Source organism: Pinus tabuliformis, chromosome 1_2, assembly GCF_031772625.1.
Source record: "Pinus tabuliformis cultivar Carrire ecotype Pingquan chromosome 1_2, CPIR1, whole genome shotgun sequence".
In the NCBI taxonomy this organism is placed as follows: Eukaryota; Viridiplantae; Streptophyta; class Pinopsida; order Pinales; family Pinaceae; genus Pinus; species Pinus tabuliformis.
In genome coordinates, this window is record NC_142298.1 from 579,267,186 (window position 1) to 579,339,274 (window position 72,089).

Here is a 72,089-nt window from a genome sequence, read left to right on the forward strand (position 1 = left end):
AGAAACATTGATGATGGTATCACATTAACGATTCTCCATGTTAAAAGTATGAAACATTGCACCATTAGTTATATTGGATGAATCTCTAATGTCTAGATCCCCTATTTTTATTTTGTCATTAAGATTAAACTTGGATGAAACAAAATCATCGAAACCATTTTCCAAATCTGAATCTTTTGATTCCTTATATTGAAGTTCCAAATATGACATGACTAACCCATATGAACCTGGACCAATAGGAGCTATAATTTCATTTGGATATGCCTTTTATTGAAGCTGAAAATACAGATAAATCATCTGAAGGAGTAGTCGGTAGGGAAGTTCTTTGTCGAGATGGATATGTATCCCATTGTACCCTTGTAACTTGAGCACATGTATCTCCTATGGAGGATTTCCTTAAAAAAAATTATGTTTGAACAAGGCTGGTTCCATTAGGACTATATTTACTAGTAACATGTGACATAGGTGGCCCCATCCCTTCACTAATAAGAGGTGGTTTAGATTCTCCCTTATTTTTATCAATCATAGGGTCATGTTCTAAGGAAAAGATAGTTGGCATTGCCTTGTACATTTTCTTCGACTCGTTTTGTTCCAGAATAGGAACAAAAAAATTATGTATCATAGAAATAGATATATGTAAACTTAATTGTTTGTCTGGACTTGTAACAATTATTTGTGATTTCAAGGGAAATTCAACCAAGGTGGCACCTTCATCTACATGGTAACACGTCCAAAGGGATAAATGGTAAGCTACAAACGCTACATATTGAACATGTTTAACTTTGTTCAATTGATTACAACTTACACCCATAAGCAGAATATGTAAATACAAGAGAAAATCAAGTCCTATAAATTATGACTTCAAGAAAAGAGCATATATAACTTAAGATCAATATGTCACCTAGTTTGGAGATAGTCAACCATTTGAGATACTTTCAAAATGAAATTTCTATAACCTCATTACTTTGTTGGTAATATTTCACAGAGAATATTAAATTTATTTCGAGGCTCCAACCTCCATCTGTGAATTATATTATCATAGAATAGATAATAGAAGTACCACTTCTACTAGACATATTAGAATTTCAAGGCATATTAAGCATAAATATAATATTTATTTTAATGAGAATGAAATATTAACAATACAAAATGAATCCTAGACAGTTTGCCACCCTTAGAATCACCAAACTAGGCTGGCAAACAAGTTTCCAACTTGTATTAGAAATGTAGATTTATTGTTTCACATCACAATTCATAGGATAGAGCACTAATCAACATGAGAAACATTTCCTACATAAAATAAAAAATAAAGTTGTAAAATACCTAGTTGAATAGGTAGAGAGGGTCCACATGGCCTCCTCATACCAACAGGCATTTGAGGAGGGTTGGGCCCCCTATTTATCAAAATTTTTCCACCCATATCTCTACAAAAGTACTTGAAACCCCAATTCATCTCACTTTTCAGTTTCATATTTTGGAGAGTAGATTTTGACATCAAAAATGAGAAGAACTCAGGGTGGACAAGTTTGGTAGAACAACACTGAAAAACAACTTTGGCAAGTAGATTTCAAGGGAAGAACTCAGAACAAAGTTTTTTCCAGAATAACAACACCCAAAACTCTTATTTGTTCTTCTATTTCTTAATCTCCTATACTCATTCAATGGAATCTCATTCATCATCTTGGGGAGGCTATGATCATAGAAATCATGGTGGAAGAAGTGGTGAAGCGAGAGGAGTTGGTGAGAAAAGAAACAAAAATTTCCCATTGATTCCCCTTTATGGAAGTGTGTCACAGAAAGATATAGAAAAAAAGAGAAATAAGGTGGAAACTACTTATGGAATTGCATAAGTGCAAGAAAAAGTTTGGATTCATATTCAAGGGTTATATCCCTTATGCTTTGAATTCCTAACAATGTGGTTTTGTAATCTATCACCCCAAATATTGAGCCACAATTTCAAAAGAAGCATGATGACGCACAGTTAGCTAGGGAAGAAAGGAGGAGAAACATGCATATTTTTGTATGTTAAATAAAGGGGAAGCACATTACCTCAACTGTTGAGGAAGCCTAGAACAGATCAGACACCAAACTCTTGGAAATAATGTTTGATTGTGGTAGGATGGAAGAAACATATAGTCGAGTTGCCCTTGCCATACATGCATGTAGTATTCCATTTATAGATTATTTTGTCTCTATATTGGAAATTCATGTTTAGAGTGGTGAATGAAGCACCCATCGGTTACAAGAAAAAAAATTGAAAAAGTATGCACCACCGTTCTATAGAAGGAGAAGTTGTTGTGGACTAATACAACAAACCAACCATCAATAAATTTGATAGTATGTCTCCTTTAGATCCATACTTCTTCAGAGAAATAAATGCTTCAAATGGGGAGAAATGCATTGAATGCATGGCTGAGATTTAAAAAAGTGATTGATATTTCAAATCATGGCTACAATATTTGAATATGGATATTGATGCTATACAACAAAAATGTGTACCCAAACAAATCCCATACAACTAGATGTAGGTGTCTACATCTCACAAAATGAAAAACATGTGATTTTTCCAAAATGATAAAAAAATTAAAAGTAACTAGACAAAAATAAATATGTGTGATAAACTTGTACAAAGTTTATGCCATAAAGACCTATTAAATCAAGATTTTTGAGGCCTTTTGAAAAAAAATTAACAATTACTTTGGGGGAGATTTTCCCTGAATTTGTATAGGGCATATTTTTAATTATACCTTACAATGCAAATACAAATACAAATACAATACAATCAATCATATTTCGTGTGTACAATACAAAAAATGTGTGAAAAATTATATACCCCAAGCCCAACAAGGTTGTATGGTGACTATGCTTCAAATGTCATGAAAGTTATCACAGACACTGCAAGTTCATGTAAAGAAATTTATACAATCATTGAGTAGGTATGACCATATGTTTGGGACACAATGTGCAGTTCATAGTTTGAATTTTGCTTTCAAAGCTATTATTGTTAAATTTACAGAAATGAAAAAACATTGTGATAAAGAAAAATAAATATATTTTTTTTATTAGAAAGGACCAACATTCATAAACACTGTGTACACAATTTCCCAAGCTCCAACTTTGTAATATTGGAGAAAATATATTTGCATCACACCACGTCTTGATTTTCTTATGTGGCAATGGGGTTGCTTTGTCCTTTATGGCAGTTTGTCCCAAGTGGCAAACATTGAGATCACCCAACACTCAAAAATAAATGCACATTGGAACTATCATTCTTGATAAGGTTTGTTGGGGTTAAATTGAGTAGTTTATTTCCATATTGAATCCATAGTTGATCTATTACAAACTTTGTGATATGGATATTCCTACGTTGGGAGACATTTATGAGCATATTGATTGTATGTTGGAAATAATTCACTAGATTCTTGAAGAGTGGGACCCTTTTTTGTATGCCACCCATTAAGGGGTTAATTATCAATAGATAGGACATATAAAATATCCCTTTTCATTAATTAGCCTATTCATTGAATCCAAAGTATACAACAAGGCTTAATTGGATAAATTTGGGAATGAAAGGAAAGCTCCAAACAACGAAGTTGTCGATGGATTCAAAGCAACAATTTCTATCATTTGTCTTTAACCAAGGGATCTCTAAAGAATTAATTTACTACATTTATCACAACGAGTAATGAATTTGAAAATGCAAATGTACTCGTTGATATGATTACTATGAATCTTATTGCATGTTGATCATATTCTAGTTCTGAAACTTTGAAATTGCAGATGCTTGCACCTCAAGTTTTTTCACAAGTTCCCAACTTCTTAGTAGAAAAATGACTATGGAGCACTTATGGGTTCATCCATTCAGTGAGGAGCAAACAAATTGCATCAACTAAGGTAGGGGATCTTGTTTACAATCAATCAAATCTTCACTTGATATCTCAATATAGAGGTAGGGCTTCAAAGTTGTGGGATGTGATTCCCGAAAATGTACTCGTCGATATGAGTACTATGAAACTTATTACAAACTTATCATATTCTACTTTTGAAACTATGAATTGCAGACACTTTCATATCATGCTTTTTCACAAGTTACCAACTTCTGAGTAGCAAAACTACCATGGACCACTTGTGGGTTCATCCATTCAATGAAGAGAAATAAACTTTCATGAACAAATTCAAGGGATATTGTTTACAATCAATAAAATCTTCACATGGTATCTCAATCAGTGTTACAGGAACTGATCCCCCCAGGTTCAGAATCTGAAACCATGCACTATGTGGATCCCTACCCAAACTACCCTAAAAAATCACGTCCCTGATTTTTTAGAACTGTAATTCCTCAAATTTTTCATGCTTCCTTGACAATGTCTTTAAGGGCTGGATTCATTCTCCTCTGAGGTTGCCTAACCGGTTTACAGTCCTCTTTGATGTATATATGATGAGTACAGACCGAGGGATGGACTCCTTTCATCTCCTTATAGCTCCAAGCAAAAGCATCTAGGTGGCTGGCTAACAGGTTGCACAGCTCCTTTTCCTGAGAAGGAGATAGGGAGGAGCTGATTTTCAATGCTCTCTCAGGGCCGAACTCCACACTCTTAACTCTGGGAGTGACAGGGTTGGTTGTACAAAGTTCCACTAAGGTGCTAGCTTGGGCATCCTCCACCAATTTTTCTAAAGGTAGTGCACTGGTAGGTGGGTTTTGGATCAAGTTCTCGATCAAATCATCCTCGGTTGGGGGATTTCTTCTATTGGTTTCTATGGTACACAGAGGTGCTGAATACACCTCGTCTTCTTCTCCTTCTTCCAACCAGAGTGGTAAGTCATGTTCCAAAGAGGGTTGGGCAGGAGGGTACAGGACAAGTTGCTTGGACATAGGACCATTTTTGATGGTCATATTTCCAGCACGACAACTGATATAGGCATCTGCAGTGGCTAACCAAGGCCTTCCCAAAATGAGGGGATATCCAGTAAGCTTTGCCTTTGGTTGCAGAACCAGGAAGTCTGCAGGATACTCCCAAGAGTCAATAGAGACCAAGACATCCTCCACAATCCCCTCGGGAGTCACAGTGGAGCGATCTGCTAATTGCAGTATTGTCGAGGTCTTCCTCAAGGAACCTTGAAGATTGAGCTTGAGCATGGTATCCCTGGTCATTACATTAATGGCAGCCCCCAGATCAATCAGGGTGTGGGGTATGATGGTGCCATTGATGTGGACATCTACTACAGGACTTCCAGGATCTAAGTACTTTGGGCAGATGACTTGTCCTAGCATAAGGTCAGACAGTTGTCCTATGACATTGATAGTTGAAGCATCTTTCTTCCGTCTGCCTGGATGCTTGAAACACTTTTCCTTAACCAGCTTGTTATAGATTGGCACATCCTTGATGGCCTGGAGAAGGGGTATCTTCACACACAACTGCTTGAGCTCTCCCAGAAGCTCATCTTCTTCCGGGTTGGGTTGTGTGGTGGCTGTAAGTCTCTCAGGAAAGGGTGGAATAGGCTTTGGTTCACTTTCCTGATGGTCTTCCTCATCCTCTGGGGGAGGAGGTTGGCGATCTGGAAGAGTCTTTCCAAATCTAAGATTGATCTCCTGGATCTCCACAGCATAGGTAGGGCATGAGGTCTCCCCAGTATATACCTGCTGAGCCTGTCTATTGTTGGGGTTCGGGTTCGGTTGAGCAGGCATTTGAGGTTGCCTTGGAGGAGCAGGAGGTAATGGTTGTGGCTGAACTGGAGGTGGAGGCAGAATGGCGGGAGGAGTGTTGTACTGGGGCCTCCACCCCGACTGAGGTGCACTCCATTGAGGCTGTGACTGGGCATGTGAGTGATATGAGTGAGTAGTGGGTTGAGTAGGATACTGAGGTGGATAAGACCATGGAGGAGGCATGGACCAAGAAGGATGAGCAGGGGGACCCCAGGAAGGCATAGGAGTCGATTGGTTGGGGTTGTAATAGGCTTGTGGTGCCCCTTGCATTCCCTGCTGATAGGGTCTAGATCCTTGTGGTCTCCTTTGGTTGATGAAGTAGAGAGGTTCAGTGGGGGCTTCAGTCCCTTGGTACATGGCTTTAAACCCAGGTAAGGTGGGACACTGATAGGTAGGATGGTCCTCCTCACAAACAAAACACACTTCAACCGAATGCAATGGGCATTCGTTCTTAGGATGTCTTCTTGTGCACCTAGGGCAGAAGACAGCCAGGGCTCTCTCAGCTTCTTCTTTCTTCTGCTGGATCCTGAATGTGTCCAGCTGCATGGCAATGGTCTGTCTCACCTCACTCTTAAGATCTTCTAATTGGTTTGTAAACTCATGTTTGGAGAAAGGGACACCAGTGGAGAGGAGATTTCCTCTACCCCGTTTCCTAGCTGCCCTAGAATGATTTCTAAACACAGTTTTGATGTCCTCATAAGGCAGTTGGTAAATGTCCCCCCCAGCTAACATGTGAAGGGTATCTATGAGTTCTTCAGGTACTCCTCGGAGCAGAACCAACTTAAGGGATTCAGGGTCAAGTGTGCACCTGGCCCGCTTGTAACTAAGTTGGAACCTTTCCTCATAATCCTCTAAAGACTCATCGTTTCCCATGGTCATCCGAAAGATTTCCCCTTTCGTTTCCTTGGACCTACAATAATCCCGGTACTTGGTGTTGAAGGCTTGCTGCATCTGGGCCCATGTGGTGATACTATTCCCAGGCAAACCCATGAACCAGCGTAATGCTGCATCCTTGAGAGTGGAAGGGAAAAGTTTTAGCTTTTGTTCATCTTCAGTATAGTCATAGGTTCTACAGAGGACAGCAAACTCAAATAGGAAGGTATCAGGATCCTCAGTGGTCAGTCCATGGAAGTGAGGCAAAGCAGAGGGGCTAATGTTTTTCATTTTCATCTCTCCATTGGTCTCTCGGATGGGGAAAGCTCCTTCTATTCTCTCATCTTCTCTATTGTCAGCCATAGCTTCGGATGGAGTGGTCTCTAACTCTTCTTCTTCTATAGGGTCTTGGTATATCTCAGGATGTTCACCTATAGTTTCCTCTGGATCACTGTCGCCACCGAAGAGTGAAGGGTGACTAAGTGATGTGGTGGGGGTGTTAGGTAGGAATTTGCCTGATCTATCTCGGTTCCTACGAGGCATGAAATGGAAAGGACTTTTCTTTTTTGAGTGCTTTTGCTTTTTCTTTGGTACCTGCAAAACTGAAACAAAGTGATCTACAACTAACTATATTTCTCAAATGAAATTGCAGAATTAGAAAGCTAATCTAGGAAAGCGAGAAATACTAGTCTATGAAAGCAGGAAATGCTAATCTATGAAAGCGAGAAATACTAGGCTATGAAAGCAGGAAATACTAAGCTATGAAATCAGGAAATGCTAATCTATGAAAGCGAGAAATACTAAGATACTTTTGCAGAATGGAAATGAAATAAACTACTGAGCAGAAGTAAGAGTACGAAAGTAGAAGAAAAGCAACAATTACTAATACTCTGACGCTTCCCCGGCAACGGCGCCAAAAATATGGTGAGCTCCAGTATTGTAGCAATAATGCTACAACTCCTGGGGCTTCCTGTCTCTCATTTTATCAACCCGGTAGTTCGTACAAACTTGGAAGCGACGGTGCTGTATGCACAAGTACTAGCTCTTGTCGCAGCTGTCACTTGGTCAGCTGGCACAAGTCCGCTAGGGCTCAAGCCAACTTCTATAGGCTCTCAGAAGAAGCTTGCTAATTGATGGACGAAAGCTAATCTCAAAGGAAAGCTACTTTACTTGACAAAAATGAACTGAAAGCAAATCAAAGCATGTAAACCTAGGAAACCCTAATTTAACTAGTCTAACCTCTATAATGCAAAGAATGTGAAGGAAACTTCTACCAATGCTGTTGTTACCTCTAATAAGTGAAAATGCATGGATCTAAGCTGCTTGCATCACAAAAGACATGTTTTTGTATTTTTCCTTTAAGTGTGTGGAATGATTGTGATTGTGTGCTAATTAGGGTTTGGTTGTGCAGATGGGATGGAGAAGGAAGGAGAACGTGGGACAGGTTGGGAAGGCTAGGAGAGGTCCCTAGGGATCCTTAGCATCCATCCACAGAGGTTCCTCACATTCAGAAGCTCAGCAACCGAGCGAGTGGCCTCCTACAGGATGTCTGCAGGGGATCCTACAGGATACTTAGAGGTTTCTACAGGATGTCTATAAACTACTACAGGATGACCTACCGTGAGTGTTTGAAGAGATGGAGGAGTGATGGAATGGTAGGGGGAGATGTGCAAGGTGGGAATGAGGCTGGTGATGGCTCTAGAAGTGGAGGAATGAGATGAGAAATGAGTGTAGGGGGTAGGTTGGAAGATAGAGGGCTAGGTCAACAAAAGGCTAGGAAATGAAGTTACGTGAGGAGTGGAAGGCTTTGGGAGATAACAGAGCGGGGTAAAGGTCGAGGAGATGTGATGCATGCGTGATCAAGATGGAGAATGAAGTAATGGACGAGAGAGGGCAGTGCAAGTGAAACGAATGCTTTTGACTGTTACCAAACTGAAAATGCATTAACCTAAACTACCTGTGCTTGTAAATTCAATGAACAGCAATCCAAAACATGAAGGAGAACGTGCATGAAGCTGTGGTGAAGGAGTGTGGTGCAGGTGTGAATGACAAGGAAGCATCTAACGTAATGTGACTGTGTTTGTAGTAATCATGAGATAAAGGAATGCGTGTTTTTGGTGGTTAGTCATGGACTGCACCCCAATCCCAAATGAGACGGCAGTGAGCCTTAACAACCCTTTTTGTTGGAGCTCCAATGGACTATATCTATCCTCTGCTACACTAAACAACTGTGAACAAACTCACCATAAGCAAATCCTATCTAACTCGTGAAAAAGACCAACTTAACAACCTGTAATTCGAATTGCATGTGCAAATGAAAAGCTCAAAGTGCTGAAATGAAATGGAAACAACAATACAGCAGAGGGGATCTATGGCTCTTAGGTTGGGCCCTAACCTGAGAGCTATAGTCTCCTTAAGAAACTCAGAACTAGATCACAAACTGCCTTCTTTATTCATAATCTGATGTTATGCCAAATTGGCTTACAAAAAGGAATGAAAACTGAACTGTGCTCCAAAATTACAATAGCAATACGAGAGTTTCAACAACCTATCCAAGGCTAAGGCCTCTATACTTATACAAAAACGATGATCCAACAAGTGTCCTTGATTTTAGGAGCTCGGTTGTCCAACTAGAGTTTAACTGCTGATCCTGTAGGACGGTCATAACTGTTGTTCCTGTAGAGCAGTTTATAACTGCTGTTCCTGTAGAACAACTGGCTGCTTCTTAAGCTCGGAGGGAGATGGATTGGAGCTCGGAGTTCTTGGTGGGAATCACGAGGAATGTCCCAAGACCGTGGACATCCTCTCCTAAAAACCAGCAGTGCCACCTCATTGTCTCTTTATCTCCTTTTTCGTTGTCTCTTGCTCCCTTTTAATGCCAAAACCTGGAATCATAATGCATTAGTCACGTAGATAAAGTGCCTACCCTTCTTCCTACAAACAACATGAATAAACTAAGAAATGCATGCATAAGCAATAAAAAATGAATGGTTTGAGCAAGTAGAATAGGCCAAAATGAGCCCAAATTGTACCAAAATTGGGGCTCATCAACATCTCCATGAAACTCAACTATAGAAAAGATCATTTAAAAAAGAAAATAAATTTTAACAGATCTCTGATACACAACTTATATCTCAATTCCATATATATAATCTCTCTTTCTATTCAATTACCCACTTAGACAGAATATCCACAAACGAATAAAATGGTTTATAAATATAATTTTATATAATCAACATTTACACCGATAACCTCTTTGAAGTTGAAAATGGGTAATGATTCTAACTTCTTCGTACTCTATATATATTTAAAAGTATGGGTGCCAATGCAACAATCTAAAGTAGTCGGATTAACTAAGTTTTGCATGTATATATCATCTTTCCTTTAACGTACTACTCAACTTATTCATTTACTATGTGCCCTTAATACTTTGCTATATAGTTTTATTATTTTCCTTTGTCAATGTAATAAATGGATCTGAGTACATAGTTCTCATTCACCGCACTATATAGTGCATATGTGATTTTATTATTCATTTTTATTAATGGTATCATGGGGATTTTTAATGCACCTTTCGATCACCATACATACATATGTTACCTATATGGCACTGGTGTTTGCAATTATGTATTGAAATTCGAATTATCTAGAGCTTTGTATGTTGCCTTCATTGGTAACTTTGAGGGTAACAACATAGAAATTAATTATACAATTACGGATCTTCAAATCTTTATCATGCATCTGTCATCTTGAAAATTGAATGGTCAGCCTTCCTCCTCCTTGGTTCTAGGGTAACCACCTCGGGAGCTGCCTTGGGCTCAGTTCATTGTAACATCTGTGTTCGAAGAAAAACCAGTGCTCTTCTTATGTTCATGCTAGGGTTTCTTGATTATGCCTTATCATGGAAAAAAACCACAGTGACTATAATATTGTGTCTGGCTGCCCCAAGTTCAAAGTTTTCAAAGTTCACCCCCCTTAAAGGATATTCACAAAGGTAACTTATTTTTTCGCTTGCAAAGTTCTTTTCTTGCTTTTCTTTCTTTCAACGGTTTACCTTGTAAATCGATATCTAACCTTGGTTTTATTTCAGTGATTAACGGGTGATGCCAATCATATGAAGAGAATTCCTCTCGGGTGCATTCTACTCAAACACTGTATCCCAACAATCATGTCTCACTCTAGGTTGTGTCTAACTTCTTCCAAGTTTCTCTTTCTTTTTATTTCATGGTTATAAGGTTGAGAATTCTTGTTACATTTTACCGTAAGGGGTATTTTTAATAAATAGGTGGTTCTTCCTGGTGCGATAGTCATAGAATAAATTACGAGGAAAGGGGCTATGCACCACTATAGGGAATCTACATTCTATAGGCTCTAGGTTTTTAACTCATGAATTCTTTTATTTTTTTTCATGATTTTATTATCGATAATGCCCATTCTTCTTAGGGTTTATACGAAGAATAAAGGCATGTGTGGAATTTGTGTGGAATGAGGGAAGTGTAGAGGGGTCTTTTAATTGTAATCTGTTTTGATATTGTTTTTATTATTAAAAGATTTCACAGGATGCGAAAGTGAATATAATAAAAGCTTGAAAGGGTAGTGCACACAATGGACTATGTTGCTTAGAGGTAGCATGTGCGGAGAACAAATGCCTCCTACGCATGATATTTGGGACCCATGTTTATCAATATTAGTTTCGAATGTCAATGGTTGATGGAAGGGAATTTTTGAGTCCAGAGATGGTTGTGCGTGAGATTTTTTACACAAAAATGCTTTTTCTTTGAGGTTTTTGTGCATATGCGTTTGTGTTATGTTGAAAGTGTATGAAAATCATGTTTTTAGAGTTGATGTTTTGTTGCTTATGTGGTTTTCTGAATGCGCAAAAAGGTGTGTAGTGAGTGAATTGAATATTGAGATGAATTGTATTTACTTGCAACGCAAAATAGTGGCAGGTGGTGGCTAATTATGGTGTTTCACCTACGTTTGAGGCAATCCTCCAAAGGAAAGACTAGTGCAAGACTAGTGATAATGAAAATCTTGATGGTGCCATTTGTTCAAGAATTCTTGTTCCCTCAAAGCACATTGGTTGCCTACTTGGTAAAGGTGGCAACATCATCAGTGAGATGCGGAAGCACACTAGAGAAAATATTTGCATATTTCACAAAGAGGAGTCACCAAAATGTGCCTCCCAAAATGAGGAGCTCATTCCGACTACTAGAGATACACTCATCCAAATTACAAAAGGCTACAGATGCACTCATCCAACACCCAATCCCACATAGTGTCTCCTTTGTCTAATCTATATGTGCCTAGTGAAATCCCTCTTTCATCATCAAGTTATGGCACCAAGCAATATGATATAGGATTTCCAAGGAGCTCCATTGTAAAATGTTTCTTATATATTTTCAACTAATTTTCTCATTACATATTATATTATAAATATATGATGTGTTATATGATTATCAAATTTGAGTTTTCTTAATTTATTTCATTTAAATTCATTGGGATAATGAAGTAAATTGACAAAATTCAAGATATACTTTTATATTTGTAATTAAAAAATTGTCAAGTAATTTGTCTTGTATTTTATTTATAAATGTTATATAAAATTATATAGTATAATTAAGTTTAAACCAATCAGTATAATGTAATTTGTCTCAATCAGTGTTACGGGAACTGATCCCCCCAGGTTCAGAATCTGAAACCATGCACTATGTGGATCCCTACCCAAACTACCCTAAAAAATCACGTCCTTGATTTTTTAGAACTGTAATTCCTCAAATTTTTCATGCTTCCTCAAATTTCACCCAAATATGAAAGTTGATAACTAAAAAAAACCTCAAAAATGTAGAAATGATGAATTTCTCCACCATTTCACAAATCTAGAAGTTGGTATGGAGTTGGTGTTTGCCTTCCTCTTAGTATACATAGATTGAAATCAAATTCTACATTAGTGGTAAGTGGGCTTAATCTTCAGCCATCATTGATTCTCATATGTCTCAATAGTTTGTGATTAATCAAATGGTTGGTGAGGTATATTGTGCTGCACTGACCATGTTGGTTATATTCAGTTGACATTTTTGTTCATTTGGTAAAACCCTTAGAAGCTACGTTTTAGAGTGAATTTCATAGTCATGCTACAAACATCTTTGACATGTTTGGTTAAGACGAGTTTTTATTCTGCGGCAAATGACATTCTCCAGATCACCATTAAGGGAGGGAGTTATAGTTATATTTTGATTATGTCATATATTAAAGTTATAATATATTCTAAGTTAGTAACTAAATGACTTAATTTGCATGTCATAAATAGAGTTTTGTTTGATTATACTAGCAATTAACTAATAAAGTAATTGTACATGATTTTGATATAGGACATTGTCTTCTTATATATGCATTGACATCAACATGAATTGGATATGAATGAAACATATCACTCTCTCTTTCAATATATTTTGGCTTGCATTCTTTGTAAACATTCTTGATTTAATTTCTTCATACTTCATGTTTTTTTCGAATTTAGGATTAAAATAGAACAATTATCAGGAGACAGGAAAGTCCCTAAATCCATAAAACAAAAAATAAACATAGCTAATGTTTCAAACTCATTCTTGGCATTTAAGGCTTACCTCAAGAGCTTTTTTAGCATTTGTTTATGTAATAACTCCAACATATGCATTCGTTGTCAGGACCAATAATAGAACCTGTAATATGTAATGCACATACAACTTAGAGGACACATTAAACAATTTTAAGAAAAATCACACTAGATATATATAATAGATTGAACGCATAATTTTGAATACCCATCTTATGAAAAGCAGGATGACACAAGGAACTTGGAAAATAATATTGAAATAAAAGCACTAGTAAAAACCAAATTGACCTAAAGGAAGCATCGTCAAAAGAGGATATGTGGAATTAAAAGTCTATTATAATCCACCCAGCCAATGCTTCTACTTGATTTTCATTAACTCTATGCATACTTATATTATCAAGGTTGCATGAACTATATACTCTCCAACTGGTTTCCTCAATTTTATCCTCAGCATAAAGAATGTTTGAGATGATGTTGCAAAGGCGCTACTTTCATGGAAACTATAATATTAAATGTGAGTCAATTTCTAACCCCTCTCCTTAATGGCCATTTTTCATACAAGTTGCCATGTTAGCTTAAGGAGATATTATATAGACTACATGACACACAAAAATGAGTGGTTTTCTTAATTGAATGATAATGAATGTCACCAAGGGACAAATTCTTTAAGAGATGAGAAGGTATACATATTGAAAGCCCAAGGAACAAACCCAATGAACATGCCTAATAGAAACTAAAGATGTGCAAGATATATTATATGTAATGGGCCTAAAGAAGAAACTGTAGACAATAAATCAAATACTAAAGCATCGCTCCAAGATTGAATCTAAAGTCAAAATGATTCCATAAAAGACAAGAGGGACAAATAGAAAGTGGTTGCAAAAATTGTTTAAATTGATCTTCACGAGTATACATATACGACAATAGGGAAAAAAGCATTGGTGGCTGAAAACATTTTTTAAAATCAGCTATGGCATAAAAGGTATGGATATCTTAAGTCCCAAATTTCGACCTTTTAATGAAATTTAATAGGGTTCATGGCTTTCCTCCAATTCAACATGAGTTATTGTGAATCTTACATTTTAGACAAGCAACATAGAGAAAAATTGAGAAAAAATATTGCATTTGGAAATTGTGGATAGTGACCTTCATGATCCCATGAGATTTTAGTCATTGGTAAGTGCAAAGTATTTTATGCCATCCATCGATTCCCTTCCAAGAAAAATTTGGTTGTGCTTTCTCAAGTACAAGTTATTACCTTTCATAACACTAAAGAAAATCAGAGCAATTGATGAAACTTGAAACATAAATTGAAAAGGAGATTAAGGTTCTCAGAAAATAGAGTTTGAGAAAATAAATTCTAGTTACTTCTACTGTTATTACAATATTCAAGGTATTTTCACAATGGAACTATAATGTATAGAGGAAACGACGACCATCATGGAGATGGCCAATAGCATCGTTATCCCAGACAACTCTCAAACAACTTTTGGGTTAGAGAAATATACACTACATACAACAATGTAATCATTCAAAAGAAGCCCCACAAAGGCTGTGAGAAACATCTCACCTAAAAATTCATAAGTGGTAGGAAACCATAAGTAAATTGTTAAGTTTCAAGTTTACAAATACATGTGTGGATACAAGTATGATATCTGGTAAAGATATGGAAAGTTTTTAGAACAACCTATATATTTTATGGCTAGGAAACAAATTTTCTTATATAAACAAATGTATGTGAACATGCAAACAAAAGAGAAAATTTCCAAAATGTCATTCATGAATTTGGAAGTAGAACCAAAAATATAGTTCTCATTAATATTAGCAAACTTGATTCGCAAGCATTACATACAAAATGAGTTTTTTTCCACTATACTTATAACGCTCTAGATTATATACATTACATTTAATACAAATAAGAAATTATATGTCATCAAAAATATCTTCATTAGACTTTACTTCCCCCTCGGTCTCCAAGTACTTATACTTTGCAAAAATTAGGTTTTTGGTGAGTTCCCTTTGCTTCTTTCAAAATTTTACTTCAACTATTGATTTAAAGCACATGAAGTGTCTTCACATTTGGAATTGGTCTCAACGACTTTGCTTCTTCTCCACCCAGTGGTTTGTTTAGTTTTGGATGGGGGATTATACCATCGAGTCTTACCCATACATAAAATCACTTGCCCTATTAGAACTGGGTTTTTGTTAATCCTCCCCTATTTAACTAAAATTATTAGCCCATCAATGAGTTGTGAACTTTTCCTGAGCATTCACATTAGGGGTTCTAGCATAGTAGTTTTCTTTCTCTTCTAACCTAGGTCCATTTTTAGGAAGAGAGGTGCACAAGCTACTAAGATTTGCACATACTTGGCCCTCCTCTCATTTCTTGTTCATTGTTCATTCGTGATGTCATCAACCTTAAAAAAAAACAGTGTTATTTGTAGAGTCATATAACTCTAGTGATCATGATAATTATCATCTCAATGCTTGAAACATGCCTTCCACATCTCAAAACAAGAGAAACACCTAACCTTCCCTACCCCATCATTCTATAGAAGAGAATAATAATTGGCATATTCATAGACTCAAAAGTAGGTGTTCAGTCACTCAAAATTATAACTCTAGAGGTTTAAAATACTATAACAGAATACATTAATTGACTAAAACATATTGTGATGAGCTGTCCCCTGAAATTCAAAAGATTTTCTCCGAAATTGAGTCACTGGGATAAGAAGGAAGTGACCATTCAAGTCACCTGGAACCAAACGATTCCCTCTTTTTCGCCCCTATAGATCCTTGCCAACCAATGCAATAAAAAAAAGTTTCTTATTTGTAATTACAATTTACAGATGAGTGGAACATGTGAGATATGGTTGTGGGAATTATTAAGAGAGCACAATTTCCAGATTCATGGAGATATGATTGATGAACTGGTTCAAACTGTTCATACATCTATATAGATCATTAGACGAGGCCTTGATGTAGATGATGCTAACTATCTATCCAGGTATTATCCATACACAAATAATAAAGTAGAATAACTCAATTTTGCCAAGGAAAAGCGTGCTAACGCAACATGCCAACAAGTGGTTGTAATCATAATTAGTCAAGATGGATGAAAAAGGGTTTTGGTAATCTTCTTTTCAATTGCTATTTCCAAACCCTTCCATTGAGCCATATATTCTACTTGATTATTGGTTGCTACTCCGAGAACCCATGTATATTGATACTCTATTTTATCGTCGAGTCAAAAAATAACCCCTCTCGCTCCTACCAACCCTAAATGGTTTAATGATTAATAAGAATTATCATTATTATTATTTTTTTAATTTAATATTTTTTAACTAACTAAATAATTAATATTTTATATAAATATATATAATCAAAGCATAAGTAATACAAAATCGACAATAAAAAAATTTAACTAACAAGTTTAAGAATATTCAATTTCTACCCTTCCCCACGAAATTTGAACCTTGTCACCTTGTGAAGACTAAACGCCACACAAACCAATTGGTTTAAATCTCATGGGTAATTATAAGATTTAGCCTGATTACATTATCATTTACAAATTCATTAAAGTTGTTTAAACTAATTAACTAATGCAACCATATAAATTAAATGGTTGGTAGATGCTTATATACATCCTCTCTTCCTCTCTCTAATAATATATATATTAACTAACTTTTAACATCACCATCATCATTATTATAATTATTATTAAAAGAATTAATATATAAGTTAAAACAAGGTAACTTTTAACATCATCATTACAATTATTATTAAAGAATTAATATATGAGCTAAACATGTACAAATTTAAAAATGCATATAACAAGATTCTTAACTATGGAGATTCTTAAGCTATAAGTAGATTTTGTTGCAATATCATGACTCAATATTATAACTTACTAATACCAATTGTCCAAACAACCATAAGTTATGTTCATATAACATTTTCTTAATTCCCTTATGGTAACCCATTCCTGAAATCTTCTTTCATTCCTTAACTCTTCCTTCCCTTCCCTTATATTAAGATAAACTCTTATTTCCCTTACATTGATATAATAACATGAAAATATGATATTAATATTGATATAAGAACATGAAAATATGATACTATTATTGAAGTGGAAACCTAACCCACACACGTGGGTCTTAACGCTAGGGTACCGGTTGAACAAGTTGTCGGCCTTAATAAGCCCTAACGCATGTCATATAAAAGGGGGCAATCCAGTGGCGTTGACGGGAGGGTGTGGGAGACTCAAGAAGACAGGTAGCATTCAAATACACGAAACTTCTTTTCGTGGCTCAGCGTCTTTCCTTAAAAGAGGGAGAGTTTTTATTTGTGAAAGTGAAAGGATTGCCTGCAATGGACGGGTTTTACTCTGCCATTGGAAAGCGAGCACGCAGGGAAAATGAGGTTCCAGAGAACATTGACTCTGGAAATAAGAGGCGGAACTCTGGAACTGGTAGAGAGCGAACTCTGCCTGGCGCTGACAGTACTGTGTATCGCATACTATGCCCTGTTAATGTGGTAGGAAGTGTTATAGGAAAGGCGGGTAAAGTTATAAAATCTGTGAGTCGAGAGACGCGTTCGAAGATCAAAGTTATAGATGCTGTTCCAGGCGTTGATGATCGCGTGATAGTAATCTTCAGCTCACCGTCAGGCAACGACAAGGAGAAGGATTGCAATGAGAATGAAGTTGAAGTTGAACCTGTACTGTGTCCTGCTCAGGATGCTCTTCTTAGAGTGCATTCTGTTATTGTTCAACAATCTTCTTCTGCTAGAGATAATGACGCCGACGACAAAAAGAGACAACACAATGCTCGGTTGCTGGTTGCTAACAGCCAGATTGGAGGTTTGATTGGAAAAGGTGGAAATAACATTCAAAAATTGAGGAGCGAATCCGGGGCACAAATTCAGATACGGCCAAAAGATGAGTTGCCAGGCTGTGCGTTTAGTTTTGGTGAAGTCGTTGTCATATCTGGAGATGCAACCGCTGTCAAGAAAGCACTGTATAAAGTTTCAGCTTTTCTGTATAAACACCCACCTAAGGAGCAAATTCCTTGGACTGATATTTTATCTGCAACGAACCCAACTTCACTCCTTCCTTCTGGTGTGCCCGCATTATTTACTCCGCCAAATTATGTTCCACAACGAGATTCACTGTTTGCTCATCACAGTTCAGGTGCTCCAAGAGTAAATGGTACTTATGCCTCCGGTCATTTACCAGCACTGGGAGGATATGGAAGTGAAGCTCGAAGTTCAATATGGCCTCTTACTTATAACCCTGCTCTTCCCATTGCTCCAAAATCTGGGAATTCTGCTGTTGAGAAAAGTCCGGAGGAGTTTTGTATTCGAATAGTATGCCCAAATGATAAAATTGGAGGTGTGATTGGTAAGGGCGGCAATATCATCAAAAGCATGAGGAAAGATACAGGAGCAAGTATTAAAGTTGAAGACGCACAATCAGATTCAGATGAACGTGTAATTGTGGTGTCTTCAACAGAGTTGGCTAATGATGGTGTTTCACCTACGCTCGAGGCAGTCCTCCAATTGCAAGGAAAGACTAGTGGAAGCACTAGTGACAATGACAATGATGAAGGTGGCATTTGTACAAGGCTTCTTGTTCCGTCAAAGCACATTGGTTGCCTTCTTGGTAAAGGTGGCAACATCATCAGTGAGATGCGGCAGCACACTGGAGCAAATATTCGCATATTTCGCAAAGAGGAGCGACCAAAATGTGCCTCCCAAAATGAGGAGCTCGTTCAGGTTTCTGGAGACCCCAGTGTTGCTAGAGATGCACTCATCCAAATTACAAAAAGATTGAGGGCAAATATTTTCAAAGATATGGATGGTGCTACCAACTCCCACACCTACACAGTGCCTCCTTTGTCTAATCTATCTGTGCCCAGTGCGAACCCTCTTTCATCATCAAATTATGGCACTAGGCAATATGATCTAGGATTTCCAAGGTAGATCAGGTGCTCCATTATAAAATGTTTCTTAATTTTTTTTAATCATATACACTGATTATCAAATTTGAGTTTGCTTAATTTATTTCATTTAAATTCATTGGGTTAATGAAATAAATTGAGGAAATTGTTTGTTTGTTTTTTTTTTTTTTTTTTAACATTTGAATTATATTGGCCTAAACAAAAACTAGTATGTAATAAAAATATGATGTGAAGAAAAAATTTAAGTGGTAAGCATACATTATAACAAAGAAGATCAAATCATTCAATAAAATGATTAAAGGATTAACAAGATTTAGATGGCAAGTATTGGTCCGTGTCTTGAAGATTCTACTCATGATCTATGTCCTAAGGGCAAGTGTTAGTCCATGTCCACACATTGGTATACATGCTTGTAAAAAATGTTTGTCCATGTCCATGCATTAATCTACATTCTCTCATCAAATGTTGCTCCATCTCCATGTATTGTTGGGAAAAAGAAACTTGACAACACTATATACTAATAAAGCACCATGTTAGTGAAAAATGGAAAGACAAAAAAATTGTATTTATAGCTAAATACTTCTTGGAGGAGGAAATTATAGAAGATAAAACCATTGAAGATAATGTTCATTTGCAAGTTGTAGAAAATAGAGGCCCGTAAGAAGTGGAGATTATGATGCATCTCTTGGATATGGAAGAAGGTGATATAATTTACAAGTATGGTGACATTTGAATTCTTAAGAAGGAGTTTGGTTGTTGAGGTGAACAAAATTTTAAAGGCAAAGATTAAGGGAAATTGGGTTGGCACTTCATGTACTCAAAAAATTATCCCCAATGGATCTAAATAATTTATGGAGAGTGAAAAATTAGATGCAAATGTCTAAAGTGTATTAACTAGACATTATCAGAAGTGACTCACGGTTCAATAGGTGGAGAAGTAGAAGAAAATAGAACACAATGTATCTAAACATGGAGGAATTTTAAAAAACATAGGGAGAATGATGTGGAGCATCCATCAAACCCTCTGTAACCTAGAAATTCAACTCATGATCTCTTCTCATCAATTGTAGTTTTACTAGAAATTCTCCTTATTTCCTTTTCTAATTTCAAATTTTATTGCATTTTTCAAATAGTATGTTCGTTCTATCTCTTTAAAAAAAATAACAATGGAAGATGGTAAAGCATTTGCAAAAAATTCTATTAACACATTAGTTATAGGTCTGCAATAAAAAGTAATATTGTTTCGTGACATCTCCATGAAACTCAACTATAGAAAAGATAATTTAAAAAAGAAAATAAATTTTAACAGATCTTTGATACACAACTTATATCTCAATTCCATATATATAATCTCTCTTTCTATTCAATTACCCACTTAGACAGAATATCCACAAACGAATAAAATGGTTTATAAATATAATTTTATATAATCAACATTTACACCGATAACCTCTTTGAAGTTGAAAATGGGTAATGATTCTAACTTCTTCGTACTCTATATATATTTAAAAGTATGGGTGCCAATGCAACAATCTAAAGTAGTCGGATTAACTAAGTTTTGCATGTATATATCATCTTTCCTTTAACGTACTACTCAACTTATTCATTTACTATGTGCCCTTAATACTTTGCTATATAGTTTTATTATTTTCCTTTGTCAATGTAATAAATGGATCTGAGTACATAGTTCTCATTCACCGCACTATATAGTGCATATGTGATTTTATTATTCATTTTTATTAATGGTATCATGGGGATTTTTAATGCACCTTTCGATCACCATACATACATATGTTACCTATATGGCACTGGTGTTTGCAATTATGTATTGAAATTCGAATTATCTAGAGCTTTGTATGTTGCCTTCATTGGTAACTTTGAGGGTAACAACATAGAAATTAATTATACAATTACGGATCTTCGAATCTTTATCATGCATCTGTCATCTTGAAAATTGAATGGTCAGCCTTCCTCCTCCTTGGTTCTAGGGTAACCACCTCGGGAGCTGCCTTGGGCTCAGTTCATTGTAACATCTGTGTTCGAAGAAAAACCAATGCTCTTCTTATGTTCATGCTAGGGTTTCTTGATTATGCCTTATCATGGAAAAAAACCACAGTGACTATAATATTGTGTCTGGCTGCCCCAAGTTCAAAGTTTTCAAAGTTCACCCCCCTCAAAGGATATTCACAAAGGTAACTTATTTTTTCGCTTGCAAAGTTCTTTTCTTGCTTTTCTTTCTTTCAACGGTTTACCTTGTAAATCCATATCTAACCTTGGTTTTATTTCAGTGATTAACGGGTGATGCCAATCATATGAAGAGAATTCCTCTCGGGTGCATTCTACTCAAACACTGTATCCCAACAATCATGTCTCACTCTAGGTTGTGTCTAACTTCTTCCAAGTTTCTCTTTCTTTTTATTTCATGGTTATAAGGTTGAGAATTCTTGTTACATTTTACCGTAAGGGGTATTTTTAATAAATAGGTGGTTCTTCCTGGTGCGGTAGTCATAGAATAAATTACGAGGAAAGGGGCTATGCACCACTATAGGGAATCTACATTCTATAGGCTCTAGGTTTTTAACTCATGAATTCTTTTATTTTTTTTCATGATTTTATTATCGATAATGCCCATTCTTCTTAGGGTTTATACGAAGAATAAAGGCATGTGTGGAATTTGTGTGGAATGAGGGAAGTGTAGAGGGGTCTTTTAATTGTAATCTGTTTTGATATTATTTTTATTATTAAAAGATTTCACGGGATGCGAAAGTGAATATAATAAAAGCTTGAAAGGGTAGTGCACACAATGGACTATGTTGCTTAGAGGTAGCATGTGCAGAGAACAAATGCCTCCTACGCATGATATTTGGGACCCATGTTTATCAATATTAGTTTCGAATGTCAATGGTTGATGGAAGGGAATTTTTGAGTCCAGAGATGGTTGTGCGTGAGATTTTTTACACAAAAATGCTTTTTCTTTGAGGTTTTTGTGCATATGCGTTTGTGTTATGTTGAAAGTGTATGAAAATCATGTTTTTAGAGTTGATGTTTTGTTGCTTATGTGGTTTTCTGAATGCGCAAAAAGGTGTGTAGTGAGTGAATTGAATATTGAGATGAATTGTATTTACTTGCAATGCAAAATAGTGGCAGGTGGTGGCTAATTATGGTGTTTCACCTACGTTTGAGGCATTCCTCCAAAGGAAAGACTAGTGCAAGACTAGTGATAATGAAAATCTTGATGGTGCCATTTGTTCAAGAATTCTTGTTCCCTCAAAGCACATTGGTTGCCTACTTGGTAAAGGTGGCAACATCATCAGTGAGATGCGGAAGCACACTAGAGAAAATATTTGCATATTTCACAAAGAGGAGTCACCAAAATGTGCCTCCCAAAATGAGGAGCTCATTCCGACTACTAGAGATACACTCATCCAAATTACAAAAGGCTAGAGATGCACTCATCCAACACCCAATCCCACATAGTGTTTCCTTTGTCTAATCTATATGTGCCTAGTGAAATCCCTCTTTCATCATCAAGTTATGGCACCAAGCAATATGATATAGGATTTCCAAGGAGCTCCATTGTAAAATGTTTCTTATTTATTTTCAACTAATTTTCTCATTACATATTATATTATAAATATATGATGTGTTATATGATTATCAAATTTGAGTTTTCTTAATTTATTTCATTTAAATTCATTGGGATAATGAAGTAAATTGACAAAATTCAAGATATACTTTTATATTTGTAATTAAAAAATTGTCAAGTAATTTGTCTTGTATTTTATTTATAAATGTTATATAAAATTATATAGTATAATTAAGTTTAAACCAATCAGTATAATGTAATTTGTCTCAATCAGTGTTACGGGAACTGATCCCCCCAGGTTCAGAATCTGAAACCATGCACTATGTGGATCCCTACCCAAACTACCCTAAAAAATCACGTCCCTGATTTTTTAGAACTGTAATTCCTCAAATTTTTCATGCTTCCTCAAATTTCACCCAAATATGAAAGTTGATAACTAAAAAAAACCTCAAAAATGTAGAAATGATGAATTTCTCCACCATTTCACAAATCTAGAAGTTGGTATGGAGTTGGTGTTTGCCTTCCTCTTAGTATACATAGATTGAAATCAAATTCTACATTAGTGGTAAGTGGGCTTAATCTTCAGCCATCATTGATTCTCATATGTCTCAATAGTTTGTGATTAATCAAATGGTTGGTGAGGTATATTGTGCTGCACTGACCATGTTGGTTATATTCAGTTGACATTTTTGTTCATTTGGTAAAACCCTTAGAAGCTACGTTTTAGAGTGAATTTCATAGTCATGCTACAAACATCTTTGACATGTTTGGTTAAGACGAGTTTTTATTCTACGGCAAATGACATTCTCCAGATCACCATTAAGGGAGGGAGTTATAGTTATATTTTGATTATGTCATATATTAAAGTTATAATATATTCTAAGTTAGTAACTAAATGACTTAATTTGCATGTCATAAATAGAGTTTTGTTTGATTATACTAGCAATTAACTAATAAAGTAATTGTACATGATTTTGATATAGGACATTGTCTTCTTATATATGCATTGACATCAACATGAATTGGATATGAATGAAACATATCACTCTCTCTTTCAATATATTTTGGCTTGCATTCTTTGTAAACATTCTTGATTTAATTTCTTCATACTTCATGTTTTTTTCGAATTTAGGATTAAAATAGAACAATTATCAGGAGACAGGAAAGTCCCTAAATCCATAAAACAAAAAATAAACATAGCTAATGTTTCAAACTCATTCTTGGCATTTAAGGCTTACCTCAAGAGCTTTTTTAGCATTTGTTTATGTAATAACTCCAACATATGCATTCGTTGTCAGGACCAATAATAGAACCTGTAATATGTAATGCACATACAACTTAGAGGACACATTAAACAATTTTAAGAAAAATCACACTAGATATATATAATAGATTGAACGCATAATTTTGAATACCCATCTTATGAAAAGCAGGATGATACAAGGAACTTGGAAAATAATATTGAAATAAAAGCACTAGTAAAAACCAAATTGACCTAAAGGAAGCATCGTCAAAAGAGGATATGTGGAATTAAAAGTCTATTATAATCCACCCAGCCAATGCTTCTACTTGATTTTCATTAACTCTATGCATACTTATATTATCAAGGTTGCATGCACTATATACTCTCCAACTAGTTTCCTCAATTTTATCCTCAGCATAAAGAATCTTTGAGATGATGTTGCAAAGGCGCTACTTTCATGGAAACTATAATATTAAATGTGAGTCAATTTCTAACCCCTCTCCTTAATGGCCATTTTTCATACAAGTTGCCATGTTAGCTTAAGGAGATATTATATAGACTACATGACACACAAAAATGAGTGGTTTTCTTAATTGAATGGTAATGAATGTCACCAAGGGACAAATTCTTTAAGAGATGAGAAGGTATACATATTGAAAGCCCAAGGAACAAACCCAATGAACATGCCTAATAGAAACTAAAGATGTGCAAGATATATTATATGTAATGGGCCTAAAGAAGAAACTGTAGACAATAAATCAAATACTAAAGCATCGCTCCAAGATTGAATCTAAAGTCAAAATGATTCCATAAAAGACAAGAGGGACAAATAGAAAGTGGTTGCAAAAATTGTTTAAATTGATCTTCACGAGTATACATATACGACAATAGGGAAAAAAGCATTGGTGGCTGAAAACATTTTTTAAAATCAGCTATGGCATAAAAGGTATGGATATCTTAAGTCCCAAATTTCGACCTTTTAATGAAATTTAATAGGGTTCATGGCTTTCCTCCAATTCAACATGAGTTATTGTGAATCTTACATTTTAGACAAGCAACATAGAGAAAAATTGAGAAAAAATATTGCATTTGGAAATTGTGGATAGTGACCTTCATGATCCCATGAGATTTTAGTCATTGGTAAGTGCAAAGTATTTTATGCCATCCATCAATTCCCTTCCAAGAAAAATTTGGTTGTGCTTTCTCAAGTACAAGTTATTAGCTTTCATAACACTAAAGAAAATCAGAGCAATTGATGAAACTTGAAACATAAATTGAAAAGGAGATTAAGGTTCTTAGAAAATAGAGTTTGAGAAAATAAATTCTAGTTACTTCTACTGTTATTACAATATTCAAGGTATTTTCACAATGGAACTATAATGTATAGAGGAAACGAGGACCATCATGGAGATGGCCAATAGCATCCTTATCCCAGACAACTCTCAAACAACTTTTGGGTTAGAGAAATATACACTACATACAACAATGTAATCATTCAAAAGAAGCCCCACAAAGGCTGTGAGAAACATCTCACCTACAAATTCATAAGTGGTAGGAAACCATAAGTAAATTGTTAAGTTTCAAGTTTACAAATACATGTGTGGATACAAGTATGATATCTGGTAAAGATATGGAAAGTTTTTAGAACAACCTATATATTTTATGGCTAGGAAATAAATTTTCTTATATAAACAAATGTATGTGAACATGCAAACAAAAGAGAAAATTTCCAAAATGTCATTCATGAATTTGGAAGTAGAACCAAAAATATAGTTCTCATTAATATTAGCAAACTTGATTCGCAAGCATTACATACAAAATGAGTTTTTTTCCACTATACTTATAACGCTCTAGATTATATACATTACATTTAATACAAATAAGAAATTATATGTCATCAAAAATATCTTCATTAGACTTTACTTCCCCCTCGGTCTCCAAGTACTTATACTTTGCAAAAATTAGGTTTTTGGTGAGTTCCCTTTGCTTCTTTCAAAATTTTACTTCAACTATTGATTTAAAGCACATGAAGTGTCTTCACATTTGGAATTGGTCTCAACGACTTTGTTTCTTCTCCACCCAGTGGTTTGTTTAGTTTTGGATGGGGGATTATACCATCGAGTCTTACCCATACATAAAATCACTTTCCCTATTAGAACTGGGTTTTTGTTAATCCTCCCCTATTTAACTAAAATTATTAGCCCATCAATGAGTTGTGAACTTTCCCTGAGCATTCACATTAGGGGTTCTAGCATAGTAGTTTTCTTTCTCTTCTAACCTAGGTCCATTTTTAGGAAGAGAGGTGCACAAGCTACTAAGATTTGCACATACTTGGCCCTCCTCTCATTTCTTGTTCATTGTTCATTCGTGATGTCATCAACCTTAAAAAAAAACAGTGTTATTTGTAGAGTCATATAACTCTAGTGATCATGATAATTATCATCTCAATGCTTGAAACATGCCTTCCACATCTCAAAACAAGAGAAACACCTAACCTTCCCTACCCCATCATTCTATAGAAGAGAATAATAATTGGCATATTCATAGACTCAAAAGTAGGTGTTCAGTCACTCAAAATTATAACTCTAGAGGTTTAAAATACTATAACAGAATACATTAATTGACTAAAACATATTGTGATGAGCTGTCCCCTGAAATTCAAAAGATTTTCTCCGAAATTGAGTCACTGGGATAAGAAGGAAGTGACCATTCAAGTCACCTGGAACCAAACGATTCCCTCTTTTTCGCCCCTATAGATCCTTGCCAACCAATGCAATAAAAAAAAGTTTCTTATTTGTAATTACAATTTACAGATGAGTGGAACATGTGAGATATGGTTGTGGGAATTATTAAGAGAGCACAATTTCCAGATTCATGGAGATATGATTGATGAACTGGTTCAAACTGTTCATACATCTATATAGATCATTAGACGAGGCCTTGATGTAGATGATGCTAACTATCTATCCAGGTATTATCCATACACACATAATAAAGTAGAATAACTCAATTTTGCCAAGGAAAAGCGTGCTAACGCAACATGCCAACAAGTGGTTGTAATCATAATTAGTCAAGATGGATGAAAAAGGGTTTTGGTAATCTTCTTTTCAATTGCTATTTCCAAACCCTTCCATTGAGCCATATATTCTACTTGATTATTGGTTGCTACTCCGAGAACCCATGTATATTGATACTCTATTTTATCGTCGAGACAAAAAATAACCCCTCTCGCTCCTACCAACCCTAAATGGTTTAATGATTAATAAGAATTATCATTATTATTATTTTTTTAATTTAATATTTTTTAACTAACTAAATAATTAATATTTTATATAAATATATATAATCAAAGCATAAGTAATACAAAATCGACAATAAAAAAATTTAACTAACAAGTTTAAGAATATTCAATTTCTACCCTTCCCCACGAAATTTGAACCTTGTCACCTTGTGAAGACTAAACGCCACACAAACCAGTTGGTTTAAATCTCATGGGTAATTATAAGATTTAGCCTGATTACATTATCATTTACAAATTCATTAAAGTTGTTTAAACTAATTAACTAATGCAACCATATAAATTAAATGGTTGGTAGATGCTTATATACATCCTCTCTTCCTCTCTCTAATAATATATATATTAACTAACTTTTAACATCACCATCATCATTATTATAATTATTATTAAAAGAATTAATATATAAGTTAAAACAAAGTAACTTTTAACATCATCATTACAATTATTATTAAAGAATTAATATATGAGCTAAACATGTACAAATTTAAAAATGCATATAACAAGATTCTTAACTATGGAGATTCTTAAGCTATAAGTAGATTTTGTTGCAATATCATGACTCAATATTATAACTTACTAATACCAATTGTCCAAACAACCATAAGTTATGTTCATATAACATTTTCTTAATTCCCTTATAGTAACCCATTCCTGAAATCTTCTTTCATTCCTTAACTCTTCCTTCCCTTCCCTTATATTAAGATAAACTCTTATTTCCCTTACATTGATATAATAACATGAAAATATGATATTAATATTGATATAAGAACATGAAAATATGATACTATTATTGAAGTGGAAACCTAACCCACACACGTGGGTCTTAACGCTAGGGTACCGGTTGAACAAGTTGTCGGCCTTGATAAGCCCTAACGCATGTCATATAAAAGGGGGCAATCCAGTGGCGTTGACGGGAGGGTGTGGGAGACTCAAGAAGACAGGTAGCATTCAAATACACGAAACTTCTTCTCGTGGCTCAGCGTCTTTCCTTAAAAGAGGGAGAGTTTTTATTTGTGAAAGTGAAAGGATTGCCTGCAATGGACGGGTTTTACTCTGCCATTGGAAAGCGAGCACGCAGGGAAAATGAGGTTCCAGAGAACATTGACTCTGGAAATAAGAGGCGGAACTCTGGAACTGGTAGAGAGCGAACTCTGCCTGGCGCTGACAGTACTGTGTATCGCATACTATGCCCTGTTAATGTGGTAGGAAGTGTTATAGGAAAGGCGGGTAAAGTTATAAAATCTGTGAGTCGAGAGACGCGTTCGAAGATCAAAGTTATAGATGCTGTTCCAGGCGTTGATGATCGCGTGATAGTAATCTTCAGCTCACCGTCAGGCAACGACAAGGAGAAGGATTGCAATGAGAATGAAGTTGAAGTTGAACCTGTACTGTGTCCTGCTCAGGATGCTCTTCTTAGAGTGCATTCTGTTATTGTTCAACAATCTTCTTCTGCTAGAGATAATGACGCCGACGACAAAAAGAGACAACACAATGCTCGGTTGCTGGTTGCTAACAGCCAGATTGGAGGTTTGATTGGAAAAGGTGGAAATAACATTCAAAAATTGAGGAGCGAATCCGGGGCACAAATTCAGATACGGCCAAAAGATGAGTTGCCAGGCTGTGCGTTTAGTTTTGGTGAAGTCGTTGTCATATCTGGAGATGCAACCGCTGTCAAGAAAGCACTGTATAAAGTTTCAGCTTTTCTGTATAAACACCCACCTAAGGAGCAAATTCCTTGGACTGATATTTTATCTGCAACGAACCCAACTTCACTCCTTCCTTCTGGTGTGCCCGCATTATTTACTCCGCCAAATTATGTTCCACAACGAGATTCACTGTTTGCTCATCACAGTTCAGGTGCTCCAAGAGTAAATGGTACTTATGCCTCCGGTCATTTACCAGCACTGGGAGGATATGGAAGTGAAGCTCGAAGTTCAATATGGCCTCTTACTTATAACCCTGCTCTTCCCATTGCTCCAAAATCTGGGAATTCTGCTGTTGAGAAAAGTCCGGAGGAGTTTTGTATTCGAATAGTATGCCCAAATGATAAAATTGGAAGTGTGATTGGTAAGGGCGGCAATATCATCAAAAGCATGAGGAAAGATACAGGAGCAAGTATTAAAGTTGAAGACGCACAATCAGATTCAGATGAACGTGTAATTGTGGTGTCTTCAACAGAGTTGGCTAATGATGGTGTTTCACCTACGCTCGAGGCAGTCCTCCAATTGCAAGGAAAGACTAGTGGAAGCACTAGTGACAATGACAATGATGAAGGTGGCATTTGTACAAGGCTTCTTGTTCCGTCAAAGCACATTGGTTGCCTTCTTGGTAAAGGTGGCAACATCATCAGTGAGATGCGGCAGCACACTGGAGCAAATATTCGCATATTTCGCAAAGAGGAGCGACCAAAATGTGCCTCCCAAAATGAGGAGCTCGTTCAGTTTTCTGGAGACCCCAGTGTTGCTAGAGATGCACTCATCCAAATTACAAAAAGATTGAGGGCAAATATTTTCAAAGATATGGATGGTGCTACCAACTCCCACACCTACACAGTGCCTCCTTTGTCTAGTCTATCTGTGCCCAGTGCGAACCCTCTTTCATCATCAAATTATGGCACTAGGCAATATGATCTAGGATTTCCAAGGTAGATCAGGTTCTCCATTATAAAATGTTTCTTAATTTTTTTTAATCATATACACTATGATTATCAAATTTGAGTTTGCTTAATTTACTTCATTTAAATTCATTGGGTTAATGAAATAAATTGAGGAAATTGTTTGTGTTTTTTTTTTTTTTTTTAACATTTGAATTATATTGGCCTAAACAAAAACTAGTATGTAATAAAAATATGATGTGAAGAAAAAATTTAAGTGGTAAGCATACATTATAACAAAGAAGATCAAATCATTCAATAAAATGATTAAAGGATTAACAAGATTTAGATGGCAAGTATTGGTCCGTGTCTTGAAGATTCTACTCATGATCTATGTCCTAAGGGCAAGTGTTAGTCCATGTCCACACATTGGTATACATGCTTGTAAAAAATGTTTGTCCATGTCCATGCATTAATCAACATTCTCTCATCAAATGTTGCTCCATCTCCATGTATTGTTGGGAAAAAGAAACTTGACAACACTATATACTAATAAAGCACCATGTTAGTGAAAAATGGAAAGACAAAAAAATTGTATTTATAGCTAAATACTTCTTGGAGGAGGAAATTATAGAAGATAAAACCATTGAAGATAATGTTCATTTGCAAGTTGTAGAAAATAGAGGCCCGTAAGAAGTGGAGATTATGATGCATCTCTTGGATATGGAAGAAGGTGATATAATTTACAAGTATGGTGACATTTGAATTCTTAAGAAGGAGTTTGGTTGTTGAGGTGAACAAAATTTTAAAGGCAAAGATTAAGGGAAATTGGGTTGGCACTTCATGTACTCAAAAAATTATCCCCAATGGATCTAAATAATTTATGGAGAGTGAAAAATTAGATGCAAATGTCTAAAGTGTATTAACTAGACATTATCAGAAGTGACTCACGGTTCAATAGGTGGAGAAGTAGAAGAAAATAAAACACAATGTATCTAAACATGGAGGAATTTTAAAAAACATAGGGAGAATGATGTGGAGCATCCATCAAACCCTCTATGTAACCTAGAAATTCAACTCATGATCTCTTCTCATCAATTGTAGTTTTACTAGAAATTCTCCTTATTTCCTTTTCTAATTTCAAATTTTATTGCATTTTTCAAATAGTATGTTCGTTCTTTTCTCTTTAAAAAAAATAACAATGGAAGATGGTAAAGCATTTGCAAAAAATTCTATTAACACATTAGTTATAGGTCTGCAATAAAAAGTAATATTGTTTCGTGACATCTCCATGAAACTCAACTATAGAAAAGATCATTTAAAAAAGTAAATAAATTTTAACAGATCTTTGATACACAACTTATATCTCAATTCCATATATATAATCTCTCTTTCTATTCAATTACCCACTTAGACAGAATATCCACAAACGAATAAAATGGTTTATATATATAATTTTATATAATCAACATTTACACCGATAACCTCTTTGAAGTTGAAAATGGGTAATGATTCTAACTTCTTCGTACTCTATATATATTTAAAAGTATGGGTGCCAATGCAACAATCTAAAGTAGTCGGATTAACTAAGTTTTGCATGTATATATCATCTTTCCTTTAACGTACTACTCAACTTATTCATTTACTATGTGCCCTTAATACTTTGCTATATAGTTTTATTATTTTCCTTTGTCAATGTAATAAATGGATCTGAGTACATAGTTCTCATTCACCGCACTATATAGTGCATATGTGATTTTATTATTCATTTTTATTAATGGTATCATGGGGATTTTTAATGCACCTTTCGATCACCATACATACATATGTTACCTATATGGCACTGGTGTTTGCAATTATGTACTGAAATTCGAATTATCTAGAGCTTTGTATGTTGCCTTCATTGGTAACTTTGAGGGTAACAACATAGAAATTAATTATACAATTACGGATCTTCGAATCTTTATCATGCATCTGTCATCTTGAAAATTGAATGGTCAGCCTTCCTCCTCCTTGGTTCTAGGGTAACCACCTCGGGAGCTGCCTTGGGCTCAGTTCATTGTAACATCTGTGTTCGAAGAAAAACCAGTGCTCTTCTTATGTTCATGCTAGGGTTTCTTGATTATGCCTTATCATGGAAAAAAACCACAGTGACTATAATATTGTGTCTGGCTGCCCCAAGTTCAAAGTTTTCAAAGTTCACCCCCCTCAAAGGATATTCACAAAGGTAACTTATTTTTTCGCTTGCAAAGTTCTTTTCTTGCTTTTCTTTCTTTCAACGGTTTACCTTGTAAATCCATATCTAACCTTGGTTTTATTTCAGTGATTAACGGGTGATGCCAATCATATGAAGAGAATTCCTCTCGGGTGCATTCTACTCAAACACTGTATCCCAACAATCATGTCTCACTCTAGGTTGTGTCTAACTTCTTCCAAGTTTCTCTTTCTTTTTATTTCATGGTTATAAGGTTGAGAATTCTTGTTACATTTTACCGTAAGGGGTATTTTTAATAAATAGGTGGTTCTTCCTGGTGCGGTAGTCATAGAATAAATTACGAGGAAAGGGGCTATGCACCACTATAGGGAATCTACATTCTATAGGCTCTAGGTTTTTAACTCATGAATTATTTTATTTTTTTTCATGATTTTATTATCGATAATGCCCATTCTTCTTAGGGTTTATACGAAGAATAAAGGCATGTGTGGAATTTGTGTGGAATGAGGGAAGTGTAGAGGGGTCTTTTAATTGTAATCTATTTTGATATTGTTTTTATTATTAAAAGATTTCACGGGATGCGAAAGTGAATATAATAAAAGCTTGAAAGGGTAGTGCACACAATGGACTATGTTGCTTAGAGGTAGCATGTGCGGAGAACAAATGCCTCCTACGCATGATATTTGGGACCCATGTTTATCAATATTAGTTTCAAATGTCAATGGTTGATGGAAGGGAATTTTTGAGTCCAGAGATGGTTGTGCGTGAGATCTTTTACACAAAAATGCTTTTTCTTTGAGGTTTTTGTGCATATGCGTTTGTGTTATGTTGAAAGTGTATGAAAATCATGTTTTTAGAGTTGATGTTTTGTTGCTTATGTGGTTTTCTGAATGCGCAAAAAGGTGTGTAGTGAGTGAATTGAATATTGAGATGAATTGTATTTACTTGCAACGCAAAATAGTGGCAGGTGGTGGCTAATTATGGTGTTTCACCTACGTTTGAGGCATTCCTCCAAAGGAAAGACTAGTGCAAGACTATTGATAATGAAAATCTTGATGGTGCCATTTGTTCAAGAATTCTTGTTCCCTCAAAGCACATTGGTTGCCTACTTGGTAAAGGTGGCAACATCATCAGTGAGATGTGGAAGCACACTAGAGAAAATATTTGCATATTTCACAAAGAGGAGTCACCAAAATGTGCCTCCCAAAATGAGGAGCTCATTCCGACTACTAGAGATACACTCATCCAAATTACAAAAGGCTAGAGATGCACTCATCCAACACCCAATCCCACATAGTGTCTCCTTTGTCTAATCTATATGTGCCCAGTGAAATCCCTCTTTCATCATCAAGTTATGGCACCAAGCAATATGATATAGGATTTCCAAGGAGCTCCATTGTAAAATGTTTCTTATTTATTTTCAACTAATTTTCTCATTACATATTATATTATAAATATATGATGTGTTATATGATTATCAAATTTGAGTTTTCTTAATTTATTTCATTTAAATTCATTGGGATAATGAAGTAAATTGACAAAATTCAAGATATACTTTTATATTTGTAATTAAAAAATTGTCAAGTAATTTGTCTTGTATTTTATTTATAAATGTTATATAAAATTTTATAGTATAATTAAGTTTAAACCAATCAGTATAATGTAATTTGTCTCAATCAGTGTTACGGGAACTGATCCCGCCAGGTTCAGAATCTGAAACCATGCACTATGTGGATCCCTACCCAAACTACCCTAAAAAATCACGTCCCTGATTTTTTAGAACTGTAATTCCTCAAATTTTTCATGCTTTCTCAAATTTCACCCAAATATGAAAGTTGATAACTAAAAAAAACCTCAAAAATGTAGAAATGATGAATTTCTCCACCATTTCACAAATCTAGAAGTTGGTATGGAGTTGGTGTTTGCCTTCCTCTTAGTATACATAGATTGAAATCAAATTCTACATTAGTGGTAAGTGGGCTTAATCTTCAGCCATCATTGATTCTCATATGTCTCAATAGTTTGTGATTAATCAAATGGTTGGTGAGGTATATTGTGCTGCACTGACCATGTTGGTTATATTCAGTTGACATTTTTGTTCATTTGGTAAAACCCTTAGAAGCTACGTTTTAGAGTGAATTTCATAGTCATGCTACAAACATCTTTGACATGTTTGGTTAAGACGAGTTTTTATTCTGCGGCAAATGACATTCTCCAGATCACCATTAAGGGAGGGCGTTATAGTTATATTTTGATTATGTCATATATTAAAGTTATAATATATTCTAAGTTAGTAACTAAATGACTTAATTTGCATGTCATAAATAGAGTTTTGTTTGATTATACTAGCAATTAACTAATAAAGTAATTGTACATGATTTTGATATAGGACATTGTCTTCTTATATATGCATTGACATCAACATGAATTGGATATGAATGAAACATATCACTCTCTCTTTCAATATATTTTGGCTTGCATTCTTTGTAAACATTCTTGATTTAATTTCTTCATACTTCATGTTTTTTTCGAATTTAGGATTAAAATAGAATTATCAGGATACAGGAAAGTCCCTAAATCCATAAAACAAAAAATAAACATAGCTAATGTTTCAAACTCATTCTTGGCATTTAAGGCTTACCTCAAGAGCTTTTTTAGCATTTGTTTATGTAATAACTCCAACATATGCATTCGTTGTCAGGACCAATAATAGAACCTGTAATATGTAATGCACATACAACTTAGAGGACACATTAAACAATTTTAAGAAAAATCACACTAGATATATATAATAGATTGAACGCATAATTTTGAATACCCATCTTATGAAAAGCAGGATGATACAAGGAACTTGGAAAATAATATTGAAATAAAAGCACTAGTAAAAACCAAATTGACCTAAAGGAAGCATCGTCAAAAGAGGATATGTGGAATTAAAAGTCTATTATAATCCACCCAGCCAATGCTTCTACTTGATTTTCATTAACTCTATGCATACTTATATTATCAAGGTTGCATGCACTATATACTCTCCAACTAGTTTCCTCAATTTTATCCTCAGCATAAAGAATGTTTGAGATGATGTTGCAAAGGCTCTACTTTCATGGAAACTATAATATTAAATGTGAGTCAATTTCTAACCCCTCTCCTTAATGGCCATTTTTCATACAAGTTGCCATGTTAGCTTAAGGAGATATTATATAGACTACATGACACACAAAAATGAGTGGTTTTCTTAATTGAATGGTAATGAATGTCACCAAGGGACAAATTCTTTAAGAGATGAGAAGGTATACATATTGAAAGCCCAAGGAACAAACCCAATGAACATGCCTAATAGAAACTAAAGATGTGCAAGATATATTATATGTAATGGGCCTAAAGAAGAAACTGTAGACAATAAATCAAATACTAAAGCATCGCTCCAAGATTGAATCTAAAGTCAAAATGATTCCATAGAAGACAAGAGGGACAAATAGAAAGTGGTTGCAAAAATTGTTTAAATTGATCTTCACGAGTATACATATACGACAATAGGGAAAAAAGCATTGGTGGCTGAAAACATTTTTTAAAATCAGCTATGGCATAAAAGGTATGGATATCTTAAGTCCCAAATTTCGACCTTTTAATGAAATTTAATAGGGTTCATGGCTTTCCTCCAATTCAACATGAGTTATTGTGAATCTTACATTTTAGACAAGCAACATAGAGAAAAATTGAGAAAAAATATTGCATTTGGAAATTGTGGATAGTGACCTTCATGATCCCATGAGATTTTAGTCATTGGTAAGTGCAAAGTATTTTATGCCATCCATCGATTCCCTTCCAAGAAAAATTTGGTTGTGCTTTCTCAAGTACAAGTTATTAGCTTTCATAACACTAAAGAAAATCAGAGCAATTGATGAAACTTGAAACATAAATTGAAAAGGAGATTAAGGTTCTTAGAAAATAGAGTTTGAGAAAATAAATTCTAGTTACTTCTACTGTTATTACAATATTCAAGGTATTTTCACAATGGAACTATAATGTATAGAGGAAACGAGGACCATCATGGAGATGGCCAATAGCATCGTTATCCCAGACAACTCTCAAACAACTTTTGGGTTAGAGAAATATGCACTACATACAACAATGTAATCATTCAAAAGAAGCCCCATAAAGGCTGTGAGAAACATCTCACCTACAAATTCATAAGTGGTAGGAAACCATAAGTAAATTGTTAGGTTTCAAGTTTACAAATACATGTGTGGATACAAGTATGATATCTGGTAAAGATATGGAAATTTTTTAGAACAACCTATATATTTTATGGCTAGGAAATAAATTTTCTTATATAAACAAATGTATGTGAACATGCAAACAAAAGAGAAAATTTCCAAAATGTCATTCATGAATTTGGAAGTAGAACCAAAAATATAGTTCTCATTAATATTAGCAAACTTGATTCGCAAGCATTACATACAAAATGAGTTTTTTTCCACTATACTTATAACGCTCTAGATTATATACATTACATTTAATACAAATAAGAAATTATATGTCATCAAAAATATCTTCATTAGACTTTACTTCCCCCTCGGTCTCCAAGTACTTATACTTTGCAAAAATTAGGTTTTTGGTGAGTTCCCTTTGCTTCTTTCAAAATTTTACTTCAACTATTGATTTAAAGCACATGAAGTGTCTTCACATTTGGAATTGGTCTCAACGACTTTGTTTCTTCTCCACCCAGTGGTTTGTTTAGTTTTGGATGGGGGATTATACCATCGAGTCTTACCCATACATAAAATCACTTTCCCTATTAGAACTGGGTTTTTGTTAATCCTCCCCTATTTAACTAAAATTATTAGCCCATCAATGAGTTGTGAACTTTTCCTGAGCATTCACATTAGGGGTTCTAGCATAGTAGTTTTCTTTCTCTTCTAACCTAGGTCCATTTTTAGGAAGAGAGGTGCACAAGCTACTAAGATTTGCACATACTTGGCCCTCCTCTCATTTCTTGTTCATTGTTCATTCGTGATGTCATCAACCTTAAAAAAAAAACAGTGTTATTTGTAGAGTCATATAACTCTAGTGATCATGATAATTATCATCTCAATGCTTGAAACATGCCTTCCACATCTCAAAACAAGAGAAACACCTAACCTTCCCTACCCCATCATTCTATAGAAGAGAATAATAATTGGCATATTCATAGACTCAAAAGTAGGTGTTCAGTCACTCAAAATTATAACTCTAGAGGTTTAAAATACTATAACAGAATACATTAATTGACTAAAACATATTGTGATGAGCTGTCCCCTGAAATTCAAAAGATTTTCTCCGAAATTGAGTCACTGGGATAAGAAGGAAGTGACCATTCAAGTCACCTGGAACCAAACGATTCCCTCTTTTTCGCCCCTATAGATCCTTGCCAACCAATGCAATAAAAAAAAGTTTCTTATTTGTAATTACAATTTACAGATGAGTGGAACATGTGAGATATGGTTGTGGGAATTATTAAGAGAGCACAATTTCCAGATTCATGGAGATATGATTGATGAACTGGTTCAAACTGTTCATACATCTATATAGATCATTAGACGAGGCCTTGATCTAGATGATGCTAACTATCTATCCAGGTATTATCCATACACAAATAATAAAGTAGAATAACTCAATTTTGCCAAGGAAAAGCGTGCTAACGCAACATGCCAACAAGTGGTTGTAATCATAATTAGTCAAGATGGATGAAAAAGGGTTTTGGTAATCTTCTTTTCAATTGCTATTTCCAAACCCTTCCATTGAGCCATATATTCTACTTGATTGTTGGTTGCTACTCCGAGAACCCATGTATATTGATACTCTATTTTATCGTCGAGTCAAAAAATAACCCCTCTCGCTCCTACCAACCCTAAATGGTTTAATGATTAATAAGAATGATCATTATTATTATTTTTTTAATTTAATATTTTTTAACTAACTAAATAATTAATATTTTATATAAATATATATAATCAAAGCATAAGTAATACAAAATCGACAATAAAAAAATTTAACTAACAAGTTTAAGAATATTCAATTTCTACCCTTCCCCACGAAATTTGAACCTTGTCACCTTGTGAAGACTAAACGCCACACAAACCAATTGGTTTAAATCTCATGGGTAATTATAAGATTTAGCCTGATTACATTATCATTTACAAATTCATTAAAGTTGTTTAAACTAATTAACTAATGCAACCATATAAATCAAATGGTTGGTAGATGCTTATATACATCCTCTCTTCCTCTCTCTAATAATATATATATTAACTAACTTTTAACATCACCATCATCATTATTATAATTATTATTAAAAGAATTAATATATAAGTTAAAACAAAGTAACTTTTAACATCATCATTACAATTATTATTAAAGAATTAATATATGAGCTAAACATGTACAAATTTAAAAATGCATATAACAAGATTCTTAACTATGGAGATTCTTAAGCTATAAGTAGATTTTGTTGCAATATCATGACTCAATATTATAACTTACTAATACCAATTGTCCAAACAACCATAAGTTATGTTCATATAACATTTTCTTAATTCCCTTATAGTAACCCATTCCTGAAATCTTCTTTCATTCCTTAACTCTTCCTTCCCTTCCCTTATATTAAGATAAACTCTTATTTCCCTTACATTGATATAAGAACATGAAAATATGATATTAATATTGATATAAGAACATGAAAATATGATACTATTATTGAAGTGGAAACCTAACCCACACACGTGGGTCTTAACGCTAGGGTACCGGTTGAACAAGTTGTCGGCCTTAATAAGCCCTAACGCATGTCATATAAAAGGGGGCAATCCAGTGGCGTTGACGGGAGGGTGTGGGAGACTCAAGAAGACAGGTAGCATTCAAATACACGAAACTTCTTCTCGTGGCTCAGCGTCTTTCCTTAAAAGAGGGAGAGTTTTTATTTGTGAAAGTGAAAGGATTGCCTGCAATGGACGGGTTTTACTCTGCCATTGGAAAGCGAGCACGCAGGGAAAATGAGGTTCCAGAGAACATTGACTCTGGAAATAAGAGGCGGAACTCTGGAACTGGTAGAGAGCGAACTCTGCCTGGCGCTGACAGTACTGTGTATCGCATACTATGCCCTGTTAATGTGGTAGGAAGTGTTATAGGAAAGGCGGGTAAAGTTATAAAATCTGTGAGTCGAGAGACGCGTTCGAAGATCAAAGTTATAGATGCTGTTCCGGGCGTTGATGATCGCGTGATAGTAATCTTCAGCTCACCGTCAGGCAACGACAAGGAGAAGGATTGCAATGAGAATGAAGTTGAAGTTGAACCTGTACTGTGTCCTGCTCAGGATGCTCTTCTTAGAGTGCATTCTGTTATTGTTCAACAATCTTCTTCTGCTAGAGATAATGACGCCGACGACAAAAAGAGACAACACAATGCTCGGTTGCTGGTTGCTAACAGCCAGATTGGAGGTTTGATTGGAAAAGGTGGAAATAACATTCAAAAATTGAGGAGCGAATCCGGGGCACAAATTCAGATACGGCCAAAAGATGAGTTGCCAGGCTGTGCGTTTAGTTTTGGTGAAGTCGTTGTCATATCTGGAGATGCAACCGCTGTCAAGAAAGCACTGTATAAAGTTTCAGCTTTTCTGTATAAACACCCACCTAAGGAGCAAATTCCTTGGACTGATATTTTATCTGCAACGAACCCAACTTCACTCCTTCCTTCTGGTGTGCCCGCATTATTTACTCCACCAAATTATGTTCCACAACGAGATTCACTGTTTGCTCATCACAGTTCAGGTGCTCCAAGAGTAAATGGTACTTATGCCTCCGGTCATTTACCAGCACTGGGAGGATATGGAAGTGAAGCTCGAAGTTCAATATGGCCTCTTACTTATAACCCTGCTCTTCCCATTGCTCCAAAATCTGGGAATTCTGCTGTTGAGAAAAGTCCGGAGGAGTTTTGTATTCGAATAGTATGCCCAAAAGATAAAATTGGAGGTGTGATTGGTAAGGGCGGCAATATCATCAAAAGCATGAGGAAAGATACAGGAGCAAGTATTAAAGTTGAAGACGCACAATCAGAGTCAGATGAACGTGTAATTGTGGTGTCTTCAACAGAGTTGGCTAATGATGGTGTTTCACCTACGCTCGAGGCAGTCCTCCAATTGCAAGGAAAGACTAGTGGAAGCACTAGTGACAATGACAATGATGAAGGTGGCATTTGTACAAGGCTTCTTGTTCCGTCAAAGCACATTGGTTGCCTTCTTGGTAAAGGTGGCAACATCATCAGTGAGATGCGGCAGCACACCGGAGCAAATATTCGCATATTTCGCAAAGAGGAGCGACCAAAATGTGCCTCCCAAAATGAGGAGCTCGTTCAGGTTTCTGGAGACCCCAGTGTTGCTAGAGATGCACTCATCCAAATTACAAAAAGATTGAGGGCAAATATTTTCAAAGATATGGATGGTGCTACCAACTCCCACACCTACACAGTGCCTCCTTTGTCTAGTCTATCTGTGCCCAGTGCGAACCCTCTTTCATCATCAAATTATGGCACTAGGCAATATGATCTAGGATTTCCAAGGTAGATCAGGTGCTCCATTATAAACTGTTTCTTAATTTTTTTTAATCATATACACTATGATTATCAAATTTGAGTTTGCTTAATTTACTTCATTTAAATTCATTGGGTTAATGAAATAAATTGAGGAAATTGTTTGTGTTTTTTTTTTTTTTTTACATTTGAATTATATTGGTCTAAACAAAAACTAGTATGTAATAAAAATATGATGTGAAGAAAAAATTTAAGTGGTAAGAATACATTATAACAAAGAAGATCAAATCATTCAATAAAATGATTAAAGGATTAACAAGATTTAGATGGCAAGTATTGGTCCGTGTCTTGAAGATTCTACTCATGATCTATGTCCTAAGGGCAAGTGTTAGTCCATGTCCACACATTGGTATACATGCTTGTAAAAAATGTTTGTCCATGTCCATGCATTAATCAACATTCTCTCATCAAATGTTGCTCCATCTCCATTATTGTTGGGAAAAAGAAACTTGACAACACTATATACTAATAAAGCACCATGTTAGTGAAAAATGGAAAGACAAAAAAATTGTATTTATAGCTAAATACTTCTTGGAGGAGGAAATTATAGAAGATAAAACCATTGAAGATAATGTTCATTTGCAAGTTGTAGAAAATAGAGGCCCGTAAGAAGTGGAGATTATGATGCATCTCTTGGATATGGAAGAAGGTGATATAATTTACAAGTATGGTGACATTTGAATTCTTAAGAAGGAGTTTGGTTGTTGAGGTGAACAAAATTTTCAAGGCAAAGATTAAGGGAAATTGGGTTGGCACTTCATGTACTCAAAAAATTATCCCCAATGGATCTAAATAATTTATGGAGAGTGAAAAATTAGATGCAAATGTCTAAAGTGTATTAACTAGACATTATCAGAAGTGACTCACGGTTCAATAGGTGGAGAAGTAGAAGAAAATAGAACACAATGTATCTAAACATGGAGGAATTTTAAAAAACATAGGGAGAATGATGTGGAGCATCCATCAAACCCTCTATGTAACCTAGAAATTCAACTCATGATCTCTTCTCATCAATTGTAGTTTTACTAGAAATTCTCCTTATTTCCTTTTCTAATTTCAAATTTTATTGCATTTTTCAAATAGTATGTTCCTTCTATCTCTTTAAAAAAAATAACAATGGAAGATGGTAAAGCATTTGCAAAAAATTCTATTAACACATTAGTTATAGGTCTGCAATAAAAAGTAATATTGTTTCGTGACATCTCCATGAAACTCAACTATAGAAAAGATAATTTAAAAAAGAAAATAAATTTTAACAGATCTTTGATACACAACTTATATCTCAATTCCATATATATAATCTCTCTTTCTATTCAATTACCCACTTAGACAGAATATCCACAAACGAATAAAATGGTTTATAAATATAATTTTATATAATCAACATTTACACCGATAACCTCTTTGAAGTTGAAAATGGGTAATGATTCTAACTTCTTCGTACTCTATATATATTTAAAAGTATGGGTGCCAATGCAACAATCTAAAGTAGTCGGATTAACTAAGTTTTGCATGTATATATCATCTTTCCTTTAACGTACTACTCAACTTATTCATTTACTATGTGCCCTTAATACTTTGCTATATAGTTTTATTATTTTCCTTTGTCAATGTAATAAATGGATCTGAGTACATAGTTCTCATTCACCGCACTATATAGTGCATATGTGATTTTATTATTCATTTTTATTAATGGTATCATGGGGATTTTTAATGCACCTTTCGATCACCATACATACATATGTTACCTATATGGCACTAGTGTTTGCAATTATGTATTGAAATTCGAATTATCTAGAGCTTTGTATGTTGCCTTCATTGGTAACTTTGAGGGTAACAACATAGAAATTAATTATACAATTACGGATCTTCGAATCTTTATCATGCATCTGTCATCTTGAAAATTTAATGGTCAGCCTTCCTCCTCCTTGGTTCTAGGGTAACCACCTCGGGAGCTGCCTTGGGCTCAGTTCATTGTAACATCTGTGTTCGAAGAAAAACCAGTGCTCTTCTTATGTTCATGCTAGGGTTTCTTGATTATGCCTTATCATGGAAAAAAACCACAGTGACTATAATATTGTGTCTGGCTGCCCCAAGTTCAAAGTTTTCAAAGTTCACCCCCCTCAAAGGATATTCACAAAGGTAACTTATTTTTTTGCTTGCAAAGTTCTTTTCTTGCTTTTCTTTCTTTCAACGGTTTACCTTGTAAATCCATATCTAACCTTGGTTTTATTTCAGTGATTAACGGGTGATGCCAATCATATGAAGAGAATTCCTCTCGGGTGCATTCTACTCAAACACTGTATCCCAACAATCATGTCTCACTCTAGGTTGTGTCTAACTTCTTCCAAGTTTCTCTTTCTTTTTATTTCATCGTTATAAGTTTGAGAATTCTTGTTACATTTTACCGTAAGGGGTATTTTTAATAAATAGGTGGTTCTTCCTGGTGCGGTAGTCATAGAATAAATTACGAGGAAAGGGGCTATGCACCACTATAGGGAATCTACATTCTATAGGCTCTAGGTTTTTAACTCATGAATTCTTTTATTTTTTTTCATGATTTTATTATCGATAATGCCCATTCTTCTTAGGGTTTATACGAAGAATAAAGGCATGTGTGGAATTTGTGTGGAATGAGGGAAGTGTAGAGGGGTCTTTTAATTGTAATCTGTTTTGATATTGTTTTTATTATTAAAAGATTTCACGGGATGTGAAAGTGAATATAATAAAAGCTTGAAAGGGTAGTGCACACAATGGACTATGTTGCTTAGAGGTAGCATGTGCGGAGAACAAATGCCTCCTACGCATGATATTTGGGACCCATGTTTATCAATATTAGTTTCAAATGTCAATGGTTGATGGAAGGGAATTTTTTAGTCCAGAGATGGTTGTGCGTGAGATTTTTTACACAAAAATGCTTTTTCTTTGAGGTTTTTGTGCATATGCGTTTGTGTTATGTTGAAAGTGTATGAAAATCATGTTTTTAGAGTTGATGTTTTGTTGCTTATGTGGTTTTCTGAATGCGCAAAAAGGTGTGTAGTGAGTGAATTGAATATTGAGATGAATTGTATTTACTTGCAACGCAAAATAGTGGCAGGTGGTGGCTAATTATGGTGTTTCACCTACGTTTGAGGCATTCCTCCAAAGGAAAGACTAGTGCAAGACTAGTGATAATGAAAATCTTGATGGTGCCATTTGTTCAAGAATTCTTGTTCCCTCAAAGCACATTGGTTGCCTACTTGGTAAAGGTGGCAACATCATCAGTGAGATGCGGAAGCACACTAGAGAAAATATTTGCATATTTCACAAAGAGGAGTCACCAAAATGTGCCTCCCAAAATGAGGAGCTCATTCCGACTACTAGAGATACACTCATCCAAATTACAAAAGGCTAGAGATGCACTCATCCAACACCCAATCCCACATAGTGTCTCCTTTGTCTAATCTATATGTGCCCAGTGAAATCCCTCTTTCATCATCAAGTTATGGCACCAAGCAATATGATATAGGATTTCCAAGGAGCTCCATTGTAAAATGTTTCTTATTTATTTTCAACTAATTTTCTCATTACATATTATATTATAAATATATGATGTGTTATATGATTATCAAATTTGAGTTTTCTTAATTTATTTCATTTAAATTCATTGGGATAATGAAGTAAATTGACAAAATTCAAGATATACTTTTATATTTGTAATTAAAAAATTGTCAAGTAATTTGTCTTGTATTTTATTTATAAATGTTATATAAAATTATATAGTATAATTAAGTTTAAAAATAAATAGATATTCAAAACATAATAACAATTTTCCATGAATGAGATAATTTTATAAGTGAATAGAAACAATTTCCCTTTCTATAATGTTATTGTATATACTTATTAGCTTTTTATTGTGTATCTTAGTTATATTGTTGATATAACAATGTTTATAATTCAATGAAAAATGATTTCTTTTTTTCAAAGATTTGAATTAGATTTTCATAATATAGAGTGAAACTAGCATGTAATAAAAATACGATTTGAAGAAAAAAATTAAGTTATAAAAATAATTATAACAAAGATTATCAAATCATTCAATAAAATGCTTAAAGTTTAAGAGGATTGAGATGACAAGTATTGGTCCATGTCTTGAAGAGTTTGCTCTTGATCTATGTGCTCATGGCAATTTTGGGTCCATGTCCATCCATTGATATACATGCTCCATGTCCATGCATTATTGGGGAAAAGGAAACATAGGAGCAGTGTTTACTAATAAAGGGTCATGTTCCTTTCCATGGACTGTAAGAAATTTTCATTTGATTATAGTGTAGTATATTTACATCGTTGGTGGAGTTTTGTATAATTGTTAATTTTTCTTTACGCATATTTCTTGTTCTCATTATTTGTTGTTAATTAAAATATCTTTCAATGAGGCATTAGTTTCTCAAGAAGTTCTTACTTTCTTTATATCTATATATTCAAAAGTGAGTTTCTTTATTTTCGGCAACGAAACTTCTTTTTACCAATATTATTGAATAGCTCAGTGGTTAATTAATTATCTATTTTAAATATGGTTGGTTCAACTCTTATTTTGAAATGATAATGTTTGTAGAGGGTACTTCACCATGTTTTAATGATGTGTACATTGCGAATTTGATGTCAATCATTTAGATGTACAGAGATTTATGATTTGACATTTGAATGGTTCACCACTATTACAAGTCGATGAATGTATGCAATATGGCCATTATTTAAATACATATCTCCATTTTCCTTAACAATGATCACTTCAATTTTATGCAAGGCAATCAAGGTAGGATTTGTTGTCGCAAAATTATGAGATACATATCTAATTGGAGATCGATATTGAATGCCAAAAACAGTGGCTAGCTTGGAACTACTAAATACTTCGTTGGGAAGGTCGCACACATGTGATATTAATTCATTTCATAGTTATTTGTTAGTTATGGGCGTTTATGTTATTCAGGAAAAAAAAATCATTATCTAGTGTTTTTTGGCAAATAATTTATCATTGATAACCTCTCCTAAGTATGTATCTACATATGAGGTGTCCATACAAAATTCCATATTTTCCAAAATGGTGTTCATGTCTAATCCCCGTGAGGGAGATACAATGGATAAGTGAAATAGATTGAACCATAAATAGTGATGATATTTTTTATTGTTAGTGAAATTTATGTATATGATGGTTGGTTATGTAAGTAGAGGTAATTAAAATATATTAAGATATAAATAGTTAAGTTTTATTGTCCATGCCTCATCAAGCACTATAACATTCGCTTCACGTTCAAGTTGCATTAACTCTCTATTGTGTTGCCAAAATTTTAACCAAACTTTTGGGAAGGTGCTTAATATTTCTAATTTTTGCATAAATTCAAAAATAATTTTCAAAGTTTTAGTAACTATTATTACTAATTTACTATTAGTTGAGGAAGCTCTAATGGGACATAATTCCCTAGATAGAGGGTGTTTGATTTTCATTTTTTTCCAGTGTCTGATAATTCATTTTAAAAATTAAAATAAAAGTAATTTTATGAGTGCCTATTACAATGGTGAGTGCTCTGACACTGTCACTGTTATGTTAGTGCTCTACTCAATGATGTGAGAATTGATGCAGTTTCAGGACATTATTATGTTAGTGCTCTATTCAATAATGTGAGAAATGATGTGGTTGGAGGTTGTTTGCATAGGAAGGGGGGATTTTGAACAAATGTCGAATTAATATTATTATGTTTCCTTGTGAGGAGGAAAAAGTATGTGTGGGAGGGTTGGGGTGCTTTGCATACTAAGTGTTTTGATACTGATGAACAATGTTGTAATTAGTATGGTTTCATTGTGTAGAATGGTCACTATGTGAAGGACAAAGTATGTGTAGGAGAACTAGGGACTTAGGTGTGCTAAATAAACAATGTTTTCAATCCTTGTGAAGAAAAAGGGTTGTGCGATAAAATGAATGTCTTGAAGGAATTTTTTTAATTATTATTTAGGAACATATTTCACAACTACAGAAGTAGTTGTGTAAAGTTGGTTGGGGAAATCTAGTTGTTGATATGATTGCAAGATACTGTTATGATAATGCTTTGTTCAATGATGTGAGAATTCCTGTAGTTGTAGGTTGTTTGTATAGGCCCCAAGGGGGAGTGAACCAATGTCGAATTAATATTATTATGTTTCCTTGTGAAAAGTACAATTTATGTCCAGGAAAGCTGGGGTCCTTTGCATAGTGAGTGTTGGGGTTGTTGTCTGAAACATTTACTGTTGAGAGGATGAAGTTATGCATGTATGGATGTTATGTGAAAATGTTGTGCAAAGTTTACTAATATAATAAATATGCAAATCCTTTTTTAAATTTTGATTTAGGGGGATATTTCAAAGTAGTTGTGCGAAAGACATTGTGCATGTACGAATGTTATACGGAGAATAAATGCATGTTTATAATTTGTGTGGATTGAGGTAAGTGTAGAGGGGTCTTTTAGTTGTAATTTGTTTTAATATTTGTTTTATTGTTAATATATTTTGCACGATGCGAAAGTGCATATAGTAAAAGCTCGAAAGCTTATTGCACACAACAGACTACATTATTTGGAGGTAGCATGTGTGGAGAACAAATGCTTCCTACGCATGATATTTGGGGCCCACGTTTATTTAATATCAGTTTCAAATGTCAATGACTGATGGAAGGGCATTGTTGAGTCCGGAGGTGGTTGTGCATGAGATATTTTTACGTATAATTGATTTTACTTTGCAGTTTCACGCATATGCATTTGTGTTATGTTGAAAGTGTACGAAAATTATGTTTCTAGATTTGATGTTTTGGTGCTTATGTGGTTTTCTGAATGCGTGAAAAGGTTTGTAGTCGGTGAATTGAATGCTAAGATGAATTGTATTTACCCACAAATTTATTTTCTATTAATCACAGCATAGACATCGGGATGATGAAAAATATGGATGGAGGTTTTATCTTTGTAGTGTGTTCTAGCCGCAAAATAGTGGCAGGTGGTGACTAGTGATGGCGTTTCATCTATACTTGACACAATCCTGCAATTGCAATGAAAGACTAGTGGAAGCACCAGTGATAATGACAATGATGAAGGTGCCATTTGTTAAAGACTTCTTGTTCTGTCAAAGCACATTAGTTGACTTCTTGGGAAAGGTGGAAATATCATCAGTGAGATGTGGAAGCACACTGGAGCAAATATTCACATATTTCACAAAGAGAAGTGACCAAAATGTGCATCCCAAAATGAGGAGCTCGTTCAGGTTACTACATACCCGAGTGTTGCTAGAGATGAACTCATCCAAATTACAAAAAGGCTGATAGAAAATATTTTCAAATATATGGATGGTGCTACCAACACCCACACCCACATAGTGCCTCATTTGTCTAGTCTAAATGTGCCCACTGCAATCCCTCTTTCATCATCAAGTTTTGGCACAAAGCAATATGATCTAGGATTTCCAAAATAGATTGGATGCTTCATTGTAAAATGTTTCTTATTTATTTTTAATCAATTTTGTAAATACATATTATATTATAAATATATGTTGTATTATATGATTATCAAATTTTAGTTTCCTTAATTTATTTCATTTAAATCCATTAGGTTAATGAAGTAAATTGGCAAAATTCAAGATATACTTTTATATTTGTAATTAAAACATTGTAAAATAATTTATCTTATATTTTATTTATAAAATGTTAAATAGAATTATATAATATAAATAATTTTGAAAATAAATAGATATTCAAAACATAATAACAATTTTCCTTGAATGAAAGAATTATATAAGTGAATAGAAACCATTTCCCTTTCAATAATGTTATTGTATATACTTATTAGCTTTTTATTGTGTATCTTAGTTATATTGTTATAAAAATATGATTTGAAGAAAAAAATTAAGCTGTAACAAATATCATAACAAAGATAACGTTTGTACAGGGTACTTCACCATGTTTTAATGTTGTGTACATTGCAACTTTGATGTGAATCAATTAGATGTATGGAGATTTATGATTTGACATTTGAATGGTTCACCGATATTAGAGATTGATGAATGAAATCAATATGGCTTGCCTTTAAATATACATGCCCGCTTTCCTAAACAATGGTCACTTCCATTTTATGCAAGGCGATAAAGGTTGGATTTTGTGCTGCAAAATTACCAGATACAGATCTAATTAGAGATCGATATTGAAAGCCAAAAGCGGTGGCTAGTGTCGAACTACTAAACACTTCCTTGGTAAGGTCGTCACACGCGTGATATTAATTCATTTCATATTTATTTGTTACTTAAGATGGTTTATGTTATTCAAGAAAAAAAATCATTATCTAGTGTTTTTTGGTGAATAATTTATCGTTGGTAACCTATGCTATGTATGTATCTACATACGAGGTGTCCATACAAAATTCCATATTTTCAAAAATGGTGTTCATGACTAATTCCCGTGTGGGAGATACAATGGAGAAGTGAAATAGGTTGAACCAGAAATATAGATGATATTTTTTATTGTTAGTGAAATTTATGTATATGATTGTTTGTTATGTAAGTAGAGGCCAGTAAAATATATAAAGATATAAATAGTTAAGTTTTATTAGTCCCTACCTCATCAAGCACTATAAAATTCACTTCACGGTCAAGTTACATTAACTCTCAATTATTTGGTTGTGTTTTCGCAATTTTAACCAAAATTTTCGGAAAATGTTTAATATTTCTATTTTTGCATAAATTCAGAATAATTTTTTAAATTTGAGTAAATGTTATTTTAATTTCCAATTAGTTGAGGAAGCTCTAATGGGACATAATTTCCTAGATGGAGGGTATTTTATTTTCACTTTTTTCCCAATGTCTGACAATTAATTTTAAAAATTAAAGTAAAAGTAATTTTGTGAGTGACCATTACGATGGTGAGTGCTCTAACATTGTCACTGCTATGTTAGTGCTCTGCTTAATGATGTGAGAATTGATGCAGTTTCGGGACATTATTATGTTAGTTCTCTATTCAATAATGTGAGAAATGATGTGGTTGTAGTTTGTTTTCATAGGCACGGGGAGTTTGACCAGATGTCGAATTAATATTATTATGTTTCCTTGTGTTGACGTAAAAGTATGTGTGGGAGAGTTTGGGTCCTTTGCATAGTAAGTATTGTGACACTCATGAACGATGTGGTAATTGGTACGGTTTCATTGTGCAGAACGTTCACTATGTGGAGGAAAAAGTATTTGTAGGAGGAATGGGATCTTAGGGGTGCTAAATAAACTATGTTTTCAATCCTTGTGAAGAAAATGTGTTGTGTGGTAAAACGAATGTGTGGAAGGCTTTTTTCTTAATTATTATATACGAACATAATTCACAACTACAGAAGTAGTTGTACAAAGGTGGTTGTGCAAAGCTAGTTGTTGATACAATTGCAGAACACTGTTATGATAATGCTTTGTTCAATGATGTGAGAATCACTGTAGTTGTAGGTTGTTTTCATACGCCACAATGGGGAATGAACAAATGTCGAATTAACATTATTATGTTTCCTTGTGCGGAGTACAGTGTATGTGAGAGAAACTTGGGGTCCTCTGCATGGTAAGTGTTGGGTTGTTGTGTGAAACATTAATTGTGCAGAGGACGAAGTATGTGCAGGAAAATTGAGGTATTTTAGATAGACGGTGGTGATAAATAAACTATGTTCTAAATACGTGTGAAAAAAGGTGTTGTACAGTAAAATAAATGTGTGGAATGCTTAATATTTTTTAGTTATTATCTAGGAGCATTTTTGGAACCTATGGAAGTAGTTGTACGAAAGTGGTTGTGAAAAGCTAGATGTTCAGAGGTATCATGTGTAGAGTTTCAAATTTCACTGATTGATCAAAGGGTGTTATTTAGTGCAGAATTAGTTTTGCGGAAAAAGCTATGTGGAGGTGGTTATGTGTGTATGGATGTTATGTGAAAATCTTGCGAAAATTTTACTAAGGTAATAAATATGAAAATCCTTTTCTAAATTCTTATTTAGGGGCATATTTCAAAGTAGTTATGCAAGCGAAGTTGTGCATAGATGGTTGTGCATGTACGAAGGTTATACGAAGAATAAATGCATATGTGAAATTTGTGTGGAATGGGGGGAGTGTAGAGGATTCGTTTAATTGTAATGTGTTTTGAAATTAATTCTATTATTAATACATTCTGCAGGATGTGAAAGTTCATAGAATAAAAGATTTAAATCTTATTGCACACAATAGACTATGTTGTTTGAAGGTAGCGTGTGCGGAGAACAAATGATTCCTGTGCATGATATTTAGGACCGATGTTTATTAATATCAGTTTCAAATGTCAATGACTGATGGAAGGGAATTGTTGAGTCAAGAGGTGGTTGTGCATCAGATATTTTTACACATAAATTCTTTTGCTTTGCGGTTTCGCGCATACGCATTTTTGTTATGTTGAAAGTGTACGAATATCATGTTTCTATATTTGATGTTTTTGGCTTATGTGGTTTTCTAAATGTGTGAATAGGTGTGTAGTCGGTGAATTGAATGTTGTGTTGAATTGTATTTACCCGCAAATTTATCTTCTATTTATCAAAGGATAGACATCGGGACGATGAAAAATATGGATGGAGGTTTTATCTTTGTAGTGTGTTTCAGATGCAAAATAGTGGTAGGTGGTGGCTAAAGATGGTGTTTCACCTATGCTTGAGGCAATTCTCTAATGGCAAGGAAAGACTATTGGAAGCACTAGTGACAATGACAATGATGAAGGTGCCATTTGTTCAAGACTTCTTGTTCTATTAAAGCACCTTGGTTTCCTTCTTGGTATAGGTGGAAACATCATCAGTGAGATGTGGAAGAATACTGGAGAAAATATTTGCATATTTCACAAAGAGGAGCGACCAAAATGTGCCTCCCAAAATTGTTGAGGGAAATGTAACTAGGTTCAATCTTCATAAATGTACTTTTGATATTTGTATTTATCCAAGAAAATAAATATTATTTTTATGATATATGTCAATGAGTTTCTTTCTCATTGAAGTAGGTCTATCACATGTTAAAGTGTTATAGGTAATTCAAAAGGTCAAAATAATTATGTTAAATACCTTAAGGGTATGTTACATTGTGTATAAGAGTCAAAGAAGTCACCTCCAAGAAAAGTTAAGTCTCCTCCTAGAAAAGACACCACCAAAAGAAGAAATTTCACCATTAAAAGAACCCTTCAAAGCGAAGGAAGTCAAGTCGGCCTCAAAACAGTAAGTCGACCTACAAGTCAACCTAAAGGAGGGACAATCCTCTATATATAGAGGTTTTCCACTCCTCCAAAGAGAAGGCAATCAATCTATGAAATTAGCGAACGAGGAAGTCGAGAAAAAGTGAAAGTAAAAAATTCTAAAGGGTCTCCAAAGTGCAGTGAAGTAAGGAGGAAGAAAAGTGAAGGTGGAGGACTGTTTCTAGGGCTAGAAATAGTCATGCGTTTGAAGAAAAAGACGTCAAATCTGTGCATATGACATCAGGGAAAAACAGTCCATGAACTAGTGGTGTGGGTTTGAAACTAGGCCTACAAGGCCTCCCAAGACAAGTGAATAAGCCTATCTCTCTAGCGAAGGAAAAAGGACCCTAATTCTCCAGGGTACCTCTCACACATTTGAGAATTAGGGTTGCAGTGTTGTCACACTAAGCCTACCACTATACATCAAGAAGGGACTCAGATGATCAAAAAAGCAAGGAGTATTCTTAGGTGAAGGATATCACGAAATAAAAAAGATAAGTATCTCTTCTAGAAGGTATACTAAAAGTGGAAAGAAGAACGAAGTGTCGTAAGAAGGACGAAGTGTCGTGGAATGAAGTGCGGGAAGGAGGTGGAAAATGTGTCAGGGGAAACATAATGCAGAGAAAAAGAAGGACTTTACTTGTGCATGGAGGATCCTCTAGTCAAGGGTCTAGGGTTTGGCATTGATCAAGAAAGAAGCTTCAATAAGAGAAAACTTACTGAAGGATTTTCCTCTCAAGAGAAGAGAAATTTTGGCCCTGATAGAGCCAGTATCTTGTGTTCTTGTTTTATGTTTTGAGAGTAGTTTTATGAAGTACACACACTTGCATTAATAAGAGAAGAATAATATTAAGCCAACAAATACAAGAAAAGTAAAAAGAATTCACAAATTTTTATCTAGTCCGGAAGAATCACTCTACACATAATTTCCCTATATATTTCAACAAAAATCAGGAGCTCATTTAGGTTACTGGAGACCTGAGTGTTGCAGATATGCACTCATCCAAATTACAAAAAGTCTAAGGGAAAATATTTTTAAAGATATGGTTGGTGCTACCAACACTGACACCCACATAGTGCCTCCTTTTTATAGTTTATGTGTGCCTATTTCAATCCCTCTTTCATCATCAAGTTATGGCACAAGGCAATATGATCTAGGATTGTCAAGATAGATCACATGCTCAATTGTAAAATGTTTCTTATTTATTTTTTAATTAACTTTCTATATAAATATCATATTATAATTATATGTTGTATTATATGATTATCAAATTTGAGTTTGCTTAATTTATTTCATTTAAATTCATTAGGTTAATGAAGTAAATTGACGAAATTCAAGATATACTTTTATATTTGTAATTAAAAAATTGTAAAATAATTTATCTTCTATTTTATTTATAAAATGTTATATAAAATTATATAGTATAATTAATTTTAAAAATAAATAGATATTCAAAACATAATAACAATTTTCCATGAATGAAAGAATTATATAAGTGAATAGAAACAATTTCCCTTTCAATAATGCTATTGTAGATACTTATTAGCTTTTTATTGTGTATCTTAGTTATATTGTTGATATAGCTATGTTTACAATTCAATGAAAAATGTTTTTTTTTTTAACATTTGAATTAGATTTGCATAATATAGCCTGAAACTAGCATGTGATAAAAATATGATTTCAAGAAAAAACTAGCTTGTAAACATACATTATAACAAATATGATCAAATCATTCAATAAAATGATTAAAATATTAAGAGGATTGAAATGACAAGTAATGGTCCATGTCCTGAAGATTCTACTCATGATCTATGTGCTCATGGCAATTTTTGGTCCATGTCCATGCATTGATACATATGCTCCATATCCATGCATTATTAGGGAAATGAAAACATGGCAGCAGTGTATACTAATAAATGGCCATGTTCCTTTCCATGGGTTGTAAGAAATTTTCATTCAATTATAATGCAGTCTCTTTACATTGTTGGTTTTGTTGTTGTACGAAAGTGGTTGTGCAAAGCTAGATGTTTAGAGGTATCGTGTGCAAAGTTTTGTATTTCAATGATTGATCAAAGGGTGTTATTGAGAGCAGAATTAGTTGTGTAGATGAATTTATGTGGAGGTGGTTATGCGTGTATGGATGTTATGTGAAAATGTTATGCAAAGTTTACTAAGATAATAAATATGAAAATTCTTTTTTAAATTCTTATGTAGGGGCATATTTCAAAGTAGTTGTGCAAACGAAGTTGTGAATAGATGGTTGTGTATGTACAAAGGTTATGCGAAGCATAAATTCATGTGTAGAATTTGTGTGGAATGAGGGAAGTGTAGAGGGGTATTTTAATTGTAATGTGTTTTGATATTAGTTTTATTATTAATAGATTATGCGGGATGTGAAAGTGCATATAATAAAAGCTTGAAAGTGTATTGCACACAATGGACTATGTTGTTTGGAGGTAGCGTGTGCAGAGAACATATTCTTCCTACACATAATATCTGAGACCCATGTTTACTAATATCAGTTTCAAGTGTCAATGACTCATGGAAGGGCATTGTTGAGTGAGTAGGTGGTTGTGCGTGAGATATTTTTACACATAAATGTTTTTTCTTTTCTCTTTCTCACATATGCATTGTGTGTTATGTTGAAAGTGTATGAAAATCATGTTTCTAGTTTTGATGTTTTGGTGTGTATGCGGTTTTCAGAATGCACGAAAAGGTGTGTAGTCGGTGAATTGAATGTTGAGATTAATTAAATTTACCCACAACTTTATTTTCTATTAATCAAAGGATAGACATAGAGATTATGAAAAATATGGATGGAGGTTTTATCTTTGTAGTGTGTTTCAGACACAAAATAGTGGCAGGTGGTGGCTAATGATGGTGTTTCACCTACGCTTGAGGAAATCCTCTGATTGTAAGGAAATACTGGTGGAAACACTAGTGACAATGACAATGATGAAGGTGCCATGTGTTCAAAACTTCTTCTTCTGTCAAAGCACCTTGGTTGCCTTGTTGGTAAAGGTGGAAACATCATCAGTGAGATGTGGAAGCACATGATTAGAGAAAATATTCACATATTTCCTAAAGAGGAGTGACCAAAATGTGCCTCCCAAAATGAGGAGCTCGTTCAGGTTATTGGATACCCTAGTGTTGCTAGAGATGCACTCATCCAAATTACAAAAAGGCCGAGGGAAAATATTTTGAAATATATGGATGGTGCTACCAACACTGACACCCGCATAGTGCCTCCTTTGTCTAGTATATATGTGTCCAATACAATCCCTCTTTCATCATCAAGTTATGGCACAAGGAAATATCACCTAGTATTGCCAAGGTAGATCAGATGCTCCATTGTAAAACGTTTCTTATTTATTTTTTAATTAATTTTATAAATACATATTATATTATAAATATATGTGGTATTATATGATTATCAAATTTCAATGTGCTTAATTTATTTCATTTAAATTCATTAGGTTAATGAAGTAAATTGACGAAATTCACAATATACTTTTATATTTGTAATTAAAAAATTGTAAAATAATTTATCTTCTATTTTATTTATAAAATGTTATATAAAATTATATAGCATAAATAATTTTAAAAATAAATAGATATTCAAAACATAATAACAATTTTCTATGAATGAAAGAATTATATAACTGAATAGAAACAATTTCCCTTTTAATAATGTTATTGTATATACTTATTAGATTTTTATTGTGTATCTTAGTTTAATTGTTGATATAGAAATATTTATAATTCAATGAAAAATGTTTTTTTTTTAAACATTTGAATTAGATTTTCCTAATATAGACTAAAACTAGCATGTAATAAAAATATGGTTTGAAGAAAAAATTTAAGTTGTAAACATACATTATAACAAAGATGATCAAATAATTCAATAAAATGATTAAAAGATTAAAAGGATTGACATGAAAAGTATTCGTCCATGTCCTGAAGATTCTACTCATGATCTATGTGCTCATGGAAATTTTTGGTCCATGTCCATGCATTGATATATATGCTCCATGTCAATGCATTATTGGGGAAAGGAAATATGGAAGCAGTGTATACCAATAAAGGGCCATGACTTTCCATGGGCTGTATAATTGTTAAGTTTTCTTCAAGCATATTTCTTGTTCTCATTACCCGTTGTCAATTAAAACATCTTTCAATGAGCCATTAGTTTCTCAAGAATTTCTTAACTTTCTTTATATCTATATATACAAAAGTAGGTTTCTTTGTTGGTAAGGAAACCTCTTTTTACCAATATTATTAAATAGCTTAGTGGTTAATTAGTTATCTCTTTTAAATATGAATTGTTAAACTCTTATTTTGAAATGATAATGTTTGTACAAGGTACTTCACCATGTTTTAATGATGTGTACATTGTGACTTTGATGTCGATCAATAAGATTTACAAAGATTTATGATTTGACATTTGAATGGTTCACCCCTATTACAGATCGATGAATGAAAGCAATATGGCCATGCCTTTTAATATATATGACCACTTTCCTTAACAATGGTCACTTCCATTTTATGCAAGGCGATAAAGGTTGGATTTAGTGTAGCAAAATTACCAAATACAGATCTAATTGGAGATCGATATTGAAAGCCAAAAGTAGTGGCTAGTCCAGCGCTACTAAATACTTCCCTAGGAAAGTAGTCACAAATGTGATATTAATTCCTTTCATAGTTATTTGTTAGTTATGAGGGTAACCTCTGCTAGGTATGTATCTACATACGTGGTTTCCATACAAAATTCCATATTTCCTAAAATGGTGTTCATGACGAATTCCATGTGGGAGATACAATGGATAAGCGAAATAGATTGAAATATAAACAGAGATGATATCTTTTTATTGTTCGTGAAATTTATGTCTTTGATGGTTGGTTATGTAAGTAGAGGTAAGTAAAATATATTAAAATATAAATAGTTATGTTTTATTAGTCCCTACCTCATCAAGGACTATAAAATTTACGTCACATTCAAGTTGCAATTACTATACATTATTTGGTTGTGTGTTCGCAATTTTAATCAAATTTTGGGAAATTGCTCAATATTCCTATTTTTGCATAAACAAAAAAATAATTTTCAAATTTTGAGTAAATGTTATTTCTAATTTACGATTAGTTGAGGAAGCTCTGATGGGACTTAATTCCCCAGATGGAGGGTGTTTTATTTTCATTTTTCCCCAATGTCTCACAATTCATTTAAAAATTAAAATAAAAGTTATTTTGTGTGTACCCATTACGATGGTGAGTGCTCTAACACTATCATTTTTATGTTATTTCTCTACTCAATTATGTGAAAATTGATGCAGTTTCGGGACATTATTATGTTAGTGTCTATTCAATAATGTTAGTAATGATGTGGTTGCGGGTTGTTTGCATAAGCAGGGGGTTTTGAAAAAATATTGAATTAATATTATTATGTTTCCTTATGTGGAGGGAAAGGTATGCGTGGGAGAGTTGGGGTCCTTTCCATAGTAAGAATTATGGTACCACTGAACGATGTGGTAATTGGTATGGTTTCATTGTGCAAAACGTTCTATCTAGAGGATAAAGTATGTGCAGGAGAAATGGGGTCTTAGGGGTTCTAAATAAACTATGTTTCTAATCCTTGTGAAGACTAATTCTTGTGAAATAAAACTAATGTGTGGAAGGCTTTTTGTTTTTAATTATTATTTAGGAACATTTTTCGCAACTTTAGAAGTAGTTTTACAAAGGTGGTTGTGCAAAGCTAGTTATTGACATAATTGTAGGACATTGTTATGATAACGTTTATTTCAATGATGTGAGAATTCCTGTAGTTTTAGATTGTTTGCATAGGCCCCAAGGGGGATTGAACAATTTCAAATTAATATTATTATGTTTCATTGTGCGGAGTATAGAGTATGTGAAGGAAAGTTGGGGTCCTTTACATAGTGAGTGTTGGGGTTGTTGTGTGAAACGTTTATTGTGTAGAGGATGAAGTATGTGCGGGAAAATTGAGGCATTTTGCATAGATGGGGATGCTAAAGAAACTTTGTTCTAAATCCGTGTGAAAAAAAGAGTGTTGTGCGGTAAAAAAGAATTTCTCGAAGGCTTAGTCTTTTATTATTATTATTTAGGAGAATTTTGGGAAATTATGGAAGTAGTTGTATGAAAGTGATTGTGCAAAGCTACATGTTCATAGGTATCGTGTGCAGAGTTTTGAATTTCAATGATTGATCAAAGGGTGTTATTGAGTGCATAAGTAGTTGTGCGAACGCAGTTATGCTAAGGTGGTTATGCGTGTATGGATGTTATTTGAAAATGTTTTTCAAATTTTACTAAGATAATAACTATGCAAATCCTTTGTTTTATTCTTATTTAGGGGCATATTTCAAAGTAGTTGTGCGAACGAATTTTTTCGTATATGGTTGTGCATTTGCGAAGGTTATACAGAGAATAAACGCATGTGCAAAATTTGTGTGGAATGAGGGAAGTGTAGAGGGGTATTTTAATTGTAATTTGTATTGATATTAGTTTTAGTATTAATAGATTCGACGGGATGCAAAAGTGCATATAATACAATATTGAAAGATTATTTCACACAATGGACTATGTTGTTTGGAGGTAGTGTGTGCAGAGAACAAATGCTTCCTATGCATGATATCTAGGACCCGCGTTTATTAATATCAGTTTCAAATGTCAATGACTGATGGAAGGACATTGTTGAGTCTGAAGGTTTTTGTGCGTGAGATATTTTTACACATAAATGATTTTTCTTTGCGGTTTCGGCATATGAATTTTTGTTACGTTGAAAGTGTACAGAATTCATGTTTTTATATTTGATGTTTTGGTGCTTATGTGGTTTTCTTAATTCACAAAAAGGTGTGTAGTCGATTAATTGAATGTAGAGATGGTTTGTATTTACCTGCAACTTTATTTTATATTAATCAGAGGATAGACATCGGGACAATGAAAAATATGTATGGAGGTTTTATGTTTGTAGTGTTTTTCAGGTGCAAAATAGTGGTAGGTGGTGGCTAATGATGGTGTTTCACCTATGCCTAAGGCTCCAAAATTAGTGTAGCAAATATTTTGGAGGGTGTTTGTCTCATTGTCAACATTAGGATAGGATAATCTTGCTCTGGCAATTTCTAAGAGCTTCTGACATGTTCCCAGATCTTCATCCAAACTGCTTGCATTTTCCCTACTATCAATTGTTTCAAAGGGAATTGTCTCAGAAACATTGATGATGGTATCACATTAACCATTCTCCATGTCAAAAGTATGAAACATGGCACCATTAGTTATATTGGATGAATCTCTAATGTCTAGATCCCCTATTGCTATTTTATCATTAAGATTAAACTTGGATGAAACAAAATCATCGAAACCGTTTTCCAAATCTGAATCTTTTGATTCCTTATCTTGAAGTTCCAAATATGACATGACTAACCCATATGAATCTGGACCCACAGGAGATATAATTTCATTTGGATATGCCTTTATTCAAGCTAAAAATAAAGATAAATCATCTGCATGAGTAGTCGGTAGGGAAGTTCTTTGTTGAGATGGATATGTATCCCACTGTACCCGTGTAACTTGAGCACATGTATCTCCTATGGAGGATTTCCTTAAAACAATTTATCTTTGAACAAGACTGGTTCCATTAGGACTATATTTACTAGTAACATGTGACATAGGTGGCCCCATCCCTTCACTAATAAGAGGTGGTTTGGATTCTCCCTTATTTTTATCAGTCATAGGGTCATGTTCTAAGGAAAATATAGTTGGCATTGCCTTGTACATTTTCTCCGACTCGTTTTGTTCCAGAATAGGAACAACAAAATTGGATATCATAGAAATAGAAATATCTGAACTTAATTGTTTATCTAGACTCGCAACAATTATTTATGATTTCAAGGGAAATTCAACCAAGGTGGCACCTTCATCTACAAGGTAACAGGTCTCAAGGGATAAATTGTAAGCTACAAACACTGCATATTGAACATGTTTAACTTTGTTCAACTGATCACGACTTGCACCCATAAGCAGAACACGTAAATACAAGAGAAAATCAAGTCCTATAAATTATGACTTCACGAAAAGAGCATATAACTAAAGATCAATACGTCACCTAGTTTGGAGATAGTCAACCACTTGAGATACTTTGAAAAAATGAAATTTTTATAACCTCATTACTTTTTTGGAAATATTTCACAGATAATATTAGATTTATTTCGAGGCTCCAGCCTCCATATGTGAATTATATTATCATAGAATAGATAATAGAAGTACCACTTCTACTAGACATATTAGAATCAAGGCATATTAAGCGTAAATATAATATTTATTTTAATGAGAATGAAATATTAACAATACAAAATGAATCCTAGACAGTTTGCCACCCTTAGAATCACCAGCCTAGGCTAGCAAACATGTTTCCAGTTTGTATTAGAAATGTAGATTTATTGTTTCACATCACAATCTATAGGATAAAGCACTAATCAACATGAGAAACATTTCCTGCATAAAATAAAAAATAAAGTTGTAAAATACGTAGTTAAACAGGTAGAGAGGGTCCACATGGCCTCCCCACATCAACGGGCTTTTGAGGAGGCTTGGGCCCCCTATTTATCAAATTTTTTCAACCCATATCACTACAAAAGTACTTGAAACCCCAATTCATCCCATTTTTCAGTTTCATACTTTGGAGAGTAGATTTGCACATCAAAAATGAGAAGAAATCAAGGTGGACAAGTTTGGTAGAACAACATTAGAAAACAAATTTTGCAAGTAGATTTCAAGGGAAGAACTCAGAAAAAAGTTTTTTCTAGAATAACAACACCCAAAACTCTTATTTGTTCTTCTATTTCTTAATCTCATATACTCATTTGATGGAATCTCATTCATCAACTTGGGGAGGCTATGATCATAGAAATCATGGTGGAATAAGTGGTGAAGTGAGAGGAGATGGTGAGAAAAGAAACAAAAATTTCCCATTGATTCCCCTCTATGGAAGTGTGTCACAGAAAGATAGAGAAAAAAGAGAAATAAGGTGGAAACTACTTATGGAATTGCATAAGTGCAAGAAAAAGTTTGGATTCATATTCAAAGGTTATATCCCTTATGCTTTCGATTCCTAACAATGTGGTTTTGTAATCTATCACCCCAAAGATTGAGCCACAATTTCAAAAGAAGCATGATGACGCATAGTTAGCTAGGGAAGAAAGGAGGAGAAATATGCATGTTCTTGTATGTTAAATAAAGGGGAAGCACATTACCTCAATTGTTGAAGAAGCCTAGAAGAGATCAGACACCAAACTCTTGGAAATAATGTTTGATTGTGGTAGGGTGGAAGAAACATATAATTGAGTTGCCCTTGCCATACATGCATGTGGTATTCCATTTATAGATTATTTTGTCTCTATATTGGAAATTCGTGTTTAGAGTAGCGAATGAAGCGCCCATGGGTTACAAGAAAAAAAATTGAAAAAGTATGCAACACCATTCTATAGAAGGAGAAGTTGTTGTGGACTAATACAACAAACCAACCATCAATAAATTTGATAGTATGTCTCCTTTAGATCCATACTTCTTCAGAGAAATAAATGCTTCAAATGGGGAGAAATGCATTGAATGCATCACTGAGATTTAGAAAAGTGATTGATATTTCAAATCATGGCTACAATATTTGAATATGGATATTGATGCTATACAACAAAAATGTGTACCCAAACAAATCCCATACAACCAGATGTAGGTGTCTACATCTCACAAAATGAAAAACATGAGATTTTTCCAAAATGATAAAAAATTTAAAAGTAACTAGACAAAAATAAATATGTGTGTTAAACTTGTACAAATTTTATGCCATAAAGACCTATTAAATCAAGATTTTCGAGGCCTTTTGAAAAAAATTAACAATTACTTTGGGGGACATTTTCCCTGAATTTTTGTAGGGCATATTTTTAATTGTACCTTACAATGCAAATACAAATACAAATACAATACAATCAGTCATATTTCAATCATATTTCATGTGTACAATACAAAAAATGTGCGAAAAATTATATACGCCAATCCCAACAAGATTGTATGGTGACTATGCTTCAAACGTCATGAAAGTTATCACAGACACTGCAAGTTCATGTAAAGAAATTTATACAATCATTGAGTAGGTATGACCATATGTTTGGGACACCATGTGCAGTTCATAGTTTGAATCTTGCTTTCAAAGCTATTATTGTTAAATTTGCAGAAATGAAAAAGCATTGCGATAAAGCAAAAGAAATATAATTTTTTTATTACAAAGGACCAACATGCATAAACAATGTGTACACAATTTCCCAAGCTCCAACTTCGTAATATTGGAGAAAATATATTTGCATCACACCATGTCTTGATTTTCTTATGTGGCAATTGGGTTGCTTTGTCCTTTATGGCAGTTTGTCCCAAGTGGCAAACATGGAGATCACCCAACACTCAAAAAGAAATGCACATTCGAACTATCATTCTTGATAAGGTTTTTTGGGGTTAAATTGAGTTGTTTATTTCCATATTGAATCCATAGTTGATCTATTACAAACTTTGTGATATGGATATTCCTATGTTGGGAGACATTTATGAGCATATTGATTGTATGTTGGAAATAATTCACCATATTCTTGAAGAGTGGGACCCTTTTTTGTATGGAACCCATTAAGGGGATAATTATCAATAGATAGGACATATAAAATATCCCTTTGCATTAATTAGCCTATTCATTGAATCCAAAGTATACAACAAGGCTTAATTGGATAAATTTGGGAATGAAAGGAAAGCTCCAAACAAGGAAGTTGTTGATGGATTCAAAGCAACAATTTCTATCATTTGTCTTTAACCAAGGGATCTCTGAAGAACTAATTTACTACATTTATCACAAGGAGTAATGAATTTGAAAATGCAAATGTACTCGTTGATATGATTACTATGAATCTTATTACATGTTGATCATATTTTGGTTCTGAAAGTTTTAATTTGCAGATGATTGCACCTCAAGTTTTTTCACAAGTTCCCAACTTCTTAGTAGAAAAATGACTATGGATCACTTATGGGTTCATCCATTCAGTGAAGAGCAACAAAATTGCATCAACTAAGGCAGGGGATCTTTTTTACAATCAATCAAATCTTCACTTGATATCTCAATATACAGGCAGAGCTTCAAAGTTGTGGGATGTGATTCCCGAAAATGTACTCGTCGATATGAGTACTATGAAACTTATTACAAACTTATCATATTCTACTTTTGAAACTATGAATTGAAGACACTTTCATATCATGCTTTTTCACAAGTTACCAACTTCTTAGTAGCAAAAATACCATGGAGCACTTGTGGGTTCATCCATTCAATGAAGAGAAACAAACTTTCATCAACAAATTCAATGGATATTGTTTACAATCAATAAAATATTCACATGGTATCTCAATTAGTGTTGCAGGAACTGATCCCCCTAGGTCCAGAATATGAAACCATGCACTATGTGGATCGCCGCCCAAACTGCCCTAAAAAATCGCATCCCTGATTTTTCATAACTATAATTCCTGAAATTTTTCATGCTTCCTCAAATTTCACCCTAATCTGAAAGTTGCTAACTAAAAAAAACCTCAAAAATGTAGAAATGATGAATTTCTCCACCATTCCACAAATCTAGAAGCTGGTATGGAGTTGATGTTTGCCTTCCTCTTAGTATACATAGATTGAAATCAAATTCTACATTAGTGGTAAATGGGCTTAATCTTCAGCCATCATTGATTCTCATATGTCTCAATAGTTTGTGATTAATCAAATGGTTGGTGAGGTATATTGTGTTGCACTGACCATGTAGGTTATATTCAGTTGACATTTTTGTTCATTTGGTAAAACCCTTAGAAGCTATGTTTTAGAGTGAATTTCACAGTCATGCCGTAAACATCTTTGACATGTTTGGTCAAGACGAGTCTTTATTCTGCGACAAATGACATTCTCCAAATCACCATTAAGGGAGGATGTTATAGTTATATTTTGATTATGTCATATATTAAAGTTATAATATATTCTAAGTTAGCAATTAAGTGACTTAATTTGCATGTCATAAATAGAGTTTTGTTCGATTATATTAGGGCTTAACTAATAAAGTAATTGTATGTGATTTTGATATAAGACATTGTCTTCTTATATATGCATTGACAACATCATGAATTGGATATGAATGAATCATATCACTCTCTCTTTCAATATATTTTGGCTTGCATTCTTTGTAAACATTCTTGATTGATTTTCTTCATACTTCATGTTTTTTTCCCATTTAGGATTAAAATAGAACAATTATCAGGAGACAGAAAAGTCCCTAAATGCATAAAATAAAAAATAAACATAGCTAATGTTTCAAACTCATTCTTGGCATTTAAGGCTTACCTCAAGAGCTTTTTTAGCATTTGTTTATGTAATAACTCCAACATATGCATTCATTGTCAGGACCAATAATAGAACCTGTAATATGTAATGCACATACAACTTAGAGGACGCATTAAACAGTTTTAAGAAAAATCACACTAGATATATATAATAGATTGAACGCATAATTTTGAATAACCATCTTATGAAAAGCAGGATAATACAAGGAACTTGGAAAAAAATATTGAAATAAAAGCACTAGCAAAAACCAAATTGACCTAAAGGAACCATCGTCAAAAGAGGATATTTGGAATTAAAAGTCTATTATAATCCACCCAACCAATGCTTCTACTTGATTTTCATTAACTCTATGCATACTTATGTTATCAAGGTTGCATGCACTATATATACTCCAACTAGTTTCCTCAATTTTGTCCTCAACATAAATAATGTTTGAGATGATGTTGCTAAGGCACTACTTTCATAGAAACTATAATATTAAATGTGAGTCAATTTCTAACCCCTCTCCTTAATGGCCATTTTTCATACAAGTTGCCATGTTAGCTTAAGGAGATATTATATAGACTACATGACACACAAAAATGAGTGGTTTTCTTAATTGAATGGTAATGAATGTCACCAAGGGACAAATTCTTTAAGAGATGAGAAGGTATACATATTGAAAGCCCAAGGAACAAACCCAATGAACATGCCTAATAGAAACTAAAGATGTGCAAGATATATTATATGTAATGGGCCTAAAGAAGAAATTGTAGACAATAAATCAAATACTAAAGCATCACTCCAAGATTGAATCTAAAGTCGAAATGATTCCATAAAAGACAAGAGGGAAAAATATAAAGTAGTTGCAAAATTTGTTGAAATTGATCTTCACGAGTATACATATACAACAATAGGGAAAAAAGCATTGGTGGCTGAAAACATTTCTGAAAATCAGCTATGGCATAAAAGGTATGGATATCTTAGGAAAAGAGGTGCACAGGCTACTAATATTTGCACATACTTGGCCCTCCTCTCATTTCTTGTTTAGTGTTCATTCATGATGTCGTCAACCTAAAAAAAAAATGGTGTTATCTGTAGAATCATATAACTCTAGTGATCATGATAATTATCATCTCAATGCTTGAAACATGCCTTCCACATCTCAAAACAAGAGAAACACCTACAATCATTCTATAGAAGAGAATAATAATCAGCATATTCATAGACTCAAAAGTAAGTGTTCAGTCACTCAAAATTATAGTTCTAGAGGTTTAAAATACTATACCAGAATACATTAATTGACTAAAACATATTGTGATGAGCTATCCCCTGAAATTCAAAAACATTTCTCCAAAATTGAGTCACTGGGATAAGAAGGAAGTGACCATTCAAGTCACCTGGAACCGAACGATTCCCTCTTTTTCGCCCCTATAGATCCTTGCCAACCAATGCAATAAAAAAAAAGTTTCTTGCTTGTAATTACAATTTACATATGAGTGAAACATGTGAGATATGGTTGTGGGAATTATTAAGAGAGCACAATTTCCAGATATATGGAGATATGATTGATGAACTGGTTCAAACTGTTCATACATCTATATAGATCATTAGACGAGGCCTTGATCTAGATGAGGCTAACTATCTATCCAGGTATTATCCATCCACAAATAATAAAGTAGAATAACTCAATTTTGCCAAGGAAAAGCGTGCTAATGCAACATGCCAACAAGTGGTTGTAATCATAATTAGTCAAGATGGATGAAAAAGGGTTTTGGTAATCTTCTTTTCAATTGCTATTTCCAAACCCTTCCATTGAGCCAGATATTCTACTTGATTATTGGTTGCTACTCTGAGAACCCATGTATATTGATACTCTATTTTATCGTCGAGTCGAAAAATAACCCCTCTCGCTCCTACCAACCCTAAATGGTTTAATGATTAATAAGAATTATCATTATTATTATTATTTTAATTCCATATTTTTTAACTAACTAAATAATCAATATTTTAGATAAGTATATATAATCAAAGCATAAGTAATACAAAATCAACAATAAAAGAATTTAACTAACAAGTTTAGGAATATTCAATTTCTACCCTTCCCCACGAAATTTGAACCTTGTCACCTTGTGAAGACTAAACGCCACACAAACCGATTGGTTTAAACCTTATGGGTGGTAATAAGATTTAGCTTGATTACACTATCATTTACAAATTCATTAAAGTTGTTTAAACTAATCAACTAATGCAACCATATAAATTAAATGGTTGGTAGATGCTTATATACATCCTCTCTTCCTCTCTCTAGTAATATATATATTAACTAACTTTTAACATCATCATCATCATCATTATAATTATTATTAAAAGAATTAATATATAAGTTAAAACAAAGTAACTTTTAACATCATCATCACAATTATTATTAAAGAATTAATATATGAGCTAAACATGTATAAATTTAAAAATGCATATAACAAGATTCTTAACTATGGAGATTCTTAAGCTATAAGTAGATTTTGTTGCAATATCATGACTCAATATTATAACTTACTAATACCAATTGTCCAAACAACCATAAGTTATGTTCATATGACATTTTCTTAATTCCCTTATAGTAACCCATTCCTGAAATCTTCTTTCATTCCTTAACTCTTCCTTCCCTTATATTAAGATAAACTCTTATTTCCCTTATATTGATATAAGAACATGAAAATATGATATTAATATTGATATAAGAACATGAAAATATGATACTATTATTGAAGTGGAAACCTAACCCACACACGTGGGTCTTAACGCTAGGGTACCGGTTGAACAAGTTGTCGGCCTTAATAAGCCCTAACGCATGTCATATAAAAGGGGGCAATCCAGTGGCATTGACGGGAGGGTGTGGGATACTCAAGAAGACAGGTAGCATTCAAATACACGAAACTTCTTCTCGTGGCTCAGCGTTTTTCCTTAAAAGAGGGAGAGTTTTTATTTGTGAAAGTGAAAGGATTGCCTGCAATGGACGGGTTTTACTCTGCCATTGGAAAGCGAGCACGCAGGGAAAATGAGGTTCCAGAGAACATTGACTCTGGAAATAAGAGGCGGAACTCTGGAACTGGTAGAGAGCAAACTCTGCCTGGCGCTGACAGTACTGTGTATCGCATACTATGCCCTGTTAATGTGGTAGGAAGTGTTATAGGAAAGGCGGGTAAAGTTATAAAATCTGTGAGTCGAGAGATGCGTTTGAAGATCAAAGTTATAGATGCTGTTCCAGGCGTTGATGATCGCGTGATAGTAATCTTCAGCTCACCATCGGGCAACAACAAGGAGAAGGATTGCAATGAGAATGAAGTTGAAGTTGAACCTGTACTGTGTCCTGCTCAGGATGCTCTTCTTAGAGTGCATTCTGTCATTGTTAAACAATCTTCTTCTGGTGGAGATAATGATGTAAATATATTAACATTTTAATTATATTTGCGCAATATAAACAAAAACTAGTATGTGATAAAAATATGATGTGAAGAAAAAACTAACACTACATTATAACAAAGAAGATCAAATCATTCAATAAAATGATTAAAGGATTAAGAGGATTTTGATGGCAAGTATTGGTCCATGTTTTGAAGAATCTACTCATGATCTATGTGCTAAGGGCAAGTGTTAGTCCATGTCTATGCATTGATATACATGTTTGTGGCATGTTTTTGTCCATGTATATGCATTAATCTACATGCTCCCAAAGTGTTGCTCTATTTCTATGTATTAATCTACATGCTCGCAAAGTGTTGCTCTATTTCTATGTATTAATCTACATGCTCCCATTAAATGTTGGTACATATCCATCCATTGTGGTGAAAAGGAAACATCTTTCTTATATATTTTTTTATTTCTATTCATTTCTTTATTATAGTAGACATTATTTTTCTATGTAGAACATAGTTTTTATTTTTATTTTTTATTTTGAAAGGGAATGGACGGACCAACTTACACATTACCCTCACTGGGTTGTAGAGTGAGCCTCTCAACTCAAAAATGTTATATAAAATTATATTCTATAAATAATAAAATAAAAAAAAATCAAAACATTTCAAAAAAATTTCCATGAATGAAAGAATTATATAAGCGAATAGAAACTGTTTCTTTTTCAATAATGTTATTGTATATACAGATTAGCTTTTTATTGTGTATCTTAGTTATATTGTTGATATAACAATGTTCATAATTCAACCAAAAATGTTATTCCTTTTTTCTTAAAACATTTGAATTATATTTACCTAATATAAAGTAAAACTAGCATGTAATAAAAATATGATTTGAAGAAAAAATTTAAGCTGTAACCATACATTATAACAAAGAAGATCAAATAATTCAATGAAATGATTAAAGGATTTAGATGGCAAGTATTGGTCCATGTTTTGAAGATTCTACTCATGGTCTATGTGCTTATGGAAAATCTCTCTCATATTTTGATTAAAATTAACCAGAAAAATGGTCGTACCAATTACCACATCGATGGGATTTTTGATGATGTTGAATCCATTTCCACTATATTAAAAATTATTTGAACGCATTTGTTTTCCAATTTTTAGTAAATGAACAAACCAAAATGGTGATTTTTGGTCGTGGGAATGAAGTTATCAATTTGGTACACAATGTCTATTATTTCATATCGTAAATTTATGTTTCTTATAACATGTTTATCAATGATCTTGAATCGGGAGAAACATATGAATTAAATGCACATGATGCTTTTGGAATTTCGAAAAGTTTTCTTATTGCTATTAGTAAAAGTTGGCTTTGCTATCTTTAATTGCTATTTATTCATAGCACCGTTTGTAACGGTTTTTCACATGAGTAATAGTAACAGTCATTATTTATGAAGAAAATGGAGAATTGTAAAGTGAAACAAGATTTGAATACATTATTCATTGATAGGCTTTTTTTTTCCACTACAAATGAAAAATGGGTAACAGGTGAGGGAAAGAGGTTGTTTGCAGTGGTATTGTTTGTTGGACACCTAATCCTCTATGGGTTGGTGTGGAATGTAAACAGCCACCAAGGTCCAAGAGAAGTTGGAATATGAATCCAATAGTCATGTAGAATGTATTATAAATCAACATCTTGTGAATAGTAAATGCAATCTAATACTTATCTTTCATATAGTTGTTTTCATTCCATGTGAGTTTAACATGGTATCAGAGTAGGTGATATGTTTTCATTCCATGTGAGTTTAACATGGTATCAGAGTAGGTGATATCCTGCCCTGCTCATATTTGAGCCACTTGTTTTATGGCCTCTCTGTGATATGGCCTCTCTGTGCATATCAGTCTTGTGCCAACCCTGCATTTCAGAAATGTCCCGTCAACTAAATTCTAGTTGAATTCTTTACTAGCTTTGTCACAATAAATCTGTCCTCTGTCCATTTGCGAGACTTGGAGCATTAAGTTTTGTGTGTTGAGCCTTGAAGACTGTGCGATGAATGGAGCAGTTTAATCATTCAATGGTGCGTTGAGTATGTTTTGGAACTGTTAACCATGTTGCGATGTCTTGGTGCATAGGAAGCATTCTTTTCCCTTGCTCAACCTTGAATCACTAGTTTTGTGGTCTGTGTGCATGTCAGCTCTGACATGTCTTCTTCCACCCAGTTCTATCCCTGCAAATGAATAAGAAGTTTTTTATGTTACTTGATTGTTACACCATGTGTTGTAAATAAATTCAAACAAAGAAAAAGGAAACGGTCCCTGCTCTGCACTCTGGGTTGCTCCTTCTGGGCAATGCACAAAATCGCATGTTGAATAGCTGGATTTTGGCAGCAGTAGAAATCACAGTTTAAGTTATTTACGTTAAAATTTGGGGGCTCAGTAGCCTCATTGTCAGTATCTTTGATCTGAACAATGGAGGAAACTTGGAAAATTCTGCAATAAAATGTACATACCATTCTTGCAAGGAGACGACAACCTTCTCGTAAGTAGTGTTCTAGAGCGAAACGTCCCACAGATGCTTAATCTCCTGCCTCTGCCACGCAATATTGTGCTAATAATATGCACCACCAAAACCACAATCCCTCAACCCATTACAATTACTATCACCATAACCCCCATTACTACAATTTCCATTACTCTGCCTGTGAAGATTCATCTGCAATTTTCTTGTAGACTGTTCAAGGTTCGTGAGAACCTCCAATTCCTGGTAAAGATTCGTCGTGGCAGCAATATATCTTCCCATATTTTTTATTTTCTTTTCCATGTCCTTAATCAAGAACTCCAAAGCCCTAGCATCAATGTTACCTCTCAGAAAATCGTTATAGACGTGTTTGAATCCTTACAAGGTAGGCTCATGGCACTTCTTATCGAGCCTGGAAACGGTTATGGCCACGTGGTTGAGATCCTCCAGCTTCATGGCACAGGCAAGGCCCAATAATTAGTTCTCATTATTGGAGACCAGATACGTGATTGCTTCTGATTTGAGGACTCTCCCTCTATGTTTTAGTTGAATTGATAGGGCACTGGACTACATAAGAGATGATAGTAAGCTTTAGAAGCAATGTTAATATGTTAGCTTTCATATTGTTAAAACGCAGGAAGCTTTCAATATAAGTGTATGCAATCTGGTGTGTCGGAATGTGTGGTATACACAGGTTGGCTTTTATATGTGTGTATTTTTGTAATACTGCCATCGTTTATGAATTTGCATCATTTATAGAGTTGCCATTATACCAATATAATTGATCTGCTAGCCACTTAGTTATTAAGAAGATATGTGAAGCTTTTCACTGGTTTGAGCTAGTTTGTTGGCCAACATTGCCTTTATTAGCATTGACATTATCACATGCAACGAATTGGTGTTTAATATATGCAACATCGAGAAGTCAAAACCCCACATTTGATAAGTTTGAGCGGTTAAGAAAGTGACCAAAATTACTGAGGTATTAGTGTTTCTAAAAACTATGATACATTCCACTAATCAAGATATAGTGAAAATCAACAAGAACACTCTGTGATATTAAAACCTATCTGTAGAATACACAGGAAAAAATAGATTTTTTGGAACTTGAATCTCAACTTCAACAAGAAGAATTACAGAAATGGAGTCATCCTTTTGAACCTATTTCTATTCATAACATTGAAACAGACTCCCATAAGTAGCAATTTGATTCAGATCTAGTACCCAATGAAGCAACAAAGTCACATGCAAATGTAGAAGTTCAGTCTACACTTCCCAAGCCCATCATCAGACCTTGGGAAGGTCTTGTACATAACAAGCATAGAACAAGTCTTGGATATGATAAGGAGGTTTCCTTTCATATTCTAGATTACTCAAAGCCCATTCAGTTTCAAAGTGTTGGATTCCTTCATGATAGTTCACCTTTAGTTGTTCCAGATTTTGCTCCTCTTCCACAGAAACAACAACATATTTTAAATGCCAACATTGTGACCGAGTTGGCCATGTGAAAAATCACTGTTTTGATCTTCATCCATGTAAGCATTGTCATAAAACCAGTCGTTCTTCAAACGTATGCTTCAAAAACAAACATCCTGCAAGAACAAAGATTCATCATGGATGGATCGCTTCTTGGCAATGGACTTCAATAGCCAAGAAGATATTTCACTCATACAATAGGATTTCTTCTTCAGTATTGAAAAATCTTGCAGTTGAGATCTCTTCCTCTTCTCACCATGTATTTGACAGGGGGGGAAGTGATGGTCATCTACAAGTTTCAAAGCCACATCAAGCGAGCTTGAGCCATAACCTACCATACC

At 34.1% G+C, this 72,089-nt stretch overlaps 3 protein-coding genes across 3 annotated transcripts; all 3 read left to right on the forward strand.

The window, feature by feature from the left end:
- The first annotated feature begins 17,543 nt into the window (after positions 1 to 17,543).
- LOC149206938 (KH domain-containing protein At4g18375-like) lies at positions 17,544 to 19,154 on the forward strand. The gene has a single exon (XM_089397856.1). It carries the CDS (start codon positions 17,544 to 17,546, stop codon positions 19,152 to 19,154), a length of 1,611 nt encoding a protein of 536 aa, XP_089253982.1.
- Positions 19,155 to 28,296: 9,142 nt separating this feature from the next.
- On the forward strand, positions 28,297 to 29,907 carry LOC149206939 (KH domain-containing protein At4g18375-like). Its single transcript, XM_089397857.1, has one exon. It carries the CDS (start codon positions 28,297 to 28,299, stop codon positions 29,905 to 29,907), a length of 1,611 nt encoding a protein of 536 aa, XP_089253983.1.
- A 9,142-nt stretch (positions 29,908 to 39,049) lies between these two features.
- Positions 39,050 to 40,660, forward strand: LOC149206940 (KH domain-containing protein At4g18375-like). The gene has a single exon (XM_089397858.1). It carries the CDS (start codon positions 39,050 to 39,052, stop codon positions 40,658 to 40,660), a length of 1,611 nt encoding a protein of 536 aa, XP_089253984.1.
- The last annotated feature ends 31,429 nt before the right edge of the window (positions 40,661 to 72,089 follow it).

Bases quoted from the DNA above. Each gene is read 5' to 3' on its own strand.
- LOC149206938 (XM_089397856.1), top strand. From the start codon at position 17,544: ATGGACGGGTTTTACTCTGCCATTGGAAAGCGAGCACGCAGGGAAAAT.
- LOC149206939 (XM_089397857.1), top strand. From the start codon at position 28,297: ATGGACGGGTTTTACTCTGCCATTGGAAAGCGAGCACGCAGGGAAAAT.
- LOC149206940 (XM_089397858.1), top strand. From the start codon at position 39,050: ATGGACGGGTTTTACTCTGCCATTGGAAAGCGAGCACGCAGGGAAAAT.